The sequence below is a fragment of the Brachypodium distachyon genome, chromosome 3 (genome assembly GCF_000005505.3).
Source record: "Brachypodium distachyon strain Bd21 chromosome 3, Brachypodium_distachyon_v3.0, whole genome shotgun sequence".
Lineage (NCBI taxonomy): Eukaryota > Viridiplantae > Streptophyta > Magnoliopsida > Poales > Poaceae > Brachypodium > Brachypodium distachyon.
The window spans coordinates 46,853,412-46,904,023 of NC_016133.3; the positions used below are offsets into that span (position 1 = coordinate 46,853,412).

General features: G+C 47.0%; 6 protein-coding genes and 1 pseudogene across 8 annotated transcripts; 5 read left to right on the forward strand and 2 right to left on the reverse strand.

Moving 5' to 3' along the window:
- Window positions 1-2,661: 2,661 nt before the first annotated feature.
- LOC112271862 lies at window positions 2,662-4,463 on the forward strand. 2 transcript variants are annotated; one of them, XM_024462067.1, is made up of 2 exons: window positions 2,662-2,897; window positions 3,001-4,463. In XM_024462067.1, exon 2 carries the CDS (start codon window positions 3,441-3,443, stop codon window positions 4,413-4,415), a length of 975 nt encoding a protein of 324 aa, XP_024317835.1. In that variant the 5' UTR covers window positions 2,662-2,897; window positions 3,001-3,440; the 3' UTR covers window positions 4,416-4,463. The 2 variants fall into 2 exon arrangements, with proteins under 2 accessions (XP_024317835.1, XP_024317836.1); XM_024462068.1 differs by having other exon boundaries at window positions 3,007-4,463.
- Window positions 4,464-4,768: 305 nt separating this feature from the next.
- On the reverse strand, window positions 4,769-5,765 carry LOC100824209 (NDR1/HIN1-like protein 1). Its single transcript, XM_003575038.4, has one exon. The coding sequence runs from the start codon at window positions 5,596-5,598 to the stop codon at window positions 4,942-4,944; it is 657 nt and encodes a 218-aa protein (XP_003575086.1). The 5' UTR covers window positions 5,599-5,765; the 3' UTR covers window positions 4,769-4,941.
- Window positions 5,766-15,361: 9,596 nt separating this feature from the next.
- On the forward strand, window positions 15,362-19,458 carry LOC104584273. The gene is made up of 4 exons (XM_014899920.2): window positions 15,362-15,690; window positions 17,682-17,774; window positions 17,852-17,982; window positions 19,029-19,458. Exons 1-4 carry the CDS (start codon window positions 15,395-15,397, stop codon window positions 19,055-19,057), a joined length of 549 nt encoding a protein of 182 aa, XP_014755406.1. The 5' UTR covers window positions 15,362-15,394; the 3' UTR covers window positions 19,058-19,458.
- A 940-nt stretch (window positions 19,459-20,398) lies between these two features.
- On the forward strand, window positions 20,399-23,903 carry LOC100844996 (annotated as a pseudogene).
- An 898-nt stretch (window positions 23,904-24,801) lies between these two features.
- LOC100824515 (basic leucine zipper 34) lies at window positions 24,802-30,474 on the reverse strand. 2 transcript variants are annotated; one of them, XM_003575039.3, is made up of 5 exons: window positions 30,376-30,474; window positions 28,981-29,597; window positions 27,727-27,802; window positions 27,512-27,638; window positions 24,802-25,452 (listed from the first exon to the last, which is right to left on the reverse strand). In XM_003575039.3, the coding sequence occupies exons 2-5, from the start codon at window positions 29,538-29,540 to the stop codon at window positions 25,244-25,246; spliced, it is 972 nt and encodes a 323-aa protein (XP_003575087.1). In that variant the 5' UTR covers window positions 29,541-29,597; window positions 30,376-30,474; the 3' UTR covers window positions 24,802-25,243. The 2 variants fall into 2 exon arrangements, with proteins under 2 accessions (XP_003575087.1, XP_024317941.1); XM_024462173.1 differs by having other exon boundaries at window positions 30,074-30,436.
- Window positions 30,475-38,174: 7,700 nt separating this feature from the next.
- On the forward strand, window positions 38,175-41,502 carry LOC100824823 (digalactosyldiacylglycerol synthase 1, chloroplastic). Its single transcript, XM_003575040.4, is given in 8 exon segments — window positions 38,175-38,918; window positions 39,041-39,073; window positions 39,269-39,356; window positions 39,434-39,900; window positions 39,976-40,242; window positions 40,314-40,663; window positions 40,753-41,209; window positions 41,211-41,502. Coding segments are annotated over 8 exon segments (2,388 nt in total). The 5' UTR covers window positions 38,175-38,294; the 3' UTR covers window positions 41,313-41,502.
- Window positions 41,503-45,978: 4,476 nt separating this feature from the next.
- Window positions 45,979-48,548, forward strand: LOC100845306 (laccase-20). Its single transcript, XM_003572544.3, has 5 exons — window positions 45,979-46,148; window positions 46,259-46,410; window positions 46,571-46,812; window positions 46,960-47,082; window positions 47,211-48,548. The coding sequence occupies exons 1-5, from the start codon at window positions 46,038-46,040 to the stop codon at window positions 48,401-48,403; spliced, it is 1,821 nt and encodes a 606-aa protein (XP_003572592.2). The 5' UTR covers window positions 45,979-46,037; the 3' UTR covers window positions 48,404-48,548.
- The last annotated feature ends 2,064 nt before the right edge of the window (window positions 48,549-50,612 follow it).

Genomic DNA, 50,612 nt, shown 5'->3' on the forward strand with positions numbered 1-50,612 from the left:
CTCGGCTTGACCGAGCTTTTGGGAATGATGCTCTGCAAAACCTTTTTCCTATCATTAAGGTGTGTCATATTCCCTTCGTGGAATCGGACCATTGTGCTGTCTTTGTGTGCATGCCACATGCACCTAGTACTTCATCAAGGAAGAGGAGCTTCAAGTATGAAGATGTTTGGCAGACGCACGCAGAGTATGCTCGTACTGTCCAGAACCTTTGGCAGTCGAATCTCTCGGGGGGCGGGCTTATGAACCTCACATCTACTTTGAAAAAGATGCAAGCGGGGTTGGACAAGTGGGGAGCCAGGGAATTTGGTAATTTTAAACATAAACTGGCCCAGTTGAGGTTGCGTTTGGAGAAAATTCAGCTTGACTTAGTGGGCCGAGGCCCAACTGTTGAGGAGCAACAAGTGAGGGCGCAGATCAGTCTTTTTCTGGCGCAGGAAGAAACTTGGATCCGTCAACGATCCAGAGTACAGTGGCTGAAGGCAGGAGACAGAAATTCATCTTTCTTTCATGCCCATGCAGCCCAACGAAAGCGAATTAATAGAATTTCAATTTTGCATAGGGAGGATGGCACTACTTGTGAAGATGAAACTGCTATCCATGCAGAGGTTCAGCAGTTTTTTCAGTCCTTATATACATCGGAGGGTGCCCCTTGATAGGGGTAAAGGTGCCGATCTTTCGATGAGAAGATAGCTATCGATTTTTGGGTGGATGTCGACGTTGACGAACCGGCTACAAACGTGCGAGACGTTGCGCCTTAGCGATCGCTACACCAACTTCCGAGGTTATTGACCACGCCGGAGCTAGATCAACCTGATCACGAAGGATCAATCCCTGCATGCAACCGAAGAACAAGCAAGAATTATAGATGCAATCAAGATATTGCGAATAAAGGTCAAGCTTTATTGACAGGATTCTGCAAGCGCGTAGTACAGAAGGTCGATTTGACACTTGTGCCTATGGCGAAGAGTAGCAAATAGCTAAGTCTTAAACTAAACAAAATCCGAGTCTAAACGAAGACCTAACGGGGGTATATATGGAGGACTAGAGGGGTATGCGGCCAGCCCTGGGAAAGAAGGCCGAAACCCACTCTAGGTTGGTTTCCTTCGCCTATACGGACTCTAAAAGTTCAGCCCATGTATGTGGACGAAAATTACATGGGCCTAGCCCAAACTTAAAAGGTGACGCAACACCATATAATTATGTGGACGAAAATATGAAGGGAAAAGCTCTATATTTCGCCCACGTCTTCATCTCTCATTATGGTGGCTTCAACGTTCTGAAGTCTCCCGTTGTGGCGCCATCTTTAATCCTCACACACTTGCTGCCTTCATCTCCATGCGTGATCAAGCTCCAATGTTTGTCCCTCTCATCCATGCTAGGTCTATCATTCCTAAGTGTGACAAACACATTTGATTTAGGCAGCATCATATTCTCATGTATGTGAAGAATCGTTCCAAGAAACAAAAGTACCTGATAATTAAGTTGGCATGCACGAGCTCTTGTGATAGGTCCTTGTAATGTGACTGTAGGTGCTGCGGGTGTATCAACATGTGGGATGTCCTCAGCAATGCCCCTGACATGGATGCTTTGTTACAACATGTCCAGGAGAAGGTTTCAATGGAGATAAGGCAAGGCATGGATAAACCATTTACGGCAGAAGAGGTGCAGCATGCTCTTTTTCAAATGGCTCCGTCTAAAGCTCCAGGAGTTGATGGTTTTAATGCGGGCTTCTTCCAGAGACATTGGGTGGTTCCGGCAGTGCTGGAGTTTCTGAATGGTGGTGACCTTCCAGCTGAGATCAATGACACGGTGATTGTGCTGATCCCTGAGGTGCGGAACCCACAACATATCAAACAGTATAGGCCAATTTCGCTGTGCACAGTTATTTACAAAATCTGCACAAAGGCAGTGGCGATTCGGTTTCGGCCCGTATTAGAGGATTGTATTAGTCAGGAACAAAGTGCTTTTGTTCCGGGACGGTTGATTACTGATAATGCCCTAGTAGCTTTCGAATGTGTCCATACTATGAAACGACGAAAGAAAGCGAAGAAGGGTACGTGTGCAGTTAAGCTTGATATGATGAAGGCGTACGATCGTGTGGAATGGCCTTTTGTTGCGGCTATTATGTTAAAGTTGGGCTTCTCGGAAAGAACTGTGGGGTTGATTATGAAGTGTGTCTCCACTGTCAGATTCTCGATTAAAGTCAATGGCGACCTTCTCCCTCATTTTTTTCCGACCAGAGGTATTCGGCAAGGAGACCCAATTTCACCGTATTTGTTTCTAATGTGTGCAGAGGACCTCTCGGCACTTTTGAATAATTATACGGGTGGCTTTGTTGATTGTGGAATTAAGCAATAGGGCCCCGTGGATTACTCATCTCTTGTTCGCGGATGGTAGCCTGATCTTCATTGATGCATCAGTTGAAGGAGCCCGTTGGTTGAATATGATCTTGCAGTTGTACAATGAAGCTTCGGGGCAACTTGTTAATACGGACAAGAGCAGTATCTTTTTCTGTCCTGGCATTCCAGATGCGACAAGGGAAGTTGTCAAGCTTGAGCTAAATATACCTGTTGAGGCGTTCAATGAGAAATACCTGGGGTTACCTACTGCAGTTGGTAAGCTGACGAGTGACTCGTTCGACTATATCACTGACCGTGTGCGTAGTAAGGTGAATGGATGGGCGGAGAAGAAGTTGTCCTATGCCGGGAAGGAAGTGCTCATTAAGGCGGTGATCCAGTCCATGACAACTTATAGCATGAGTTGCTTCTTACTGTCAAAGGGGACTTGTCAGAAACTGATGTCAATTGCTTCCAATTTCTGGTGGAGTGGTTCGCTGGATAGGCGGTCGATGCACTGGCTTGCGTGGAGCAAGATTGCCAAACCGAAGAATAGTGGAGGTATGGACTTTCGTGATTTTCAGCTATTCAATCTTGCTTTGCTTGGGAAGCAAGGTTGGCGTTTGATTACGGCACCTGACTCACTTTGTGCGCATGTGCTCAGAAGTAGGTATTTTCATAATACTGACTTCATGAAGGCAGTTGCGCCAAGAACTGCATCTAAGACGTGGCGCGCGATTTTGGCTGGGCGTAGTGCCTTGGAGACGGGCCTGATCAAGAGGATCGGGGATGGAGCTTCAGTTTCTGTGTGGGATGATCGATGGATTCCAGGATCGATCTCCATGAAACCTATGGGAAGGCTCCAGGAAAATGACATTGAGTTTCTCAGCGAGCTGATCGAGCCGGTGTCCTTTCAGTGGGATACTATCAAAATTCGCAACAATTTTCTTGCGCCGGATGCTGACCTCATTTTGCAAATTCCACTTCACTTGAGTGCTAGTGAGGATTCGATGGCGTGGCAAGGGGAGAAGTCAGGTATTTATTCTGTCCGATCGGCCTATAGGAACTTGGTGGGTGAGAGGGAGAGAAAGGAATCTGCACAGGATGGTGCGGCCTCAGTTTCATCGCTTGGTTCTCAAGCCCATTGGAAGCAATTGTGGAAGCTGGATGTTCTACCTAGGGTACGAGTGTTTTGGTGGCGGGTGTTGCGAGGTGTTTTACCCGATTATGCAACCCCTTGCCCGGAGGCATGTCAAAGTTCAGAGTACCTGGCCGGTTTGTAAGTCAGCTTCAGAGACATTGCTTCATGCTATGTTTGAGTGTGCCCATGCGAGGCCTTTCTGGGTGGCGGCAAAGTCTGTTCTTCATCTGCGGACTCCGCGGTTGCATCCGGTGTCTTGGGTTTTAGATATTATGTATCTCCCGGAGTTTGATGGGGGTAAACGAGAGCTTGTTATCTCAATAATGGCGGCAGTGTGGGATTCTCGGAACCGCTGGGCGCATGATGATGCAGGCTTTGATGCACTCAAATCGATTGAGACTATCAGTGAGACTCTGTCGGTGCTGGAGAAGAAACAGAATGCTACCATTGTTAAATCTCCACGGCCGGTCTGTACTTGGCATGGTCCACCAGCGGGTGTTGTCAAAATCAACTCTGATGGTGCCATTGTGGAGGAGGAAGCAAGAGCAGCAAGTGGCTTGGTTGCCCGCAATGAGGGGGGTGTCATGGTAGCGAGAAGCCGGGTGTACCAGGGGATCTCTGACCCCCTGATCGTGGAAGCTCTCGCCCTGAGAGATGCTTGTTGCTTGGCGAAGGAGAAGGCCTTTCAGCGGGTCATCCTAGAGACCGATTGTGCGGAGCTGGTGCGTCTGTGGAGAGCTCGCAGTTCGCAACGGTCAGTTGTTGGTCCTATTCTTGATGAGATCATTGAGTTTAGTCAGTCTTTTATTAGTTGCGAGATTGTTTTTGTTAGGCGTGAGGCAAATTTTGTGGCCCATGAGTGTGCTCGTAGTGCTGTGTCGAATGGAGTGTCGTCGGAGTGGGTAGGTATAGCCCCTAGTTTTCTTCTTCAGTCTTAGGACCGATTGTAACCAAGTTTCTGGAAATTAATAAAGTGTGTGCTTGCCCTCAAAAAAAAGTTGCATGCAGCGGCTAGACTGACGCGACGCGCTGCCTAATTGCCACTTTAATTCGTCTAATCCTAACGTGTGCTGTTAGGTGGTGGTTCCCCATCAACTCTCTCGTAGTAGTATTATCTTTCCCCACGATCTCCCAATCACCTTCACCTATCATTCCATGAACCACATATGATCTATCCGTTGTGTGACTGTGCTATATGCTGTTACCGTCCAATGCGTTAACGTTGTACAAATTAACAGAAGAGGACATAGCCTTCAGTTTGTTAATCATGCTAGATCACACGAGTTGCATGTAAGAAATTCCGAAATCAAAAGTACATTTTTATTTATTCTGCCAGTACATACATAAGACATTAACAAAAATCAATCAACAACTCGAGCCACAATTTACTACAGGAAAAAAAGCTGAACAGTTCAGAGACACGATCAAATTGAACAACAACCACTGGCTAGCTGCGAAATCCTATCATGTCCCGACGGTGCACCCCGTGGGCTGCGTGAATTTCAGCGACGCGACGGAGAGGGAGCCGTTGAGGCCGCCTGCAGATCCCGCGAGCGACGTCGACATGCCGCCGGGGCCAGCGGCGAGCACGGCGGGGCAGCTGACGAAGAGGTGGTAGCTTCCGGAGACCCAGCTCCCGACCTTCCACTTGACGCGGCCATCCACCTTGACCTGCAACACGACGTACCCTGCGGCGATGTCCTGCCTCATGGCGTCGGCCACGTAGCCGGCCACGGGGACGGACTCCCCGGAGAGCACGGGGGACCAGATGGTGACGTCCCGGTGGCCCTGGTACATGGGCGGCAGGGAGACCGGCACCGTCACCGGCTCGTCCCGGTAGGTGACGAACACGTCGAGGCGCCTGTAGAAGACGCCCACGCGGTCGTTGGGGTTGCGGGAGGCGAGCGTCACCTGTGCCGTGGCGGAGAGGGACGGGTCGCCCAGGTGGATGGAGCGGAGCTGCAGGTCCTGCAGGAAGAAGGTGGGCTTCGTGGGCCGGAGCGCGAGGTAGACGACGAGGGCCGTGAAGGCGACGATGAGGACTAGGGCCAGCAGGCACGCCGCGAAGCCCCCGCAGCACCGCCGGAGCCGGTGCTCGTGCTTGTGGTGCTTCTCCTTCATGGCTCTGAGCTGTAGTAGCTAGCTGGTTGTGTGCGCAGTGGGTGTGGCTAGCTCTAGCTCTTGTGAGTGAGTGAGTGAGTGAGTGATCGGTGCTTCCGAAATGAAATGCAGGTACAGGAATCAAGTAAGAGTACGTGTTAATGGCTTTTAAAATCAGTGGGAGTAGAGTTGATAGCCTAGTAGTAGTACAGTGCATGTGTAGAAAGTTTTTTGGGTTGGTTTCTTGGTGCGTGTGGGGCGGAAAGCAACGTCCCAACCGAAAGAAGAAGATTCTTCTGCTAATTCCATTGGGACCCTCGGGGCATTCTAATTCGCGTTGAGATCAGTGTTTCTTGTTTGACCATGTGCTGATGTGCTGATGATCGAGGCGCGTTCCTAATGGATTGGATTGGATTGATTGATGAATCCTGGACTAGCTGGGGATCCAGGTTGGTGAACCTGCCTAGCATGGCATTCGCACCTTTTATCGGTTGGTTTCTCGTCTGGTCTGCGCATGCGCTCATCCAATTGTTGACAGTTGCAAAGCGTCAAATCCGACGTGTAACTCTGGTGTCTTTTATCAACACCTAGCCTTAATGATTTTCTATTAACATGAAAAATGATTGAAAGACGGTGTGGTTACAACCGCTCCCAATAAGTGTAGCTCGGTTGGACGTGCATACCGGTTACCACTACTCTTGTTTGAGTTTCAAATTTTGAACCCCATGGCCAGGTAGTCCTATTCGGGAGCAATAATCAATTGTTAAGAGCGGCGGCATGTATTGTAGACAGATTATGACCACCAAGCAGCCGTTATACTATCTCCTCGATCGAATGCCTGTGTTGACAATTATCTTGTTGTGTGGTCAAAAAAGAAAAGGAAGCTCTAATTCAATACACCCCCTTTCCAAACTCAGAAGAGTAGAATAGTCTTTTCACGTTTTTTTTTCTACTCTTTCCTTCGTCATGCCTCCTTTCTCTCTTGCAAGGTATCCATTGTCTCAAGAACTTTTTCGACGATCCCTCCGGTGAGAATGTTCGGTTTCTATAACTCTGTGAAATTTCATCGCGATCCAATAGTGAAATATCCAGCCAATACCAAAATACCAAGTGTTATTCGGATTTCTTACGGCCATGCGTGATAGCACGATGTTACAATGTTTCCCGCTGATTCGGGCAATGTTACAATGATCCCTTCGATGGGATTGTGAGGACTTTTGTCTACTACCACAATGTGAAATTTCATTGCAATCTAACGGTGGAATCTCCAAAAAACTTCAAAATACTTAGTGTTGTTTAGATTTCTCGCGATCGTGCGGGACATCATGAACATCCAACTTGTTCGCATGTTTCCCGATGTCTCAAGAAGTGTTTCGTCAATCCCTTCGTTGGGATTGTGCGGAATTTTGTCTACTACTACAATGTGAAATTTCATCGCGATCCAACGATGGAATCTCCGGAAAACTTCAAAATACCTAGTGTTGTTTAGATTTTTCGCAACCGTACGGGACAGCACGAACATCCAACTTGTTCGCATGTTTCCCCGATGCCTCAAGAAGTGTTTCGCCAATCCCTTCGATGTGATTGTGCAGAATTTTGTCTAGTACTACAATGCCAGAATTTCATCACGATCCAACGGTGGAATCTACGGAAATCTTCGAAACACCAAGTGCTGGTTGGAATTCTCGCGCCCGTGCGGGACAGCACGAACATCCGACTTGTTCACCTGTTTACCGCTGGCTCAAAAATTCTTTTGTTGATCCCTTCGGTTAGATTGTGTGGAATTGTGTCTACTGCTATCACGTGAAATTTCATGTCGATCCAACGGTGCAATCTCCGGAAAAATTGAAAACACCGAGTGTTTTTCGAAACCATACGAAAATGATAGAAGGAAATATTGTTTAATGTCCATTATGCCTTTTTTTTATGAAGGGGTACGGAGTAATCTGAACCATCCTTGTTTTTTTCTAAGAGGAGGGGGTTTATTGAATCAGAAGTGAAAAGAAAATCCTTACTTATAGAAGCCAGAAAGGCGAGTGTGCATCTCTAGTGCAATTAATTAAATCCAATAATGGTTATAGCTTAGAAGTACGATTGCTTTCCGTCATGTTCTAGCCGAGTGATGCTAATTAACAGTGAACCCAGCATTCTCTGCTTCTCGTGCATGAAACCGGAGCGGACTTGGTTACAACAAGTGACCCGCGCGGTGCGTGCGTGTCTTCAGAGCGACAGACACCCCATCTACATGTTGTAAAATTTTGTCATTTACCCCATCGCATTTTAGTGTCACTTCCAGCTAGCTAGCAAAAATGTTCCGTTGGTGTCCAGCCGCTGTCCTTCCCGTCCATGCATAGCGTTGTCGTCCGTCCGTCCGGCCGGCGCGGGGCGGGGTGGCGCGTAATGAACACACACCAACATAATTCATATCCCACCGACAGAGCGAGGTGGTTCCAACGTCCAGTCCGGCGCGCGCAAAACGCCGTCGAAGCGGATGGACTAGCCAACAACATGCATACCACAGAACCAGAGCATGCGCATCCTCACAAGTAGGAAGTCGTGAAATAATTTGCATAGCTCCAACCAAATGCGTCTGTGCCTCCTCTCTCTCTCTCTCTCTCCCTCTCCCTTAGTTTTGGTGACTGATTGGCGCCGTATGATTGGGGAGATCGTATATACCTCATCATCTCTTGTGTGCGTCGATGGGTTTACGTATTTACGTACATGCCTTATCTTGATAAGGACCAATTCCTGCATTTTCTTACCATGTTTTAGTGTCTCGACTCGCGTGAGGGGTCCTCTGTTTTTTTCTTTTACAGACCAGGAGGAGCTAGAGAGATCCTCTGTTCTCCTTTGATTCCCTCCACCCTCCACGACACTTCCAATTCCACAATGAACTTCTCTCGGCTGTCTCCCCCTTAGGCGACTGGGCGACTCGTCGGGCGACTAGGGTTTCCCCCTCCGCCGCCGCCACTCCAGCGTCCGCGTCCACCGCTCCAGCCCACGCTGTCGTCACTCCGACGTCGGCGTCCACCCCCTCCTTCTGCTCGCATGGAGCTTTCCCCTTCGCCCTCGTCTAGTGGCCCCAGTCGCGTGGATCTAAGTCTGGCTTCCTCCGATGTCTCCAGATCCGCTCGCTCCTTTTGTGAGGTGGTTCGTGGGGAGGGTGCCTGCCCCCTTCTTCTCGGGCCATCCAAGAGGTCGGCGGTGCGGCTCAGACGGCTCCTCGCCTGGCGTCGCTGGTGGTGGTCCCGGCGGCCCAAGTGCCGGCAAGGGAGCGTCTTGGGGGTCGCAAGGTTGAACCGGTGGAGGATGGTTGGCTTCGGGCTGGCAAGCGGCCTCGCTCCGAGTCCCGTCGTGAGCGTCATCTGAGCCCTGTTCTGCCGGCTAGGGTGGTCCCGAGGGACATGCCGCCGGAGATGGCGGGCCGTTGTTTCAATTGCCTGGAGGAAGATATGTGGCGGCGCTGTGTAGGAACGTGACGAGGTGTACGAAATGCTTCGCCGAGGGTCATGTGGCTAAGGGTTGCCGGGCGTCCAGGAGTCCGCCCCGTGTGGCTTCAGTGGGGACGGCGGCAGGTCCGGCTCAGCCGTCTGGACAGCTGCGTTAGGTGGCTCTAGCGGCTCTTCCGGCGGTTCAGGCTCGCTCGGGAGAGGCTGCCTCGGTGCCATCGCGTCCTCTGGCGGTGCCCCCTCCCCCGGCGGTGGTGGTGGCTCCTTCCCCTGTCGCCTCCCCTGCGATGGAGCTCCCAGTTGCTGATCTGGCGGCCTTGAGGCCTCGCCTGGCTAACTGCATCATCCCGCACTCGGCGGAGATCGATGCGGCGGAGGAGGTGCTTGCGGCCGGTCTTGTGGTTCACGTTGTGGGTGGCCGCGGTGGTCTGGCGGCATCCACGGTTCGCGCCTTGCTGGAGCGCCGCTGTCCTCAGATTGCCGGCTTGTTCACGCTCCCAGGTATTGGTCGGCCAATTTCCTCTACATTTGCTCAAATGCGCAGGCCGGTGATGCCATTCCGGCGACGGATGTGATTCAAGGCGCTGGTTTTTCTCAGAGCTTCAGTCGATGGAATAGGCAGCTAGGTGCGCAGCTGCGACCCTTTCGCTACAGGGTTCATGTGGAGATGACTGGCATTCCCCCGCACTCATGGATAATCGGCACGGCTTAGGCTATCCTGGGGTCGGCCTGCTGGGTTGAGCGCTTGGGGACTACGACTGCGAATCGCGAGGACATGGGTCGCTTCTCTGTCATCGCCTGGACTGACAGCCCAGAGAAGATCGCTAGGGAATTGCAGTTTGGTATCCCTGAGCCTCCTGCTCCTTACGATACCAGTGAGGATGACCTTCGCGTGCCGCGCGGTCAGATGATTCCGGAGGCTGTGAGTGTCCCGTACTATCTGTTGGTGGTTCATTTTCTTCAGGTGGAGGATCGGGAAGAATTCACTGATGTCTCGTGATCCTGGTGGCTCTTCGTCTGGGGATGACAGCAATGACCCGTCTCGTGATCCTGGTGGTGATCCTGATGTTCGTCGTCACCACACATACTCTTTTGCGTGCTGACGTGGTACTGTGGACGGCGAATTGGCTGGGCGGGGTGCTCCTGGAGGCGGCTCTGGCATGGCTTGGTCGCGGGCTGATGCTCCGCCCTCACGTGTGGTGGACCCTTTCCCTCTACCGCCGATTGCCCGGCCCTTGCCGGATGTGGACGAGTCCTTCTCTGGTTTGCGGGAAGATGATTATGTGGTTTCGTCTGCTCCATATCCTATGCTGCTGGAGGCTGCGATCAGGCCACTGGTGGTGTACCGGCCACGGGCTGCTGTCGTGGTCAATGGTGTGGTTCGTCGTCTGGCGGTTGATTTGGAGCCGGTGTCAGTGGAAGCTCAGGATTCGGCTGTTCTTGAGGCGCATCCTGAGGTAAACAATCTAATGCAGATTTCGCCTTATTCTGATGTCGAGTCCTTTGCGGCTTCTGTGTCCTTCCCATCCCTTGCTTCTTTGGATGGTGAAGAGCCTAAGGTGCTTAGGCCGGCCATGGACACCTTCCGCGTCAGCCTCTCTGGTGGTGGCTCTCTTCCCTCGGCGGATGCGGCGCCCTTTACGCCGGTTTCTATTGCTCAAGTGGTTCCGAGGGATATTCGTCTGGAGTCGTTTCAGACTAGCTGTCGTCGTCCTGTGGTTCCAGTTCTGCGACTGCCGCTGCCCGTGTCCCCTGTGGGCCGCAAGCGCAAGCAGCAAGCGGTCAGACCCCTTCGTCGTAGTGCTCGGGTGGCTCGCAGAGGCACACCAGGTTCCTCGATTAAGAGGCAGTAGCGGCTGCTGATTTCTAGGCTGGGTATCGCGTGTGAGGGGGAGCAGATCACGAAGGATGCGCTAAATGCTTACATTAAGCTCTTTGAGAGTGCCTTGTCGCCTGAGCACATTGCTTCCATTCTGGCACTGTTCGGATGGGAACTTGATGTTCTGCCTCTCATGGAGGAGGACATGGAGGGGGGTGTTGCTGTGGTCTGATCTTCTGTTCTGTTTGGTGGCCGGGTGGGTTGTTCCTATGACGACGCCCAGCCCAAAGATCCTTGTGTGGAACGCACACGGCCTTAACTCGCGGGCTAAGCGTTGTGCGGTGTTTCAGGTGGTCTCTAACGCTGGTGCTTCTATTATCTGCTTGCAAGAGTCGAAGCTGCAAGTTGTAATCGCTTGCATTGTAACTAAATGTCTTGGTAATGACTTTTCGAATTTTTCTTCTTGCCGGCCCATGGCACACGTGGAGGTGTCATTTTGGCGTCGAATGCAGCAGTGGTCTCCCTCTCGAACCCCCATATTTCCGATCACACGAGCACTGCTCGGGTGACTACTGTGGACGGTTGTTGGTGGTTGACCGAGGCTTATGGCCCCCATCGGGTTGCTAATAAGGATGCATTCCTTTAGGAGATCAGGGACGTCAGGGACGTCAGGGACATTCATGCTGGACCGTGGGCGATTCTGGGGGATTTTAACCTGATTGTCAAGCCGGAGGACAAAAGTAATGACAGGCTCCATAGAGGTTTGATGAGGTGCTTCAGGCGGCTTCAGGCGGACTTGGAGCTCAAGGAGTTGTACTTGGCGGGTCGTCATTTTACGTGGTCTAATGAAAGGATGGCGCCTACTTTGGAGCGTATCGACCGAGTCTTTTCTTCGCGAACTGGGATGCGATGCTTCCTAACGCCTTTCTTTCAGCCCTAAGCACGGCTACTTCAGATCATTGTCTGTTGATCTTGGAGCTGGCGGCTGATCTTCGGTTGGGTCACCGCTTCCACTTTGAAAGCTTTTGGCCGAAAGTACTGGGGTTTTTCCAGGTCGTGGAGGAGGCTTGGAGCTCGGTGGGCGTTGGGATGGCTAACCCGTTCCAAAGAGTGGCGGCGCGCCTGCGTCTTTCGGCCAGGAGGCTCAAGAGTTGGAGCGCTCGATTCATTGGCAATATTAAGCTTCAGATTCTGGTGGCTACTGAGGTGATTCTTCGGCTTGATGTGGCTATGGAATCTCGGCTGCTCTCTCCGCAGGAAAGGGGTTTGCGGGCGATGGTTAAGCGGAAGTTGTTGGGACTTTCTTCCCTTGAGCGTACTATTGCGAGGCAAAAATCGAGACATTTGTGGCTTAAAGAGGGGGACGCTAACACCCATTTCTTCCACCAAAGCATGAGCCATAGGAGAAGAAAGAACTTCATTACTTCTCTGGATTGCGAGGGTGTCAGGGTCTCTGGTCATCAGGAGGTGGCTAAGGTGGCTGACTCATTCTGTCATGGCTTGCTGGGTTTGGGCGTGGACCGTGCCTTCGGGCTGGACCCAAGCTTTCTGGGCCTTGGGGATTTTGGGCCGCTGGGCTGAGAGGAGCCTTTTTCCGAGGAGGAGGTGTGGGGGGTGATCCGTGAAATGATGCCGGACAAGTGTCCGGGCCCTGATGGTTTTACCGGGCGCTTCTTCTCCTCTTGTTGGGCTATCTTAAAGGTGGACATCATGGAGTGTTTTCAGGCCTTCTTCAACCTGGACCGCCAGGGATTCGATGCCGTTAATCAGGCTTACATTTGTTTGCTTCCGAAGAAGCAGGGTGCATCTTCTATCCGGGATTTCCGGCCCATTAGCCTCATTCATGGGATTGGTAAATTGTTCTCCAAGGTCTTGGCGAATCGACTGAGTCCGGATCTTCCTAGACTCGTGGGCTTGCACCAAGGTGCCTTTGTGCGTGGGCGGTGCCTTCATGACAATTTTCTTTTGGTTCAAGGCACGACACGGAAGCTTCATGCTTTGAGGCATCCCTTTGTCCTTTTGAAGTTGGACATCACCAAAGCTTTTGATTCACTTCATTGGGCATTCATCTTCTATGTTTTGTGGGGGCTTGGCTTTGGAGACAAGTGGCTTGGGTGGATTGGAGCGCTGCTGGGTTCGGCTACGACAAGAGTTCTCATTAATGGGATCCATGGTGATTCCATTGCACACCGGCGAGGACTCCGCCAGGGTGATCCCAACTCGCCCATGCTCTTTATCCTCGCCATGGACATGCTTAACTGGATGCTTAAGAAGGCTGAATCGGTTCGGCTGCTTGGGAGGCTGGCCTCTCGTGGGCTTACGCAGCGGGCTTCTTTCTTCGCTGATGATGCGGTCATCTTCATGCGACCGGTGGAGAGTGAACTCACGGCCAGTGTTGCCTTGCTGGAGGATTTTGGGGAGGCGTCTGGGCTGCGGGTGAACTTTGCCAAAACTTCTGCTCATCTTATTAGATGCGATCCTGATCAGGCGGCTTTGGTGGACCGGGTGTTGGGCTGCAGTATTGGACCCTTCCCTTGCACGTATCTTGGGATGCCGTTGGTCCTTAGGAAACCTTCTGCTGCTCAGCTCCAGGCTTTGGTGGATAAGGTCGTGAACAAGCTGCAAACGTGGTCGGCTCCCATGCTTTCCTCGGGAGGTAGGCTGATGCTTGTGCGCTCTACTCTATGTGCAATGCCTATCTACTCCATGATGTCTCTTGATCTACCCATGAAGACCATTGAGGCCATTGAGAAAATCTGCCTGGAGGATCAAGGCTGGCTGCGTGTGATCAATCTAGATTTATCTTATGGTACGCTCTTAGATCTTCTGCGGATCTGCTCACAATTATCAGGGGTGGTGTTGTCGGAGGCCGAGGATCTCTTTCGGTGGAAATGGAGTGTTCGGGATCCTTTGCCGCGGCTTCGGCTTATAATGGTTTCTTCCAAGGGAGGGAATTGTTGTTAGGAGCTTCTGAGGTTTGGCATTCGCGTGCGCCTAGCAAGTGTTCGTTCTTCATGTGGCTTGCTATTCGCCAGCGTTGCTGGACGGCCGACCGGCTCAGCAAGAGAGGCCTTCCACACCCCCAGAAATGCCCTTTCTGTGATCAGGAGGAGGAATGCATTGATCATTGGTTGTTGGGCTGCGTCTTTGCTCGGCAGATTTGGGCCGTGATCTTGGGTGGCTGGAACAGGCTGCCCTGGATGCCAACGCCCGATTCCAAGCTGGATGAATGGTGGGCTAATCTGCAGGTGAGGGATACCAAACTGAAGAAGAACCTAAACACTAGTGTTATTCTTGTGTGTTGGTGCCTGTGGAGACACCGCAACTCGGTGGTCTTCGATGGTGTCTCTCCTAACATCTCTCAGGTTTTGGTGTGTATTAACCGTGAAGGTAGAGTCTGGGCTAGTGCTTTACTTTTTAGGGGAAATGATTTTTGTATTAATAGTGAAACGGATCATCAGTGGACTGTTAGTGAGTAATCGTATACAGTGGGCCTACGGAAATGTAACCGCGTCGCGGTTTTCTCCTGCAATATATAATACGAATTTCTAGGTGTATTCTAGAAAAAAAAACAACGACAATGTCGTACGTACAACGACAATGTCGAACCATGAATCTCTCGCCTTGGCGGCTTGGCGCTAGTCTCATGCGAGAATCACCCCCACCATTCTACTACTTGCTCAACGCATTTAGATTTGGGTCCCAACTTTGTATGCATCGCAAACATTTCTTGGGACCACATACTAATTATAATCCACCAGCCCACCAGAAATATATTCCGGGCCAAAGCGGCATCCGCAATCATGGACATGCATCAAGGCAAAGTCGGACTAGCAGTAGAACTACACAGCGGCCGAATTTTTTTAAACAGGCAGACGCTCACAACACGTGCATACACTCGTCCCTATAAACGCACGCTTTACAGCAATGAGCACCTCCGAAAGACTGTTGTTGATGGATAGTCACCTACCACCGAAAGAATAACATCAGATGCTCACAACACGCGCATACACTCACCCCTATGAACGCACACTTTACTCCTATGAGCACCTCCGAAAGACTGTTGTTGACAGGTACATCACCTACCACTGAAAGAATAGCGTCGATTAAATCTTGAAATAATCCAGAGAAATGTGACAGCCATGTCAAGTTTAGGACTTGGACCTGAGTGAGCCAGTTCCACCACAAGGAACCAGACCACCTGAGGTAGGAAGCTCATAACTGCCCGGCCGAATTTGGTACTCCCTCCATCCAACAAAGGATGTCTCAACTTTGACTAAATTTGAATGCATATATACACTAAGTCATGTTTAGATACATTCAAATCTTGAGAAACTTGAGACATCCTTTGTTGGACAGAAGGAGTATTAAAAATTATTGTTTTTAGCGATGAAATCTATAAACTTTATAAAGTTCAAACCTACTAAATACAATACGGTTAATTTAAGCTGCACACGCAGACTGTCCACGTCAACGTCAGCGTCCCATCTTCTAATACCATCTTCTAATTTTTCGAGGTTAGTCTAGCTGCTCAATCTCCTTGCCCCACATGGTCTCCTTCCCACGATGTGCTAGCCGCCGCCGCCGCCTCGCGCTGCCGCGCAGTGCTGCACCAGCCACGGGCGAGCTCCGTCCCCGCTGCCCACGGGCTCAGCCCCGGCCGCCGCCGAGCGCCGTCCCCGCCGCCCCCGGGCTCAGCCCCGGCCGCCGCGTCCCCTCCACCCACGGGCTCAGCCCCGGCCGCCACCGAGCGCCGTCCCCGCCTCCCCCGGGCTCCGCCCCGACCGCCGCGTCCCCGCCGCCCACGGTCTCAGCCCCGGCCGCCGCCGAGCGCCGTCTGCGAAGGTACACAATCCACATGCTCTCTAGATTAACACACAGGACTCCAAGATGACAAATAAATCTATCACCTTCAGAAGGATTCGTTATTTCAGTACTGCTTTGATAAGTTATCTCTCTGAATATCAAAAGGAAAAGAAAATATATAACACCCCTGCTTCTTGTGATCTGAAGATCCTATCATCAGGTTTATTCGGCATAGGCCATAGCAGTTTCCATATTCTGTTTTCTATTTTTTGGACGGGAATTGGGTTCCTGGAGATAACAATGCTACTTTCATTATGTTCTGTTTTCTGTTGCAAGCTCACAACCGATACAGATGATGTGAATTTTCAATTTTGATATGGTCAAAAATGCAGCAGTGGTTATTATTTTGGTAGACCGTATGCTCTGCCATCACTGTGGCCTTAATGAACAACACAGCTAATATGCTCATGAATTCGCAGATATGTGCAATTCTATGGACAGGGCTGCATTTTATGAATTTGGTGTGTATAATGCCACAATATGAAACCATAAGTTGAATTGGAACATTGACACTGTTGGGAATTGAAAAATGATAATGAGATGAGGTAATAACAGGGGAAACAACAAGCGACTATGGTCCTGAGTGGAGAATAAATTACAGAGGCATTAGTATTCGGAAACAGCCAAACATGGTTAGAGTGATCCGAATATATCGAAATTATTTGGTTAAAATACATAAGAGAGGATTTAGTGCAGAGAATTGCAGATCAATTGTTTTCAGCCTGTCTTCCATGTGCCATGTCACATATGAAATAATCTACAGTTTGTATCCCATCAGAGAACTACAGAGAAATTATATTCAGCTTCAACTTTTATCATCTTGGATAAATAATACTTCCTCCGTTCCTAAATACTTGTCGTGGTTTTAGTGCAAATTGCATGCAAGCTTAGAGCCTGAATAATAGTCCCCTCAAAATGACTTCTATTACCAGTCTGTAGGTTTGGGGTACTTGTGGTTCAGACTGTCAAGGCTTAGGCATGCAGATTTAACTGCTCTCTTCAATCTACTATGTTTTTCTCCTAGGAGCAATTATCATTTCGGCATTAGGTTTAAATACTCCTTTCAGTGCAGCGAATAGAAATTCCAGTGACAAGTATATGTGCTCTTTTGAATTACCATCATTGTTAGCTCAGTGGAGCAAGGAAATTTATTTAGAGTTTCATATTGTTTTCTCTTCCCTGTGATATTTTGAGGCCTCTCTCTTTTTGTTCTGGTCTTCATGTTGATGTATATCTGAATGAAACATATCAGAAATACATATCGACAATATGACAATCCATGTGTGATGACTGATACGAGGTGAAAATATAACAAGAAATCTAAGGTAACAAATATTAATCAGTGTGGAAACTGCAGTATATACTATATACCAATATACTATGATGCATTTTCTTTACATTAGCCTTATGGTTCGAGGTGCCATTTCTGTAACTTTGTTTCAAAGTAACTTTTTTCCATTTAAAGTGTTAGCCTTGCATTGCTTTCTCTTTAGAAAACTGGAAGTTTCGGCATTATATCAATTGATGGTCTCTTAGCTGGATACTATGCAAAATGAAATGCTTTCAGCAAATTAAATTATTTTGAGGAAAAACTGAACTCAGATTAAAGTCATCATCTATTGCAGGGTGCTATGGTACAGATAACCATACCCCCAAAAGTTGAAAAACAATTTCGTCCACTGCTTTCTCTGGGTTCTGTCTACATGTTGACAGATGTTAGCGCTATTCATGCTACATACAAGAAGTTCATTTACCACCACCAAAGCTACATGCTTCAGTTTAAAACAAGCTCAAAGGTCCATCTAATGCAATCACGAGGAGTGAGTATTCCTCGATTTTCCTTTGTGTTTGATCAGCTTCTGTCAAAAGACAATCAATCCAAACCCCTTTTAGGTATTGCTTAACAAACTTCCTGATAATACATCTTTTTCCAAGCAACAATCCAATTTCTACATGCTCTTTTCAAACAGATCTGATTGGATTCATTACTACGTTGGTCCATACGACTATGCTAGCCCAACGTCTCAGTACAAGCTCAGAAAGATCCATATCCGTAACCAAGAGTAAGTCTTTTTCCCCATGTAATTTTCACTTCTATTTATCTAAATACATAACTCATTGGCACTATTTTCTCTTGTAGTGAACAAACACAGGAGATAAACCTTTGGGGCGAGGATGGTGAAACATTTGACGAAAGCGTGGTCCTCAGCAAATCAGATGGGAAGATTGTTGTTTGTGTTTTTGCTGGCCTGACCGTTGGAAAGTATTTAGGCAAGTTCTCAGGAAATTATGATTTCTATTGCATTATAACTTTATTAGTTAACCCGAGGCATTTCATGGAATTATTACTTTAGCACAATGCTTTTGTTCTATAGCTGTTTGAGTATTACAGTATTTCTCACATTCTTGCACTAATCATGTGCAGATTATTGTTTAATATCCGCGGCAACGCGCGCGGGGTAACCACTATTTGCATATAAAGTGCGTCCAGTTTTTAGAGACAAATATGTCTCAAAATTAGAACCCACACATTGTCAGTGTATGGAAGCAACAATTCCCTCTAAGATGGCTCCACCACCAAAAAATAGCAACATTTTAAAATGCATAAAGATTAGAGGCTGACAAGTGAGCCCCGCATCACTTCTATTCTTCTATTCTTAGAGCATCTTCAACGGGACATTTTCAAAAAATTTAGCAGCTATATCCTTTTGCAAATAACCCAAAGGGGTTTAGATGAGCATGTTCACATCCTTTCTTTTTTGACGATCAGTTCTCATCCTTTCCAATTGATGGTCTTAGTCAATATATTTCCAATTTCTTTATTTTTATATTTAACCTGTATATGAGTAGAAATTGCACTATATCCTTCCTGCATCTTCAGCCTTCTTAGCCTTATTCTTGTCTCCTATGCATCTGCCTCTTCAAGCTCCTCAGCTCTTGCATCTGCATAACCTTGTTTCCTTCCTTGGATAAATTAGTTTTGTACGTGAATGCTCAGCGTAGTGCATTCTAATCGTATAAACTCTAGGTTGCTTAATCGATCATATGCACACATGGAAACTTCAGCTTGTGGCTTTGTGCCATTAGCACATCAGGATGTTTGCAAAGTACATATAATCTTGGTTCCTGATTCATAGGTTCGCTTCATGTAATTCACTGTTACTCTGCAATGTGATAGGTACCTCCTTATATATATCTGGTGTGAACTTCATGCATGACGTGCAGCCATTGATCTATCCAATGCTTGTTAAATATACTCTGTAGCTTTGTATTTGGTGCCTTGTTCGGAAAGTTCATGTTGTTTCCTGTATGCACAGGTGATGATGCTATGTCAAAAAGGAGTTGATTCCATTGAGCACATTGTGGCCTTGGAAGAGAAAGTTGTGCACGGATTAGATGTATTCGCTTGCTCAAAGCTTGGTCCAGTATCCAATCGTAGACGATGGATGTGCCTCTACTTCATAGTTCATATATCTGCTTGTTTCTGTGAGCTATGATGTGTGTGCCGTGCTATCCTCACATACAATTTCTTTCCGGTTACAGCATTTGAAGTATATATTTCAGTTTCGAACTTTTAGGTGCTGGCTATTTACAAACCATTGAATCTCTGAATACTTTGGTTACTGCAATTTCAATCTCTGAATATTTGAAGTCTGCTTGATTCAGTGAACTCCTGCAGTGTTGGGGTCTAGAAAGAAAAAAAATTGTATGTATCACTGAATGTAATGATTTGTCTTGGGAACCAAATACTCCTGCAGTGAGAATGTCTAAAAAGTAGTAGATTAGTTTCAAGTCACCATATGTGGTGAAGTGAACAAGGTTTGGGGTAGTGGACCTATTGCACATCTGTGTTTAAATACTCCCTCCATTTCACAAATGTTGGCGTATTTTGTTTCGTTAAGATAAGATTTTGACCAAGAATTACTCCATTAAGATGTAAATTATATGATACAAAATCTTGATCATTAGCAAGAACATTTAAAGACGAATCCATTGATATAACTTTCATGTATGAAGAAACGCATATCAATAGAGTTTTTATTGGTCAAAATCTTGTGTTAACGAAACGAAATACGCCAATCTTTATGAAAAGGAGGGACTACTTCATTGTTGGGCGCTGTGATTCGGGACAGGAACGGGTGCGTCTTGGCTTGTGGGACTGGCAACCTGCCGAATTTACTGAATCCATTCATGACAGAGGCTGCTGCAGTGTTGGGGGGCATTAGGATGGCCATCTCGAAAGGTTTCCACAAGGTTGTACTTCGCTGAAGGATGCACTGTTGTCTCGTACTACTAATTTATCTACTGCAGCTCTGATCATTGAAGAAACCAAACATCTCCTTCGAAGCCAGTTTACCATTGTCTCTGTTAGCTCCTGTAGTAGAACTTGTAATAGTGTTGCCCACAAACTGACCAATGTTGGCAGATCTCTTATCCCGGGAACCTTTCTACTTGTAGAGGGTGTCCATGCTGATGTTATCTCTTTGGTGACGAGCGATATGACTTCGTCTACTGGTTAATGCAAGTTTGCATTAAAAAAAAAAGGCTCGAGCCAAGCGTGAAAGGGCGAGGAGCAAGAAAAAAAAACATCAAACCACGCACCTGACAGTTCAGGCGTGGATCTACAGGAATAAACCAATGCGGTGTACAATGTGCTTTTGAGTTAACTAGGGCAATGGGAATCTCGAGTTAACTAGCATAGATACCACCATTAATTGTAACAAGCCTTTGCGCACAGATGATAGTCTCCTCAAGCAGATAGCTAGCTAGCGATCGACGACATGGCAGAAATCGTGAGCGTGACCAAGGGGGCGATGGACCCCCTCCTCGGCAAGCTGACCACGCTGATCGGCGACGAGTGCTAGAAGCTGACAGGGGTGAGGAAGCAGGCGTCGTTCCTCAAGGATGAGCTGAGCGCCATGAACGCCGCCCTTGAGAATCTCGAGCTCATGGATGGAGCACCGCTCGATCCAGTGACCAAGGACTGGAGGGACCATGTCAGGGAGATGGCCTACGACATGGAGAACTGCATCGACGACTCCATGCCCGTCCTTGGAGGCGCCAACGCTAGCGAGGGCGGCTTCGTCAAGAAAGCCTCTCGCCGTCTCAGGACGTTGCGGGCTCGCCGTCGAGTCGCCGACAAGATGGCGGGCCTCAAGGACCTCGCAATGGAGGCGAACAAGCGGCGCATGAGGTACGATTCCGGGTGTCGTGTGCCGCCTTGCGCAAGCTTGGTGGTTTCTGGTGCAGCTGGCTCCGTGGCTGTTGATCCCCGAATTTCGGCGATGTACAAGGAGGCAGCTTGGCTTGTTGGTGTTGACGGTCCAAGGGAGGAGCTTGTCGGTTGGTTGACGGGCGGTTCCGAAAAGAAGCTCAAGGTGGTCTCGATCGTGGGATTCGGAGGCCTGGGTAAAACTACGCTCGCTAAACAAGTGTATGACCAGATTGGAGAGAAGTTTGACTCCAAGGCCTTCTTTTCGGTCTCCCAAAGACCCGATGTGATGAGACTTCTCGTTGGCCTGCAACTAAAGCTTGGGTTAGGGGAGTCCTCCTCCGCCTGCGACGTGCAGGACATCGTCGATCGCCTTAGACAGCATCTCGCGCACAAAAGGTAATTACTTGCTGTCCAATAGATCTGCACTATTTGTATTTGTATGGGCCTAGCCTATAATTTTCACTATTTCATCATTTTGCTCCGTTATCTTTCCCTACAGTATTGTGTTCTTTGACAACAAATAATGCATTGAAATTTGTGTGGCCTGGTTGTTGGGCTGGGGTGCTGGTTTCGAGGGGCTTGTGGTGTTCCACTCGGCTTTGTGTGTCATGAGCAATTCGGTTTAGTGCTGCTTAACTTTTGTCCCATTTATGCGATCTAAAGCTTTGGTTGAGGCTGTGGAATGGTCACGCAAGGCAGAAAACTAAGCCACAAGATATATTTTTTTCCTTTTAACATTTGCAAACAAAAATCTCCTGGATTCCTAGATGTACCAATAATCGGTGTGCATTTTATTTTGAACAAATTAAATACTACAAAGTTACATATCCTTCTGTCTTCAACTTATTATTGTCATATCGTACTGTAACACATGTAAAATTCTACAGGTACTTGATTGTAGTTGATGACTGCTGGGATGAGACAGCATGGGATCAAATAAGGTGTGCCTTTCCAGAAAGTGGTAACGGGAGCAGAGTAATAGTAACCACACGGGTGGATGGTGTGGCTGCTGCAGCCTGTCGCAATGACCAAGGTTGCATTTACAGAATAAAGCCCCTTGATGAAGGAGACTCGAGAAAGTTGTTCTTCAACAGAGTATTTGGGTCAGAACAGGACTGTCCACCCAACTCAAAGAAGTTTCATCCGAAATTTTGAAGAAGTGTGGCGGACTGCCACTTGCAGTCATCACAATTGCTAGCCTATTAGCTAGTCGTCCAGCAAGATTAAGGGACGATTGGGAGAGCATAAGGAATTCTCTGAGTTCTCATTGTGCCACAAATCCTACCTTGGAAGGGATGAACCGTATACTAAACCTTAGCTACATGGATCTTCCTCGCCATCTCCGGGCATGTTTCCTATACCTTGGTATATATCCAGAGGACCATGTCATCGGGAGGGATGATCTGGTGCGGCAATGGGTAGCTGAGGGCCTCGTCAGTAATTTGCACGGGCAAAATCTGGAGGATGTTGGGAAGACCTATTTCAATCAGCTTATAAACAGAAACCTTATGCAGCCTGAAAGGACTCAATATGGGGAGGTGCTGAGTTGCAAAGTTCATGACATGATGCTTGATTTGGTCCTAAGCAAGTGTGCAGAAGAAAACTTCCTGAGTGTGGCATACAGTTTTAAAGAGGCGAGACTGCACGAGTGCAAGTACAATGTCCGTAGATTATCTCTCAACTCGAGGGCCGGTGGCGCACTGGAAGAAGATGCAGTACCAGCGACCGTGGCTAGTAGCCTATCACAAGTTCGATCGCTTGCATGGTTCGGAAAGTCAGGGTTCAAGTGTCCTGTTTTCCCATTCAAGTATCTACGAGTGCTGTTCTTTGATATCACGTGTGATCGGATTGGACTCGACCTCACTGATATTGGCCAATTATGTCAGCTGAGGTATCTGAAGGTTTTGGGCCCAAAGTCACAGGCATGGTTTACAGAGATAAAGTTTCCTCGTAGTTTTGAAGGATTTGTGCATCTGGAGACGCTGGAAATAGATTATATTCTTGAAGTAAGCATCCCGTCAGATATAATTCGCTTGCCCCGCCTGTCCCATCTGATTGTTCCTCTTGATACAAGGCTGCCTGAAGGGATCGGCAACATGAAATCATTGCTCACTCTGGGTTGGCTTGACATAAGGGAAAGGTCCTCGGAGGACATCAGGGCCCTCGGCGAGCTGACCAATCTGAGGAACCTGAGGCTCTGCAATGGTGCGAGGCAAGTCTTGCCGGCAGCAGCGCTGGATGCTCTGGTCACCTTGTTTGGGATGCTGCGTGACCTCAGAGAGCTCTGCATTTTACGCAAGATCGACGACGACGACGACCGGCTGGCCGCATTGTCCCATATTCCTCTCCGTCTGCAAGTGCTCGAACTGGAAGGCTGGGCCATCTCCAGAGTTCCCAAATGGGTTGGTGATCTTCACTGCCTCTGCCGCCTGGTTCTGCGCGTCAGGGAGATCACATCGGCCGACGAGGTCCGTGCTCTGGGAGAGCTGCCGGATCTTGTCTACCTCCGTCTCTTGGTGGAGCATTTCGATTCCCCAGGAGAGATCCGAACCACCGCGGCGGCTCTTGTGACGCTGGGCACGGGATTGTTTCCGGCTCTGGAGGAACTGCATTTCTGCTCCCCACAGGAAGATGCTTCGGCAAACCTGGGCTTCCAGGCTGGGACTGCGCCTAGGCTACGGAGGCTCCATCTTGAGTTCCACGAGCTCAACTTCGGTGGCGCGACACCCACTGGCATGGAGCACCTGCTAAGCCTCGAGAAGATCAGCGTGTTTCGCGAATACAGCAACCACCGGCCCCAAGTCGGCCGCGCGATCGAGTCGGCGTTCAGGGAGGCCACGCAGGTGCACCCAAGCAGCCCATCCTTTCAGATGGGTGGGTGGATGGGTCTTGGTCATTTTTAGACCATGTAGTGCATACAGTTTTCTCTGTTTCAAAACCGTTGAATCTACTTGTTTCAATGAGGTATGATGTGTCATGTGCGTGCCGTGCTATCCTCACATTCAAATTTTGTTTCTCTCCAGTTACTAGTACATCATTTTAAGTGTAATCCAAGTTCTGAGCATTTAGGTAGTGGCTGTTCCAAGTTCCGCCGCCTTCAGCCGACCTCCCACCTCCTTTATGTCTTCACACCGCTGCTCCACTTGGTCCCCACTCGCCCCGTGCCGCCCTTTCCTGTCGCCGCACCGTCCATCTGCGTCACGTTCTCTGCCGCCGCTCCAGGCTCCAGCCCGCCAATAGTGTCCCTTTGTCTACCTCACCGCGACATCCTCGACGCTACATCCATGTCGTCGCTCCACCTCCTAACCGGCGTTCCGTACCGCCACACCCCCGCTTCGCCTCAGTGCCCCTCCTCCGTCCACCTCGCCCTGGCCGGACGAGGCATACTCATGGAGAAGAAAGGACAAAAAAATAAAAGATAATTCACTGATAAGTAGGTCTCACATGTTATGAAGAAAGAAAAAGGTTGTATAATAGGGGCTACTATTGAAGTTGATTGTATTTTTTTTTAACCCTAAAAATTGAAGGGAGCCCTTAAATGGTGTTTAGGCCCCTATTTTAGGGGCTACTATTCAAGATGCTCTCAGATGTTAGGAAGGAGGCACCTCTGAGCTTAGAGACGGCACCCCTTTTTTGCTGGGAACTTTACCTTCACTCTTATTCACATCATCAAAGAGCTTACGTTGTGCTTACAAGAAATATTTAGACCTTTGTACCAAGACATAAGTAATAAAACCAAATACTTTGTTAGAGAGACCTCTTATTGCTAAAACAGTTGCTTTGTGAGCTCCACTATCATATATGGATCTCAGTTTGACAAAAAGCAAGCCACATAAACATTTTATGATGTGGATGAGGGGAAAAAAGTTAACAGCTATACAAGAAACTGTTTGGGCTCTTACTTTCATTTAACTTTTCTCTCCATATCATGAAAAAGCTTATATGGCATGGTTTTAGTAGCAGATGTGTATCGTTGGAGATGCCCAAAGAGTGGGTCCCCACACATCAACTTGGGAGGAGAAATATTCAGAGAGTGACCATGGCACAATGCATCAACGGCGACCAAAGCACCGCACTGATTTGAAGATCGAGAATGGTAATGTCTCATCTATGTTTAGAGCATTGCACAATTCCTAGAGAAGATAAACTTAGTCGACAACCTCTTTATATTTTCTGTGATAATGGCTGATACTCTCTACTCTGTCCTACTGAAGGATAACAACCTTGAATCTATGGTTGGTCAGGTTAGTGAAGCAATAACACCTCCGAGGATACTGCCGCGATCTTTCTTCTTACTGGTATCATGGCAGGCAGGTGTTACAGGCCATAGCCACCTCTCGGGGGCACAGGAACAGGGCTGCCGTTTAAGCTCAGCTTTGACATGTCAAGCATCTGCCAGTTGATTGCTGATGGGTCTGCTCCAAAAGAGTCGGTGTCAAAGCAAGAAGTGACACTCCTGCTCCTGCGGTGACCCGCAGAAATCTGCTTCAACCTCTCGGTTTCCTTCTTCAAGAATAGTGTTTGACCTGCCAATAACATAGCAAGTTGTTAAGTGAGGTGCCGTGCATAAGAATCATCATGGAATAAAATTCCTATAGTTTACTTCAACCAAAAAATAATAATTAAAATCTACACATTCATTGACCAAACTCTAGGTCGGACCATCGGATATCGAAATCTGTCCCGTTTGTGGTGCAAAGTGATGATACATGCAGCAATGCCAACGATGCAAATCGTGTTGGTTTCAGCGTCACATTAATATATGGAAATCAAACCTGTCACTGTAATGTGGTTCTTAATTTAGACTAGTTTTGTACATCATTTGATTCATTTCAAGTTTAAAGTCAATCCAAATCAGAAGAAGAAAAGAGGAAAGATAATTCCAATTAAAAGGAATTACAGAACAGATAGAAGTTGCTGTTTGCAGAAAAATTCTGGCTCCCTTCATCTTAACTGAATATCTTAAAAGGATGGTACAGGCCCTCTATAGACTACCGACACAACAGTTTCCTTTTCTTTTGTATCTTTCCCATCAACTTGGGGCCCAAACATAAGTTCGATGACTACACCTAGTTATTGATTTGCGGTAGCAATGCCTCCCATCTGATCAGTATAATGTAGAAGCAACAGAAGAAGGCTTTCATGATTATTGAAATGCTCTAAAATCCCGAGGTAAAGAACAAGATGCTCATGGAAACATTTACTATTAAACACCATTGTTTCACCTAACACATTTTGATAGGATGACCACAACCAACGATCTCAGCCTATCACCACAGTTACATTGTCTACTTCCAGTTTCACCCTGAGTTTAACCAAAAGGCCAAAGCTCTGGTTCAGTTTGACCAATGGCAAACGTGAATTCTGATGTCAAGCTCAGTTTGACAAAAAGCAAGAGCACCACAGGAATGTGTAGATCAGTTTATCCATCCACTTGAGTGCATTGGTAATTCTATTTAGCACTAATCATCAAATGACCAATATTCAACATCTAACCAAGACTCGCAAAATAGTAGAAGCATGCAACTTCCAAAGGATAAAATGAACATACAATATGTGCTAACCCTTTGTGACCCTTTGGTTTGGGCACCATACAAAAATGATAAACTTCAGAGCTCATTTTTATGGACTTCTCAATTCTCTACGTATGGTAATATTTCGAATTCAAATCCATTCTATGATAATAGTAACAAAAACAACAAAATTTGCCAAGGAATATGTCAGAAGGAAAAGGAAATGAGCAAAAACGTAAATCCTAATAGAGATAACAAACTTGTCTTCTTTGTTTCCTCTAACATGTTTGTTTGGAGTCAAAATTTCAATGAATGCTAGAGCGCTAAAGTTGTGCAGTCACTTATTGGGGTGCACGTATGCCCTTTGATTTGGACACCAAATTATCATGAATATTAAGAAATAAACTACTCCCTCCAATCCATAATAGTGTCGCTGATTTAGTACAGAGTTGTAGTAAATCAGCGACACTTATTATGGATCGGAGGGAGTAGCACAATTGATCTACTCCTCAATTTGCACTTCTGTGTAAAATTACAGGTTCAAAATTATTCTATGTCCATGCATAAGAATAACAAAAATGAGATGTCTGACAAATGATAATCCGAAAGGAAAATAAAAAGCAAAAGACAAATGCTACTATTCAAACCAAATTTGATATTTTGGTTTCTTACAACAAATTTTAAATTTCAAGTTAAAATATTAAAAGATGCTAGAACAGTCTGTAGACTACGTCATCAAAATAATTTTGAATTTCTCCACAGTGATTTGATGCCACAGCGGAAGGGTAGCTGTATGAGCCCACCACAGCGGGTCATTTATGGATGTGGCCTATGCTGAATCATTAAGCATTTAGCTCCATCTAATAATTGTCTACTTCTGTGGTACTGTTTTCACTAATGATAATGCATATGATTCTTCTAGGTACAGAACCTATGATCATATTTACTGTTGGATTAACTATAAATGTTGCTTATATTCACCATGGCTACATGTATACACCGAATCATGCAAGCATTTTTCTCAAAAACAAACATTGATAATTTCACAAAGCGCAAATGGACCCAAACATACCATCCTTAACTAGCTTTGCTTGCTGAAGACTAGCAATCTGTATCCTCAGTTGCTTGTTTTCCATTGATAGAGCATTACGAAGCTGGAAATGAGATGCTACTCTTAGAGCCAAATCAGCCCCCATGTTCTAAAAGGCAAAAGAAAAAGAAACTTACTGTCATAAAAAAGTTAACAAACCTCAACAAATATAAAACATACAAGGTCATATAAATTACCTGAAGTGAGTCAACAGTTCTTTCAAGATCAGCAATGTATTGAAGTTTCCTGACCCTAGATCTTTGCCCTGAGCGCCTGACAGAAATGTTCATTTGTTCAATAGGAACCAACAGATCAAATTTCTCAAAGCATATGCTGTTTTTTTTATTGCTAATATGCGTATAAGAAAACATTTCGACATATAATAAACAAAAGCTTTTAGGTATGCAACATAAACAGATGCATAAGAAAAGAAACTACATATTCCTAACTGACAATTTCACCATGTCAAATATTGATAGCAATCCAACATTTGCACTAAATGCCCCTGGTAGCCCAACTTTCGCATGATATACTAGTCACACTAGAAGAAAGATCATGAATATCAGATGCACTTATTGATCTTTCAAAAAAAAAAATGTTCAGCACAAGGAAACAGTCCCCAGGTGGAAAAACGTATGATCGTAAAATATGATACACATGTATGCAATAAACACACATCCAAGATTTCCTGCAATGCTATTTTGAACTGCTTGACTGCTTAATAGAGACTTGATATTTTGACAAGAACAAAAGGACATACTACTAAAGTGATTCTTATGCACTTCTGACACTAAAGTTATCATTACTTCCATTAGCATATTTTTAGAGTGTCTAATCAGTAAAGGCAGTACCTTCAATTAATCACTTTCTGGATTTAGAAACATTGGCATCTTTATAAGAGTAACGATAGTGAAGTATTGATGTTCAGATTCCAATGAACTAAGTCCTTGCAGTTTATACATGTAGAAGAACTCTGCGGTCATTTATAGACACAGGACAAACCCGAGGTCAGATATTACAAGGCACAGGGGACCTGTTGCTGTCATGGTAGTCATGGAACAAGTACATTAGTGAATTTGTAACACACTGGATACCTGCATAACTTGGAAGTACTTGTGCAAGTAAGATCAGACCAACCTAAATTATCATATCTGGAACAGGAACCTATGGAGACAGGACTCAAATTTTTGTGTCCCACAATAGGTACTACAGTTATTTGTATTGACATTTCATTTTATGCTGTAAAGTAGAATGTTCTCACAGGCTATTATCTATCCCAGTTCATTATGTTGCTAAGAGTGCTAAATCTAGTCTTCACTTCTTTGAAAATACTTCCAACCACTTTCACTGCAAATATCACTTATACTTCTAGTTACATTCTATAAGAAATTGGAATAAGAGAGCATTTCAAGGTGCTCCTGTGGAGATCTCATACAGGGAGAGCAGTGTACCTTTTAAATGATTTGTCTTGATCAAGATGGTTTACATCATCGTATGCATCTCCTGTTCCATTGGCCACATTGCCATGCAGAGTACTTGAAGGGTCAATGGTCAGGTACTGCAGGGGGTTGTTAGGGACATTCTCCAGGACAGCATTTACCATGGAACTCTCTGAACTGGTGAGCCTGCTCTTCTGTCTTGGCGAATTTGGCCCATAAACACAGCTACCTTCAACGGCAGAACCACTTTCACCCCCTGCAACAGCATCAAATGAATCCCCACTTTCGCTTGCTGGTTGCACATCCCCCTCCTCACTTGGAAAAATTGGGAGCTTGAATATTGTCAGTGCATCCAAGATAGCATCGGAATCACTACAAGCTCTCCTAAGAGGCGGAAGGTTCGGAGTTTTGCCAGAATCTGCGAGGAGATCATCAAGCCAACATGGTGGTTCACCAAAGAACGGATCATCTGATGGGAACCTGCAGCTCTGTGTGAACAAGCTGTCATCTCTCCTTGTGATTTGAGGACCCAGCTGCGGGCAGCGGGGCGGGAGGTGTGGTGACCGAGACATGGCATGTGATGATGTTCTCCTATTTAACTACATACCATCCAACAGTCACTCTGTGTTCTGTTCATTAACGAAACAAGCAACAGATGAACATATAAAACATGTGAAAAGGAACACAGAAAACATGCATCAAGTAGAAATCAAAACAACCCGGTAAAGCAGAACACACGAAATATTGTTGCCAGGGATGGAACTACAGTGGTAAAAGGGTGTACATGTACATCTACAGTGTACAAGGACACATGTACATCCCACTAGTTTTGGCAAACAAAACTAATTATGTATGTATTCGAAAAGGATTTTAACCAAGCACCAGACTCTTGTTCTGTAACCCCCTCCTCATTTTCTTCCCCCAAATCCTGCTCATCCAGCCCAACCAGCAAAAGGCACAACCGGCTACTACTCCACACTTCCCAATCGGAAATCAATCAGAGGCAGCACTGAAGTGATCTAGTCTCTCGTTCTACTCTGGTGACCGCTGCCAGCAGCGCAAGCAGCCAATTTTGGGCTAATCACAGGATGAAACAACCTCATACCTCAAAACCCAAAGTCGACTGCGGAGGGGCTGGAGACAGCAGGAACGCCGTATGTCACAACAAGAGGAATGGGAACGGCGATGGTGGCTACGGGCGTTAGATCGACACGTCGGCCACGACGCTCAAGGGCGGAGGACCCGGTAGGGAAAGGTAGGGCGGGCCGCCCTACCTTGATTTTTGCCTCAGTTACGAATTGGGGAAGATTAAGGAGATGCAGCGGGAAGCTAAAGGGCGGGCTCTGTTCGTGGGGTGATGGGAGGAGAAACGGTCGGGAACGAGAGAATTGAAGGGGAGATAGATACCTGCGGTGGAGGCGCTCGCACGAGGAGGATGACGAGCGACGGAGCGAGGGGGCTGGGGCGCTCGGCAGCGGGACGGGGAGGGAGGGGGTGGCGGCGCTCGCTCGAGGAGGAAGACGAGCGACGGGGTTGGGCCGTCGGGGCGCTCGGCAGCGAGATGGGCCAGGGAGGGAAGGGAAGGTTGCCAAGCAAGCAAAGCAAAAAGCAAAGAAAAGGAAAAAATTATACTGCCATGTTTTCCTAAACCCTAGTCGCCAGAGAAAAAATCCCCGCCGATCTCGAACCGGTTCCCGTAGCTATTTTTTGAGGAATATGCTTACCAAAATGGGCAACAGCGCCGATCGATGAGGAAGAGCGTCGAGTCTCGGGACGAGGAACGGTCGCGACAAGGAGAACGGAAGGACGGGACTGGAGGCCGGTTCCGGATAAGGCTGACGGATCTCGACGAGGCGCTGCCCAGTGGAGGCACCAGGGGAGAGAGGTAGGAGAGAGGTGGGGAAGTTGTGGCGAGAGAAATAGGCCGCGGCGGCGCTGTGTGGAGTTAGGAGTAGAGGAAGTGTCAAGGCAAAGAAGCTATACAATACCTAGAACCAATATAAACCATCGATTTTCTTTGATCTAAGGATCCAGATTAATTGATATACTCCATCAGAGTTATATCAAGGGAAAACGCTCTTACGCGACCCACGCGACACCGTCAATTCCGCTAACATGTCGCACCTGTGGGCAGGCCTCCCACCACATGCTTATCCACCCACCGCGTGCTTATCCTTTCCCTCTCCCCCTTGTCTTTCTCGCCATTTTCTCTCTCGATCCCACACGTGGAAGCCATGCGTGTCATCTCCTCCAGCTATCACCGTCACAACGCCTCGTCGTCTCCTTCCCACACACCGCTCCCGCAGATCCACCCTGTGCTGCCACACATCGTCTCTTGGCCCATGCTTTTGACCTCCCTCTCCCATGTGCTGCCCTGGGTGGGGTTTTCTAGCATACATAAACCATCATGTGTTAAATGAGAAGCTAAATCGGATTTTAAACCTTGGTGTTGAGCCCTTCGGACCAAGGTGTTCAACACATCAGCAACCAAATTGAACAACAAGGGAGATAAGGGATCCCCTTGCCTCAACCATTTTTTAGTTTTAAAATAAGGATCCACCACATCATTTACTGTAATACCAACACTACCACCCCTAACAGTTTCCATAACCATATCCACAAAATGGGAAGAAAAGCCTTTCATATTCAAAACATTAAACAAACAAGACCAGTTTACTTTATCATATGCTTTCTCAAAGTCTACCTTAAAGAAAACATCACTACTTTTAGTCTTTTAGATTTATTAATATCATGCAGAATTTCATGTAATAAGAGTACATCATCTAAAATGTACTTCCTCCGTTTCATAACTTTTGTTGAAATATTACATGTATCTAGACGCTTTTTAGGAATAGATACATCCATTTTTGGTCAAATTTGAGACAAGAATTATGGAACGAAGGTAGTACCTTCCTTTGATAAAAGATAGCTGGACCGTATCAATAGACTTATCTGCTACCAACATGGCCTTATTGTTCACAACTTGTGTAAACTTTTTAAAAATGGTATTAGAAAGACAGACAGGCCTATACATTTCAATTTTGTCTACATTTATTCCTTCGGGCAGCTGAGTTATATTACCATAATTAAATATAGGTAGATCCAAAATTCCATTATAAAAGGACTGAAACAACAAGAATAAATCCTTGCTAAGCAAAGGACAAAACTTCTGATAGAATTCTATTAGAAAACAATGTGGCCCTCTGGAGCTCTCTATTTCTTTTCATAGAGAAAACAAGATGCGTAATGTCTTCTAACGTAAAATTAGCATCCAACATATCTCTATCAGCATTATTAAGAACACAATCCATTGGCGCCTCTAAAGTGAAATTAAGAGATCACGAGGACCAAACCGATTCTTTAAAGAAATTAGTAGCATAATCTAATATATGTTGTTCCCAGTAATAACTCTATCCACCTGATTAAGAGTGAGAATTTTAGTCCTTCTCTTCCTACCACTGGCTCTTGTCATAAAGTAAGATGTACTCCCTCCATCCCATATTAAGTGACTCAAATGTGTCCAAATATGGATGTATCTATGCTTAAAACGCGTCTACATACATGTAATAGAAAGTCACTTAATATGGGACGAATGGAGTATTATTATCTCCTTCCAAGATCCTGCTCTTTGGATCTTTGGAACCACACTAACTCTTCTTCTTTAGAAATAAGATTATTAAGTCTAGATTCCAACTAATATTTTAAAATCCTAGTAGCACTAGTCAAACCTATATTCTCATTTTCTCTATCCAATGCATCTATCTGCATAGATAAAGTCTTCATAAGATTCCTTGTTACACTTTTGTTGGTTAGGATGCCAACCTTTTAATTTCTTCCTAAGGAAACCAGTTCTATTAAGCCATTGTTATTCCAAACTAGACCAAGGAACTTCATACACCAAACCTGAACAATTATTTTATATAACTCTTGATGGAGAAACCAACTAAACTCAAATCTATACGGCCTCTGAACTCTTGATGGAGACATCATTAAACCAGTATGGTCAAAGATACGTCTATTAAGAGTTGTAGTAGCAGTAAGAGGATAATGAGACAACCATTCATTACTCTTTTTTTGCGAACAAGGAGAATTTCATTGCATCAGATAAGGGTTACATAATCCGTTTCCCCTTGATCCAGTGGATTACATCGGAGCCAACAAGAAGTTTGTCGACTAGTCCTGGCAAAAGCCGCCAGATCATGACTGACCCTATTCTTTGATCGGTGAATTTTGGAAAATCTAATTTCCCTATTTGAAGCTACCAAACTCTTAACTTCCTCAACAATTCCTCCATACCTTTGACATATCTCGCTGGCAGGACGTAATCATAGCAATGGCCTGTGTACAGTCCACCTCTGCGATGACAGACATCTCTATGCGCTGAAGAACAATCGCAAGCCCTTCCATGCAGGCCAAGAGTTCAACTTCCAACGCATTGTGGCACAAAAAAACAAATCATTCTGCAATGCAACGTGCATCCATACCTGTACTTGCCTCGCCCGTGCCCGAGATGTAGGCTCCATCAACATTTAGTTTGATCCATCTAGGGGCTCCCAAGGCACATCTACAGTAGGACACAATGACTTAGGCGCTGTTTGTTTGGGTTTCAGCTTCAGCTTTTGGTGCTTTTAGCAATCTCAAAAGCACTTCTTGTTGGAAATATGCCCTAGAGGCAATAATAAATTTGTTATTATCATATTTCATTGTTCTTGATAAATGTTTATTGTCCATGCTTTAATTGTATTGATTGGAAACTCAAATACATGTGTGTGGATAAATAAACAAATACCGTGTCCCTAATACGCCTCTACTAGATTAGCTCGTTGATTAAAGATGGTTAAGATTTCCTAACCATAGACATGTGTTGTCATTTAATAACGAGGTCATATCATTAGGAGAATGATGTGATGGACAGACCCAAACCTAAACATAGCTTTTGATCGTGTCAGTTAAGTTTAAGTTGCTTATGTTTTATTATGTCAAGTATCATTTCCTTAGACCATGAGATCATGCCACTCCCTAGTACCGGAAGAATACTTTGTGGGCATCGACCGTCATCTCGTAACTGGGTGATCATAAAGGTGTTTTTCAGGTATCTCAGAAGGTGCTTGTTGGGTTGTATGGATCAAGACTGGGATTTGTCACTCCTTGTGACGGAGAGATATCTCTGGGCCCTCTCGGTAATATAACATCCTAATGAGCTTGCAAGCATGCGACTAATGTGTTTAGTCGCGGGGGTATTATATTACGGAACGAGTAAAGAGAACTTGCCGGTAACGAGATTAAACTAGGTATGGCGATACCGACGATCAAATCTCGGGCAAGTAATATATCGCGAGACAAAGAGAATTGGATACTGGATTAATTGAATCTTCGACATAGTGGTTCAACCGATGAGATCTTCGTGAAATATGTGGGAACCATTATGGACATCCAGGTCCCGCTATTGGTTATTGATATTTGATCATGTCCACATGTTCTCGAACCCGTAGGGTCACACACTTAACGTTTCATGTTGCTTGGGTTAGATGAGATAAATGATGATGATATCGAATTATGATTCGGAGTCTTGGATAGGATCCTAGACGTAATGAGGAGCTCCGAAATGTTCCGGAGATAAAGATTTATATATGGAAAGTTGTTTTCAGGTTTCGGAAAGTTCGGAATATTTTCCGGTTTTGACCGGGAAGCTTCTAGAAGGTTCCGGAGGGATCCGGAGGTTTCCACCTTGAGGCCCACCTATCCCTGGGGGGCTGCCCCCCACAAGGCCCATGCGGCCAGCCCACCCTAGGGCTAAAGGGTAACTAGGGGGGGGGGGAGGAAACCCTATTAGGGTTTCCCTCCCCTAGCCGCCAGCCCCCTTTTGGAAAGGGGGGCAGACCTGGCCGGCCACCCCCTCCCCTACCCCTATATAAATAGAGGGGGGGTGGAAAGGGGCAGGACACACCAAGCCTTCAGTTGGATCTCTCTCCCCTGAGCCCTCCTCTTCTCCTCTTCTCACGTGCACGGCGTAGCCCTGCCCGTGGGGATATTCACCATAGTCACCACGCCGTCGTGCTACCGGGATCTCATCTACCTCTCCCTCTCGCTTGCTGGATCAAGGAAAGGAAGAGACGACGTGAAGCTGAACGTGTGGATACCAAGGAGGTGATGTCCGTTCGGCACTGAGATTAATCTCATTGAAAGTTCCACTACACCAACAACGTTCTCGTGATCGTAACGCTTAGCGGTCTACGAGGGTATGGTGTTCATGATCCCTCTCGTTGCATACATCTAGTATATATATTCTTAGGTTTTCTTCCGCACTTCTCGTAGGAAAATTTTTGTTTCCTATGCAACGAACCCAACACTTCTCCCATTTTACACATGAAGCTGAGAAGCACCTCCGGACATGCTTCTTGCTTTTGGTGCTTCTAGCTGAGAAGCATGTCCGGAGGTGTTTCTCAACTTCATGTGTAAACGGGAGAAGTGCTTTTGAGATTGCTAAAAACACCAAAAGATGAACAATGATAGGTAATCACCTGCTTGCCCTTCAGCACATCAGGTCTTGCTTGATTGCTAGCATGTAGTCCACGTAGCCCTGCAAGAAGCGCTGAGATGCAGCCACCGGCGTCGGGGGCTTATCATGCGTGGGCTCATTGTGCACATGCCACACTCTCCATAACAACATTAGTATCATAACCCGCTGAGCTTCCGAAGCCTTTGCCAAAGCGACAAGTAGCCATTCTGGGCCATCACAGTTCAGCTCCGAGACATTTGGTATAGGCTAACAAATTCTCTAGACATTACTTAGTGTATAGATGCATTCAAATTTGGTTAAAGTTGAGGCATCATTTGTTGGACGGAGGGTTCTCCATCGTACGCTTCTTCGAGTCCGTCTGACTGGCAAGGCTATCAGTGCGTAGGCGCCAAGCAAAAATACGGAAAAATTAAATCCTAGCACGAGCGAGAGCCATCCGGGTGCAAGCTAGTGGCGCCAGCATGCGAATCCAGTTGATTCTGACGAAGGCCTAACCTGTAGGCGCTTCATAGAGTAAATATTCCATTATTTTCAGGATGCCATGCAATGAAGTCTCGCCCCCACCCCACCCCCAGCCCCCATGGACTGCAGGCCGGATTTGCAAGATTGAAAACGACATCAGCCGACAAGAAGCACTGTTGGAGTAAATTCAGGCGCCATGCACCATTATCATCCAGAAAATCTGAAACCCGTTTGCAGTGGCATCTACCTTCTGGCTTCTTGGTTTGAGATGCTGCTCACGAGGAATCCAATTGCCACGCCACACCCTAATGTTATTCCCTGAACCAACACGCCATATTGTCCCCTGTTCCAGGAGCACAAGCCCATATTAAGTGGCACGCGAGGTGGAGGAAACATTGCCAGTGAAGACCGTATTGAGGAGGTGTCCTTCCGGATAGTATCTTGCCTAAAGCACATGTGCACACAAACTATCTGGATGCTCCAGGAGACGCCAAGCCTGCCTAGCAAGGAGTGCTTGATTGAAAATGCGCAAGTCCCTAAAGCCAATCCCGCCAGCAGCTTTCGGCTCTGTCATGCGGTGCCATGCAATCCAGTGAGTTTTGCGTTTTCCGTGTTCCACTCCCCACCAATAGTTTATGAACATCCGGTTTAAGTCATCACAGACGGCCATCGAAAGCTTAAAAATCCTATCTAACTTTTCAAATAAAGCGTCTTCCTGGTTGCTAGACCAGGTAAAGTTTGTACCAGAAAGTTCTAATTCTTTCAATGCCGAATGCTCAACAATCCCATTGAAAAGAACAATCCATTTACTAGTCCTTTTATATTTCTTTCTTTCAGAACTATTTCTAATAATGTTAAAAGAGTAAAATACACCTCTGGTCCATGAACTCAGCAAAAATGAACATTTTAGTCCACGAATTCGGAAAACGCACACTTAAACTCCTAAACTGGAACTACTATGTCACTTTAGTCCAAAAACAGTTCGGCGAGGCTTAAACATGTCATGTGGCCACCACGTCCTCGGCCAGGACCGCGGGCTACTACTCGATTTTCTTAGGATTTTTTTTTGCAAAATCACCATGCCCAAGCAGCCCGCGAGGGGCAAGGCGGCCGCGCCCAGACATGGATCTTGGGTCTCTCAGAACCACGTCGTTGCCGCAGCCACCTCGCCTAAGGTTGCTATGAAATCCACAACGCTCACTTTTGACGAGATGACGCCGGTGAAGGGGTCGCCGAAACCGACGTGGTGGCCACGTAGCGTGTTTAAGCCTCATCGAACCGTTTTTGGACTAAAATGACACAATAGTTCCAGTTTTGGAGTTTAAGCGTGTGTGTTTTGAGTTCATGGACTAAAATGCTCATTTTTGCCGAGTTCATGGACTAGTGGTGTATTTTACTCATGTTAAAATCACAAGCAATCGCTATAGGTAAATCATTATATCCAAGGATATGTACCAAATTAATCAGGACATCTGCCTTGGCCTGGTTATCAGGAGCTCCATAAATAATGACTAGATTCCGAATCAAAATATTACTTCTATCACAGAGCATCATTCTAATATGAAAATCACCCCTAGAGCACTCCCCTGCCTTAAAAAAGGAATCACTAACTCTCAGTAATAAGTTGCCGAACTGACCTTTGAAAGAAGCCCAATTCCACACAAAAGGGTCTTTTCTATATCGTGTAATAAATGCATCAATTCGTTGTAAAATCTAAAATCATACAGGACTACTAACTTTTCAATATGCTTGTCCTAGATTGCTTTTGCGGGCGATCTAAACTGAGATGTCGGGCAATAATTTAGCGCCGACCTGTCGACTTTGCACAAACAGAAGCATATTTCCTTAGCTCGTGGCTCGTTCGCGTGGAGCTCCACAGATCCGGAACGGGACGGGATCAAGACCACAAAGGCAGTCGGTAGTTGAAACTTTTCCTTTACGAGAGAAAACAAAGACCACGAACACACCACTCAAGAAAAAACAAAGACCACGAACACAGCACGTAAAGCCTCAGCCGTCCATACCGCTTTCAGTTCCAGCCTTCGAGACGTCCAGCGCATCGCACAAGTCATCGCTACTCTCCTCGTCCCGGCTTCCACGTCACCACCACCTCGTGCCACCTCACCACAAATGGGGATCGCTTCGTCGACGCGCAGATCCAGACCTCACAGTTGGACACCCCTGAGCCGGACAACTGCCAACTGCCAACCAAAGCCAAACGCGTCACGTCGTCGTCTTCCCTTCTCCTCTGTTCTTCTTTCCCCACAGCCCCGCACGCGTGTTCCTCCTCCTCAAAGCCTCAGCCACTCGCGACTGCCAAAACGGACAAACCCTAGCCGTAGCCATGGAGGCGTGGGTATCGCCGATCGCCGGCGCAGGAGGGCGAGGGAGAGGGGGAGACGACAGCGCGTTCTCGTTCCTCTCCAAGGGGTGGCGCGAGGTGCGGGACTCGGCGAGCGCCGACCTGCGGCTCATGCGCGCGCGTGCCGACTCCCTCCGCACGCTGGCCGACCGGGAGCTCGAGCACCTCCTCGCGTCCGCTTCAACCCCGCTCGCAGCGCCGCCGCCGCCCTTGGCCGTGGGGGCGCCAATAGCCGAGCTCGAGTTCGTGCGGAAGCAGATCCAGCCCAAGATCTCCGAGCTGCGCCGCCAGTACGCGTCGCGGGACCGGGAGCTTGGCCGGAGGGTGCTCGAGCGCTGGGTGCCGCCCAGGGGAGCCACCAGCGCCCGCGTCGACCTCTCCGGGATCACCGCCATCCGCAACGCCATCGTCTCTGAGGCCCGCGATGCCGAGAAGTGGAGGCGCACGGCGTGGAACGGAGAAGCGGATACAGAGGAGAAGGAGTGGGAGGTCGTGAGGATGATACGGGTTGGCCTGAAGGAGCTCGAGCGCCGGAGCCAGAGCAGCGAACTTTTAGGTGGTTTCCGTGGCACGGGCGAGCTCGTCGAGAAATTCAAATCCAGCCTGGTAATTCTGCACACAGTCTCTTGTTAAATGTTCTATCGGTTAATTATTTGTCTCGTCGAAGTGCTATGTTCAATCGCGAAAATTGTTTGTCAGGCTTCTCACCAGTCTCCTCCTTGTTGCAGAAATCATTTAACATGGAGTCTGAGGGATACAAGGTAACCCCAAACCATACAGACTATGATGATACGGTTAACTGATGGAAAGGCATCCTTCTGCATAATTTCCATCATATCAGTCGGGAAATTCATGTTCTGCACGTTATATTAACTAATGAATGCGGATTCATCTTTATCTATTGTTTCATTGCTCCATGCATATTGCTGTGAACTTAATCTTGGTTTATGATGCAGGAGGTTCCCCCGCTAGATATAACTGAAACTCTGGCAAATCTAATCCGGCAGTCTGGACCTTTTTTGGATCAATTTGGCTTACGAAGAGGTACATGAAAAAGACATTGTTATGATTTTTGTTCGATTTTTAGGGGTTCCTCTTATACTTTTGATATTTTGGTGCAGATCTCTGTGACAAACTAGTGGAGACATTATATAGCAAACAAAATCATTCCCTTTCAGCAGAGGCAACCTTGGTTGGAAATGATAGCTTAGCAGATGATCTTGATTTAAGAATTGCCAGTGTGCTACAAAGTACTGGCTATCACACTGATGATGGTTTCTGGAATGAACCTACAAAATATGAGGTTTCAGACACCAAAAGGCACATTGCAGTAGTCACCACTGCAAGTCTACCATGGATGACAGGGACAGCAGTTAATCCATTGTTTCGTGCAGCATATTTGGCAAAAAGTGAAAAACAAGATGTGACATTGGTGGTGCCTTGGCTCTGCCGGTCAGACCAAGAACTGGTGTATCCGTATAGCGTGACATTCAATTCACCGGAGGAGCAGGAAACTTATATAAGGAACTGGGTGGATGAAAGACTAGGCTTTGCATCAAATTTTAAGATATCATTTTATCCTGGCAAGGTGATTGTTTAATACATCTGACATCATGGTGTATGTCTTCAGTAACTTTACACTGACATATTGTATGCCCTGCAGTTCTCAAAAGAGCGGCGTAGCATCCTTCCTGCTGGGGATACCTCACAGTTCATTTCATCAAGGGAAGCTGATATAGCAATATTGGAAGAACCTGAGCATCTTAACTGGTATCATCATGGGAAACGTTGGACTGAAAAATTCAATCATGTTGTTGGCATAGTTCATACAAATTACCTAGAATATATAAAGAGAGAGAAGAATGGGGCTCTTCAAGCTTTCTTAGTTAAACATATCAACAATTGGGTGACCAGAGCATACTGTGACAAGGTACTGCTTATAGCTCAACTGTGGTGGTGTCTGGATGCGCCTTTTATATTTCTAATGACAAGCATGTGCAGGTTTTACGGCTTTCCGCAGCAACCCAGGATCTTCCCAAATCTATTGTATGCAACGTTCATGGTGTAAATCCAAAGTTTCTTAAGATCGGAGACAAACTGACAGCCGACAGGGAGGGTGGGCAGCAGTCATTCTCCAAGGGTGCATACTTTCTGGGAAAGATGGTCTGGGCTAAAGGTTACAGGGAACTGGTAGATTTGTTGGCGAAACATAAAGGTGACTTGGAAGGATTCAAGTTAGATGTGTATGGAAGCGGTGAGGACTCCCAAGAAGTCCACTCTACTGCTAGAAAACTGGATTTGAATCTCAAGTTTTTCAAGGGAATGGATCATGCAGATGATTCACTCCATAGGTACTACACAAATCCTCAATCATATCCTTATCTTCGCTGCCATCTTTTTGTGTATACTGATGCAGCACCTTTATTTTCTGTTATTTCAGGTACAAGGTTTTCATTAACCCGAGCATTAGTGATGTCTTGTGCACAGCAACAGCAGAGGCTCTTGCCATGGGGAAATTTGTCGTCTGTGCAGAGCATCCGTCGAACGAATTCTTCATGTCATTCCCTAACTGCTTGACATATAAAACCTCAGACGAGTTTGTTGCCAGAGTGAAAGAGGCCATGGCTAGAGAGCCCCAACCTCTCACTCCCGAGGAAAGGTACAACCTATCATGGGAGGCAGCAACAGAGAGATTCATGGAGTACTCAGACCTTGATAAGGTTCTGAATGACAATAGCTCTCCGCGGCTCAGGGAAACCCGGTCGAGAAGAACTTCCCAGCCTAGTTTCTCAAACGCTGTGGACGGTGGACTGGCATTTGCTCATCGTTGCCTGACTGGCAGCGAGGTCCTCAGGTTGGCAACAGGGGCGATTCCTGGTACACGCGACTACGATGAGCAGCACTGTGCTGATATGGGTCTGCTGCCTCCCCAGGTTCAGCACCCTTTATATGGTTGGTGATGCCGACCTGCACTGCACGCAGTTAAATCACTTCATATAGGTGCCGTATATATGTTTGTACATAGAGTAACGCGCTGTGTAGCTGTTATCCTGAATTCCTAACTAATCTTTTAGAGTGCTGTTTGTACTCCAGTCTGTAGATTATTTATACTGTAGTAGGATTCAGAGCTGCATCAAGTGGTGTAAGCTATAATGCTCCTTTAAAATGCACGTCTTCAGTTCGTTTCAAATATTTGGTCCGCATATAATAAAACGACTAAATTGGACAATATTAATTTTCCATGTATCAACAAAAAATCCGTAAAATTGCATAATTTGACATTTTACTATAGCGAAATGCAGAAGCAAGGTTAGACTTGGTGGCAGGGAATGTCGTGGTAAAAACATGTCAAATTTACTACTCCTACGTAGAATAAATTATGCTGTCGTACTGCGTTGACTAGTCAACTCCCGCTGCCTGAGAAGGGTTCCGTTGACTAGTCTAACATCTTGTTCAGTGTATGGTGAAGCCGAATCGCTATTGTCGCCTCTTTTAAAAATAAATAGTCCGTATTATTTTTTTGCGAGGAAAAAAAGATCATAGGTTATTGCTACGACAGTCAATGGAAGACAATAGCGAACGATTAGATCATAAAAAATTGTTTATGTAATAGGTTATTAAAGAAAGAGGATCATTATTTTTATCTAAAAAATAATAAGCATTATTGTCAAGTTCAGATGCGAATCCAACTGCCGACGAGGGACAAAAAGGCGTTTGCTATGAGATCGACGCTCATCTGTTGGATGATCTGGAAGCACAGAAACAGAGTAGGTTTTGAGGGTCTTAGACCAAGTGCTCAGACCATTATAGATGAGATTCGGTGAGAGGGAGCGGCTTGGGCCAGAGCGCACTTGATAGTGTTAGAGAGAGATCATGAGTTGCCGTGGCGGGACAATGGCTAATGTAAACTTGTAAAATCTGTATTGCTGCTTGGCAGCTTGTCCTTCTATAAATGAAGATACACCTGCTAAGTGTATTCTAGAAAAAAACAAGTTCAGACGCGAACGATGGCTAACTTGCCATTCCAGGCACGGAATGCATGGAGCTCATAGCGACATGCTTAATTAACAGACGCAAGATGACGTTATTGAATCTGTTGCTGTTGCACAGTTGCACTCCATCCCCCGCTGTTTTGCCTGCCTGAACATGGATTTGCTATTACAGTCACAACGTTCAGACAGTACTGGTCGTCTCTTTCACTCTTGCAAGTTGTTTTGTTTCAAGACTCTAATCCAAGTTTTGTTTTTCTTCTCTGCTTCCACAAAAATCCAAATTAATATTGCATTGCAGCAAAGCAAAGTTAAAGATTGCTTCCTCATTTTTAGGTAAAGGAAGATTCTATTGCTTTTCGCCTCTGCATCATGGGGCACACAACTCTCAGTTACTGTACTCTCTCCGATCTATATTAATTGTCTTAAATTTGCTCAAATATGAATGTATATTTGCCTAAAAAGTGTCTAGATACATGTAATATTTCGACAACTAATATAGATCGGAGGGAGTATTACATATTTACATTTGGAAACAAATGCGTGTGACATCTCTTTTCATTTCATTTCGCATTATCGAGTGATCAAATAAATCATGTTGACCTTCAAAGTGTAACATCTATTACACCGAAGTCCTGATTATTTCACTTCATTAATATGGACACCAGAAAATTTTAATTTGCCAGGATAATGGATACGAGAACTTGAATTTTTTTTAGGTAATAGTGACACTTGATATTTAGGTCCTAATTAAGCTTGCTAGGTACACAGCACACACGCACTGATTTGGTGATTTGTTTGCTCAAGATCATGGTATATTCTATGACACTATATAATGTGCCACACCTGTTTCTGCATCCGGAGCATCTTGCTTAATGATTTAGTAATCATTGTATATTGTCGTTACTATGCATACCTGCAAATTTTGGTCAACAAATATTTTTATTTGTGATCTGTGCAAAAATGAAAATTTTGTGAATATACCATAGAAAATAGCACATCTATTCAAGATCTATGTATTTTTCTTTTTAGTACTAGTATGTGTCTATGTGAGTGTGTGACAGTGATTAATTACTTGATGCGTAATTAACTTCTCATCTATGCGTCTGCGAATTTGCTTTGAGCACCGGGACAGGAAGTTTCTGCGGTGTCTTTCACATCAGCTATCTTAAGTTCTAGACACAAAGCGTTGTAGTTCCTACACAAATGATCTCATGATGGACTATGAGGGTTTCAGAATGGCAACCTGGCAAGCTAGGTCAGCCTAGTCAAATCTAGCTTATTATTACTCGCAAAACAAATATACTTTCTCCGGTCGGAATTACTTGTTGCAAATTTAGTACGAGAATCTTATTACTAGCTCTGCTTCCAAATATAAGATGCCTTAGGTTCGTCCTCAGTCAAACTTATTCAAGTTTGACTAAACTTATAGAAAAATATAATAATATATACAATACCAAATAAGTATACTGTGAAGATATATACCATGATGAATTTAATAGGACTAATTTAATCATTTAAAGTTATAGATATCAATAGAATTTTTTTATAAATTTGGTCAGACTTTAAGTAGTTTGACTTAGGACAAAATAGAACATTTTATATTTAGGCACGGAGAAAGTACTATTTAACATTTGACTGGGCATGCATGGATTCAACATGTTTTTTTGACAGTGACACATGCATGGATCTAACACATATGGTGCACATGTTTGAGTCGATTTATATTCCAGGATCGATCAGTTTTAAACTAGTTGATCATGTCCACGTCTTCCTCGTTCGTGTCTCCCTACGTCATATCTACGAGTCTACGACACCACTATGTATATTACATAAGTATACATTATTAACCCCTTGCATCGCCATCGGTGTCTAGCCGGCCGCCAGGAATTCTGATTTTTACTGGAGTTGCCTTCTGCCGTCTGCTGCCCGGATGCTAGCTGCTTGTAAGTTTTAAATTTACATATCCGTGGAGCGTGTATGCATGTGGCAATGTGCATCACATTGTTGACGATGCGTTGCGTTGACAGTCCAGGGCAGGGCACAGCTGCAATTGTGTGACCCTCAGGATACCCTTTGATCCTCGCTAGTTCAACCAAATGAACTAAATTTTTAAAATAACATAACTTTACGAAAAACTAGTTCATTTGTTTGAACTAAAAAGGGTCAAAAGATACCCTAAGGGTCACCACGTTGCACCTCTAATGAGGGCGTTCCTGTCTTTTTCCTTCTCGTGAAGTTGTCCTTTCTTTGAGTGTATGCGCGCGCCTTCCAGTCCATACCAGGTTTATATAATTTTTTTGCTTTCTACAAGAACATCATTATCTTAGAATTTCCACAGGCCAGGAGGTTGTTTTCCTACAGAAAAATAGCAAAAGCACCTCATTAATGTAAATTACACGCACAGAATATATACAAGTTTTTTCGCATCATAATTAATACTCTGACACAGTTATGGACTTATCTTTTCGAAAAAAAGTTATGGACTTACGGTGATGCTGTTTACAGCATTAGCTAGATAAGATCTCATCTTAATGAAATGACGCGTGCTCTTGCGTGTTCTTGAAAAGACTAGATCTTGTCCAACAGATCTCTAGAGAGACGTGTTCAAGCTAGACAAATTTTCTCTAAAATTTCCTCCTGAACTACAGGTCAACGTACCTCCCAAAATGTAGGGCTTTGGTTTGCAAGAAGTGGTGATTTCTATAACTAATTTCCACAGCCACCGCCTCCGAAAATGTACAGTCTTCTGCCCTCGTTTGCAGAAAGGTTGACATCCATCACTGCCCACTGGTCCGGAACAAACCATTAATTGATCACTAGGCGACCTTGTCGAGAGCACATGATGCACCATGTGACTCATGATGTTGGACTGTTGGTGGCAGAGTTTTCAGGTTATCTGGGTGATAGTCCTCCCGATCTCATGGGAAGCTAGTTCAGATATTAGACCTGGAACCTAGATTACAGCATGCAGCCCAAGTCAAAGATACCTGCCATATTTTAATTATAGTAAATCAGTCTTTCTAATTCCTATTAATCCTGACGTGCAACCAACAAGCCGCCCAACTCCGTCAACTCACATGAAAGATGTCATTTTTTAAGAACAAACAAAAAAAACTCTCGTGTCCAAACATATACTACGTACATAGCTGGGATAACGTCTTCAATTGGCTGGTGAGTGGTGACATAGAGGGAATTAATTGAGCTCTTACCGGTGGCACCTAGAGCATTGCATAAGCGATCGAATCTGAAAAACGCTTGTGTACGTGATGAGATCTTTTTGTCCTACGTACTCAACCTGGCTAGTTTCATTGGTTCAACAATGCAGAAGCCCTGCGTGTTCTTCTTATGTCACATCTTGTATCTTGTACGCAGGCGTGTAACATCTTGTAACCGCATCTAATAGTAAACGGTCCAATATAATATGTCAAATGCGGGCGTGCACACTTACTTACACATTTAATACAACAGAGATCTAGTACTCGGCGGCCCCTGACCGTATTTAGCTAATTTAGCCTCTGACTTAATCCCCGCCTCTCTTTTTTCCTGACACGGGACTTAATCTCTTCCTTGACGTAAGCTATAGCCTTTTCTCGAGCCATCGAGAGCACACCACTGACACCAGGGTGTATATAAAGACCTTGAGGTGCAAGTGAAATTACGAACAATCTTGATAGGTAGTTAGATCGAGAGGACGCCGATCGAATCGAGCAAACGGTAGCATTAAGCAGGCCGGATGAGCAAGATGCTCCGGATGGCAGCAGGTGTCTTCTTCTTCTTGTTCGCCGTTGCCCTGTCGTCGGCAGGCGCCGGTTCCGACGCGGCTGTCGTGGAGCACACTTTCGTCGTGAGTACATGCATGCACGCATTTCCGGCCCTCTCTTCTTTTTATCGATCTTGAAGGAAAGTCTGAGTCTAATCTTGATCGTTGTAATATGATTGGATCCGGCTGGGCAGGTAACACAGGTGCGCATGCGGCATCTGTGCAACGACACGCTGGTGACCGTGGTGAACGGGCAGTTCCCCGGCCCAGCGTTGGAGGCCACCGAAGGGGACACCGTGGTCGTCCACGTCGTCAACGAGTCACCCCATGGGATAACAATCCACTGGTACGGAGTACTGCGTGCAAGATCGATGTGCTTTTACTGCCTCCGATCTAAATTGTTGTCGACATATTACATATACCTATACGTTTCGTAAGAATAGATGCATCCATACTTGAGAAAATTTGAATCAAAAATTTAACGCGCATGCATGCAAATATTGCAGGCACGGGGTGAAACAGAGGCTGTCGTGCTGGGCCGACGGAGCCGGGATGGTGACCCAGTGCCCGATCCAGCCAAACACGACCTTCACGTACCGGTTCGAGGTGGGCGACCAGGTGGGCACCCTGTGGTGGCACGCCCACGTCTCCTCCCTCCGGGCGACCCTGCACGGCATCATCATCATCCGTCCCAAGTCCGGCGCCTACCCGTTTCTCAAGCCCGACATGGACGTTCCGGTCATCATAAGTAAGTACGCACGATCCTGCCTAGCTAGCTAGCTAACTGGGTGCACTCTCTGTTCTGAATCTTCTGATCGATCTATGTTTGCTAGCTTGGTGCGTCCTGATTTCTGACTCCTGATCGATCGATCTTTGCTTGCTTGCATTCCACCAGGTGAATGGTGGCAGAGAGACCTGATCAAAGTGGACAAGAACTTCTCTACTGGCGGAAACTTCGATGATAACCCCGCTGCAGCTGCCATCAACGGGAAGCTTGGAGATCTCTACAACTGCTCCGGTAAATATACTTTGAAAATGTTGCATGGCAGCAAATTAAGTACTGTACTACTTCATTAGTACTTTGTTGACAGATATTTAAAAAGTACTACGTGCTGCGGCGTCTGAACGAGTGCTCTGTTTCTGCAGGGATAATAGAAGACAACTTCGTTCTTGACGTGGAGCCCGGCAAGACCTACTTGCTCCGGCTGGTGAACGCGGCGCTCTTCTCCGAGTACTACTTCAAGGTGGCCGGGCACAAGCTCACGGTGGTGGGCTCTGACGCCAACTACGTCAGGCCGTACACCACCGACGTCATCGCTGTCGGGGCCGGCGAGACGATCGACGTCCTCATGGTCGCCGACGCCCCGCCCTGCCAGTACTACATGGCCGCCCTGGCCAACCAGCCGCCGCCACCCGACCCGCAGATCCCGGTGTTCGCCTCCAGAGCGCTAATCCAGTACACCAACATTTCTTCCAACCATGCCGCCCGGCACAGTTGCGGGAAAGAACCTCTCATGCCTGACATGCCGAGCCAGCACGACACCATCACCACCGTCTACTTCCACGGCAACCTGACGGGCCTTCCTGGCCACCCGTTGCTGCCTCAGATCCGAGGCCCCGTCCACGAGCATCTATACCTCGCGCTTGGCAAGGGCTCCATGTGCACAGACAGGAACAAGACGTCTTGCAAGAGAGGAGGGAACCCGGAGTCCTTTGAGGTGGCCTACATAAACAACGTCTCCTTCCATCTCCCCGAGAAGACGTCACTCCTCGAAGCACGGTACTACGGCAGGACGATGAACAACAGTGATCATAACTGGAACAGCGGCGTGCCCGTGGAGGACCTGCCCAGCAAGCCGCCGAGGGCGTTCAACTACACCGACAACGCGCTGATACCGGTCGCAGGTAACGTGAAGTTGGAGGAGCTGGAGCCGACGCGGAAGGCCACGATGACGCGGCGGTTCCGCTACAACACGACGGTGGAGGTGGTGTTCCAGAGCACGGCCACGATGCAGAGCGACTCCAACCCGATGCACCTCCACGGCCATGATTTCTTCGTGCTCGCACACGGCCACGGCAACTATGACGCCAGGAGGGACGTGAAGAGCTATAACCTAGTGGACCCGCCGATGAAGAACACGGTGCAGGTGCCGAGGCTCGGGTGGGCGGCCATTCGGTTCGTCGCGGACAACCCGGGAGCATGGTTCATGCACTGCCACTTCGAGTTCCACATCGCCATGGGCATGGCGGCTGTGTTCGAGGTGGAGAACGGGCCGACGCTGGAGATGTCTCTACCCCCTCCACCTTTGGATCTTCCAAAGTGCACGCAGCATGAATAGTCAAGGGCCATAGATCATGTGCTAGCATTGGCCATTTAGAGTAGAAGGACACGAATAAGGTCACACGATTATTTTAAGACTGGTTATACTTCTCGATCATGTATTTCTTTATAAGAGCTTTGCTTGGGGACACCTTCACCGATTATTCTCTTGACATGTGTTGTCTTCTGAATTGAATTTTTACAAGACGCAGGTTCACTACGTCACGTCACGGTAGATAACCGAACGCATTTCAAAGTGCATCAATTTGGTTTTAGAATGCGTCAAATTCATATTCGTGACATTTTTAGAAGTGTTGAATATACTCGTGTTGGCAAAAGTTTTTGACACACTTTTATTGACAAAATCCGTGGTTGAAGTGCTAAAAGTACGGTTAAAAACCAAAATTAACTACATCTGAGCAAAGTGCGGCGAACATAATGCAGGCAAATGTATACCATGAGGTAGTGGCTGCTGCAACTGACTGGTAAATATGTATTTCTCAGTCTACCAATAGGTCCAATCGTTTTTTTTAGAAAGCAACGGTCGATCCCCGCGATTCGATTAGAAGAAAGAATTGGCCCCGTTTAAAAGAAGAACTAGGCCCGAAAACCGATACAATGCACGGCTTATTGAAGGAAAGTCATGCGAAAGACCTCGACAAAGAGCATACATAGGACAAACCGAATAAAAAAACCGCTACCGCAAAAACGAAACCCCATCTGCTCTAACGATGCCAACAGGGAACAACTCCTTGCGCCATAACTAGACTTCTTCGACGGCCGGAGACAGACGAGGTTGCCTCGACGGAGCAGCCCGCATAGCACGAAGTCCTCCCTGGCCAGGACCGCTGCCAGGCCCAACGCAGCAAGCATACTCCGCCGCCAAACGAGGGCTCCAGAGGCAATGCCTCCAAGGAGGACACGGCGTCTAAGGACGTCGCCGTTATCCGATCCGGACACCGAATCAGAACCTTCGCTCGGAGGCAGCTCGTTTGCGAAGGATGGGACGTGGTGGAACTGCACAACAATGCTTTCAAGAAGGAAACGACGCCCAAGAATGCCGTCGTCGCCGGCACCGACAATGATGCAGGGTTTTCAGCCGCAGCCACCACACCCACCGTGGACTGGAGCGGGCGGCTCCGCAGCGAGCCCAATGGCCGAGTTCCTGATTAGAGGCCACCACACCACCACGAGCACCGGCGAAGCCCGCCGAACGCCACGCACCAAACCACCTCAGGGCGTCGCAACCACCCCTCGCACCGGATCTGTCCACGCCAATCCCGGATCTGCCCACACTAGCCGCAGAACAGGGCAGCATAGCCGCAGCCCGCCAGGCCCAGATCTACCCGCAACAACGCCGACAGCGGCCGAGCACACTCAGCCCAGCGCTGACTCACACGGCGGCCTCCTCGCGGCCTCGCTCCTGCAGGACCACCACGCGCCTCCTCGCCCTGGCGGCCACCATGCCGCTCCGTCGCAGCGGCCAAGGACGCCGCCCAAGGCCGCAGCAGGCAGCCCCCACAAGCGGCAGCCACGCTCCGCCGGCCGCGCTCCATCCACACAAGGAGCCACGTAGAAGAGCACCCATGCCGCAGGCGACCCGCACCTGGCCACCACAGGACGGATCGGGACGAGCCATCCCAGATCCGGCCGGCAACGCGCGGATCCAGGCGCGTCGGCCAAGATCCGGCCACCACCAGCAGCGGCGCGAGCCACCGCACCGGCCGCTGCAGCTCCTCCACACCAGCGCTGCCCGCCACCGAAAAGGGCGCTGAGCCGAGCGGGGACCACCAGATCTAGCCCGCCGCGCGCCACCGCGCCCCAGCCGTCGTGCCGAAGCAGACCAGCGGCAAAAGTCCTCGCCGCCACCATCCTCGAGGGTCACACGGGGTTTCCCGTCCGCCTTGTCCGGCAGCAACGAGGGAAGCAACCTGGGTGAGGGGCTTGGTGTCCGGCCGGGAATCGCCTCCCGTGCCGCCCCTGGGGAGGAGCGACGCGAGAGCTTTTCTAAAGCCTCTGTGCGAAGCTTTTTTCGGTTTTTTTTTTTGCTTGTGTGCACTATACCTTTTTTGAGAACATGTGCACTATACCTGAGAGGTGTTTCTTCGAGCAAATCTCTATACTAACCTTCTAGACCACCGTAATGGCCCATGGGCTTTAAGCTAGCTAGTTTATGCTTGTGTGAATGGCCCATGGGCTTTAAGCTAGCTAGTTTATGCATTGCACTA

Coding starts and splice junctions, on each gene's coding strand:
- LOC112271862 (XM_024462067.1), top strand. CDS start 3,441: ATGGTGCGGCCTCAGTTTCATCGCTTGGTTCTCAAGCCCATTGGAAGC.
- LOC100824209 (XM_003575038.4), bottom strand. CDS start 5,598: ATGAAGGAGAAGCACCACAAGCACGAGCACCGGCTCCGGCGGTGCTGC.
- LOC104584273 (XM_014899920.2), top strand. CDS start 15,395: ATGGTCTCCTTCCCACGATGTGCTAGCCGCCGCCGCCGCCTCGCGCTG. Junction 15,691..17,681: donor GCCGAGCGCCGTCTGCGAAG/GTACACAATCCA, acceptor CTTTTCAAACAG/ATCTGATTGGATTCATTACT. Junction 17,983..19,028: donor GACCGTTGGAAAGTATTTAG/GCAAGTTCTCAG, acceptor CTGTATGCACAG/GTGATGATGCTATGTCAAAA.
- LOC100824515 (XM_003575039.3), bottom strand. CDS start 29,540: ATGTCTCGGTCACCACACCTCCCGCCCCGCTGCCCGCAGCTGGGTCCT. Junction 27,803..28,980: donor CAAGACAAATCATTTAAAAG/GTACACTGCTCT, acceptor CATTTCTGTCAG/GCGCTCAGGGCAAAGATCTA. Junction 25,453..27,511: donor AGCAAAGCTAGTTAAGGATG/GTATGTTTGGGT, acceptor TGTTATTGGCAG/GTCAAACACTATTCTTGAAG.
- LOC100845306 (XM_003572544.3), top strand. CDS start 46,038: ATGAGCAAGATGCTCCGGATGGCAGCAGGTGTCTTCTTCTTCTTGTTC. Junction 46,149..46,258: donor TCGTGGAGCACACTTTCGTC/GTGAGTACATGC, acceptor CCGGCTGGGCAG/GTAACACAGGTGCGCATGCG. Junction 47,083..47,210: donor AGATCTCTACAACTGCTCCG/GTAAATATACTT, acceptor CTGTTTCTGCAG/GGATAATAGAAGACAACTTC.